Source organism: Solanum stenotomum, chromosome 8 (genome assembly GCF_019186545.1).
Source record: "Solanum stenotomum isolate F172 chromosome 8, ASM1918654v1, whole genome shotgun sequence".
In the NCBI taxonomy this organism is placed as follows: Eukaryota; Viridiplantae; Streptophyta; class Magnoliopsida; order Solanales; family Solanaceae; genus Solanum; species Solanum stenotomum.
In genome coordinates, this window is record NC_064289.1 from 34670853 (window position 1) to 34742941 (window position 72089).

At 35.6% G+C, this 72089-nt stretch overlaps 1 protein-coding gene and 2 pseudogenes across 1 annotated transcript; all 3 read right to left on the bottom strand.

Moving 5' to 3' along the window:
* Nucleotides 1-1818: 1818 nt before the first annotated feature.
* Nucleotides 1819-26532, bottom strand: LOC125873735 (EIN3-binding F-box protein 2-like; annotated as a pseudogene).
* Nucleotides 26533-30009: 3477 nt separating this feature from the next.
* LOC125873736 (EIN3-binding F-box protein 2-like) lies at nucleotides 30010-34970 on the bottom strand (annotated as a pseudogene).
* Nucleotides 34971-51179: 16209 nt separating this feature from the next.
* On the bottom strand, nucleotides 51180-53984 carry LOC125873271 (WAT1-related protein At2g39510-like). Its single transcript, XM_049554171.1, has 7 exons — nucleotides 53731-53984; nucleotides 53206-53268; nucleotides 52989-53105; nucleotides 52423-52657; nucleotides 52160-52321; nucleotides 51640-51791; nucleotides 51180-51487 (listed from the first exon to the last, which is right to left on the bottom strand). The coding sequence occupies exons 1-7, from the start codon at nucleotides 53922-53924 to the stop codon at nucleotides 51310-51312; spliced, it is 1101 nt and encodes a 366-aa protein (XP_049410128.1). The 5' UTR covers nucleotides 53925-53984; the 3' UTR covers nucleotides 51180-51309.
* Nucleotides 53985-72089: the final 18105 nt, after the last annotated feature.

Below are 72089 nucleotides of genomic sequence, written 5' to 3' on the forward strand. Positions count from 1 at the left end.
AGGTTAGAGAAAGGCGAGAGAGAGAGAGAGAGGCAAGGAAGACATGAAAGAGAGAGAGGAGAGAGGCAAGCAAGCGTGCAGAGATAGAGAGGAAAGAGGCAAACAAGCGTGCAGAGATAGAGAGACGATAGAGGCGAGCAAGAGTGCTGAGAGATGAAGAGAGGTGATCGAGAGTGTAGAGAGAGAGGAGAGAGAAAATAACAACACCCTAACTATAGCAACATATTGTAATTCTTTCAAACTGTAATTAATGATATATTGTAAATACATCATGTATGTCTAATTACATAATTTTCCATATTTTCTAGATATATAGCTCAGTTATACATAACTTTGGTTCTATTATGAAATCATGCGTGAACTTGAAAGTGTTTTTTTTGTGGTAAGCTTTGTCATATGTATTGAAGTTGTCAAGATATTTTTATTAGGGCACAAATCGGACTAGCTGAAATTAAAAAAAATTGTAAACTCGAACTCTCTGAATTTTTTCTTAACTCAATGAAATCTGAAAGTGAGAACTGAGTAAAAATAGGAGTAGAGGGGGTTCTATTTATAGACCCCAAATATCTAGGGTTCAAAATTTGAAATTGGTTGGATGGATTTAGAATACGGATTTGAAATTGAATTTCGAGTTACTAAATGGGACAAAGATTCTGGTCTTGGTTCTTGTGATATGAATGTAAAAACTAACAAAACATAGAGTCAAAGAGAATAGATATTACCTTTCAAACAAAACTTTACATAATCCATTACTTCCTTTCCTCGAAATAGGTTAGTTAGCTCTAAAGGAGAACCCGCAAGTTTCTTTATCCAGCGGGTAAAAACATGTGGGTGAACTTGATTGTCAAATAAGACAAACTCCATCAATATATTACTCCCAAAAGAGCAAGCTGCATCTGGAGACAACAAAAGAGGACTGAGAAAAAAGTGACCAATATCAAACATTGATATGATTTGGATCTTCTATTTCTTGAGGAAGCTCAAATTGTTGAGGAAAATGTACGCAAACTACTAAAGAAGGTTGAGAACTTGTGGAGGAGTTTAATGTAGTGCATAAATTAAAATAGAAGATTCTTAAATTTAAATAGCATAAATTATTTACTATGTTGGTGGATTCATAGAAAGTTGCCTTTACCTATCGATGCTTGCTCACAGGGGAGCATTAAGAAAAAATGTTGAGTTCATGTAAATCGTCTTCAAGCGTCTCAGAAGTATATAAAATATAAATGTGAAACTTAATATGATCGGTATATGCTAAAAAAGGTAAGGTACAAAAAAAATATAGATGTGCTCCTCTTTATTTACACAAAAAGATCCTTGGGCAATTTTTTCCTCAAATGTGATTAGAATTTTCAATGAAATGTTGTCACATATATGATTGAGACAAAATAAATAGAGTTCGATGAACCTAACTCTTACATAGAGAGAAGAGTAGAGGCAAAAACTTTAGTCTGTCCGAACTCTTTTGGCGTAAATCTCACAATGCAACAGGAGAGTTAAATAGGAATTCTCCTCTTTCCCCTTAAAACACACAACCTCGCATGTATGGGGCCGTCACTTGTGTTCTTAACTGGGAAAGACACAATGAATATGATGAATGTCAAAGTAGAGAAGCCAACTTAGAGTTTCATATTTATTCCACAATAATGAGAAACAATGATACCCATTAACTCTTCCACTAATTTAGCAAATGCAAATTAACACATGTATGCTTGAAAAGCAAAGTAAATGTTGAAAATTCTCTATTTCCCTCTAGAAGAAGCTAAAGAGTCTAGATAAAACCCAAATACAAGAGTCTCTCCCATCCAGAGAACCTGCTTAGGAAAGGATATCACAACTTGGATTTATCTCTACAAGTGCATCAACAATTCTAGAGCTTATTCCGAGACAGTGTTGTATGTTCAAGCCCTGAAGGTTCTGAACCAAATCGAGCAAGAAGGGTAAGCTATTGTCCGACAAAAAAAGGCAACCAGACAGTGAGAGGATCTGTAAGTGAAGTTGTGTAGCATTGGCCAAAGTTTTAATCCCTGAATCGGTGATTCCACTCATGGAAACATCAAGTACAATAAGCATCCAGCAAAACTTCAACATTCCTACTAATGTTGCATCAGTAACATGTCTGCAACCCACCTACGAGCAGAGACTTCAGAGATCCCCCGTTCAACTTAACTATGGTTGAAACTGATATGTCTGTAATATTGATACACCAACTTAAACTCACAGCCAGCAAATTAGCTGCACAATTTTGAACAAGAGGGATGAACCCCTCGTCAGTAATTCTAAGAAGCCCACTCAGATCTATATAAGTCAGTTTGCGACACAGTCCACCTACTATATCAATTGTAGTATTGCCAACTCCAGGACAATTGCGAATAGCCAAAGATACTAGTGAGTTATGATAAGAAGCCACCAAAGTTGATGGATAATCTTCCACACCAATGCAGCTCACCATGGAAAGAGTCTCTAGTTTTGTACAACAGTTAAAAAGTATACCTAGAGACAGATCCGTGATGCATAGGCCCTAGAGCCTTCCTTCTGTTAAAACTTTACTAGCTAAATAAAATAGAACTGCTAATCCATAATCCCCAATGAGTGGAGAATTCTTTAATACAACAATCTTCAGGTTCAGACAGTATTGACCCATAGCTTTGAGCGACCCATTCCCTATGTTTGAACAAGAATCTATTGTTAAAGAGGTCATATCAGGATAGTTCTTCGCAATGTCTAACAAAGACTTGTCATTAATTATTGGGCATTTGATATACCGTGAGTTTACGGTATTTCTAATACATTTCACTTACAAGTTGTGTGTGTCTAGGGCCTTTTTGTATTAGTTTTTATGTGTTTTTATCATATTTTGCAGGAAAGATGTTCAGGCGTGGAATTAAAGAGATAGCTGAAAATAATGCAGAAAAGGGAATCTACGAATGTGATCTATGGACCGTAGGTCCATTGACGCACCGTAGATGGTGTTCGTAGATCAGCAGCCAAGGCATGGAAGGAAAATCAGGGATATCTGACCAAGTGTGGAACCACGGTGACCATTGACGTTCCGTAGATTGATCTACGGATCGTACTGTTGATCCGTAGATTGATACTGCGAGGGTTCCAGTACCTGATTTTTGAAGAGTCTAAGTATGGAGCTACGGAGAGAGACTGACGGACCGTAGATCGATCTACGGTCCGTACTGTAGTTTCGTCGTTTGTTTCAGAGAAGCTGAAATATTTTCCAAGTCTTGGCTAACAGAAGGGACTCACGGACCGTAGATCCATTGACGGTTCGTGAGTCAGTCTCGTGGAATGAAGACGCGTGCCTGTAACAAACTTTCCTTATTTTGTTTCCCTTTTAATTTAGGACTTGTTTTCTATAAATAGGGCATGTAAACCTCGTTTTTGGGGGTTAGACATTATTGTTCTATTCTAGTTCTTGACTTGGGAGATTGACATGCAACTTTAGCAATTTTTAATTTCCTAAGTTCGTTTAGAAGATTTTTGTGTTGCAATTCAAGTTGAATTGCTTGGTTTATTATTCTTCTTACATAAGTTCATAATTCTTTCATCTAAAACAATGATTTGTGTTCATATGATTATGGGTAACTAAACTCCACAACTACGGTTGTGGGAACCATGAGCGATTAACAAAGTATGAATAGTAAATAAGCAATTCTTTAATAGTGTGGTGCATGCATTTATTATTCTTTCGTTTAAAAGTCTTTTTAGCGGTTGCAAACGTTAGAACTCGCCTTGTTGCTACTTGCCAGACCAAGGAGGTAATCAACAAGAAAAGAATTATCAACATAGATTTAGTGTGATACTATCTAATAGGCTAGTGTCAATTGGTGCGAAGTAATAACTAAGCCAAACATCGATTATGATGTCTAATATGAGGTAAAGGTAAGGGTTAGTAAATTATACACACATAGCCAGACCAAGGTGCGGGGTGAAATTCTCTATATGCCGGACCAAGGATTTAGAGATACCCAACTTATTACTTTGCATGTAGTGCACTAGGAAAGGATTGCTATTACTAGGATTACTGCGTTATGAGCTTGTGGGGAACATGTATACCCTAGTTATTCTCTCATCTTGATAACAACCAAAAGTGAGTTTTGATTACTGATTACTTATTAAATTCTTACTATTTGTTTCACAAAAAACCCCCTTTTAATTACCTGTTTCTGGAAGTAATTTGACTAATTGAATATAATTGTTGGTTAAAGTAAAGTCTAAACCATTTTCCTCGTGGGATCGACCCCAACCTACAAGTTGGGTTCTTTACTTGATAGCAATCGCTTATGCTTCTTTAGGGAAGTGTAATTTGAGCGTATCAAATTTTGGCATCAACCCATGAACTCAATCTACGGTCCGTAGATGGGGTATCGTGTATGCGATCTGTGTCAGGTTTCAGCCAATCATTATTTGCAAGTCTTAGACCATTTTCAACAATATCCTAGTCTAACTATGCATTTCAACATTAAATCATGCTAGTTTGTCATTCTCAGGATTCCGATTAATCATTTGAACAAGTATTTAAGACAAACTTTGGAACCCTAAGTCGAAACTTACATGTAGACTTATAATCACATACAACAAGGCAATAATCACTATCTATCGTTCCAAGGGTATTGTAACTTCCAATTTTATCATGCAATTTCATCTAACAATTACCCAAGGTCAAGACCCAACTCCCGACTTTCTATATTCAATCTATGAACCGAAATTCAAAGTGAGAGGAAAGTCTATTACCTTACAGGCAACGAGGAGTGAGGTGATTGCGTGATGACACTAAGCTTAGCAAGACCAAGGAAGCACCTCTTCATTACTAACCCAACACCGGACCCTTTTGTGGAATATGGAAAGAGTTGTATTCGTAAATAGAAAGGAATTGTGGAAATTATGGGGGAATGGAAGGGATGATTTTATGAGGAAGTTATGGAGTGATTTAGGGAGGTTATGGAATGGTGAAACGGTTGGAGAGTGAATGGAGAGAAGTGGAAATGATTTGAAATTAGGGGAGATTTAAATAAGGGGGTCCGGGTCGGGTCAGACAGAATTAGGGTTTAGACCCACGAGACCCCGTCTACGGTCCGTAGATGATCACCGTAGATCACTCTTACACTTATAAAAATTTAAGGGCTTACCTGGGAGCTACGGACATCATCCACGGTCCGTGTATTGAACGACGGACCGTCGATGGGTCCGTAGACCTCTGCACCAAACCATTTTCTGCAGATTTTTCATGGTGTACCTGCACATGTAGCAACCAATAGGCTATTCTTTTTACATTTTCTGGACACTTTTTAGACATGGACTCTATGCTAATTCTAGCCAACACTTAAAAAAAACTAAAACACCTATCTAAATTGATACAAAAACGCAATTAAACAAAGAAAACTACTAAATGGAAAACAGAAACCTATCGTTGGCTAGATTGTACATCTTGAGTAGCCTCCCAAGTAGTGCTTGATTTAACATCGTGGCACGACGCAAGTTTCTTGATTACTCGTACTTCATCAAGATTGTAGGCCTCAATCACTTCTTGCACACTTTCAGCATTTCCCAGATAGATCTTGATCCTTTGCCCGTTTACCATGAACCTTCTTCCTTCACTATTTTCAAGTTCAACCGCTCCATGGGGAAGCACTTTTTTGAGCAAAAATGGCCCAGTCCATTTGGACTTGAGTTTGCCTGGAAACAAGCGCAACCTAGAGTTGAATAGAAGCACAAGATCACTAACCACAAATTCTCGCTTTTCAATTCTTTGATCATGATACCACTTCATTTTTTCTTTGTACAAGGCTGAACTTTCGTAAGCTTTTAGGCAAAACTCATCAAACATATTTAAGTAATTCATTCTTTGATTAGATGTGGCGCCCCAATCCAAATTTAGCTTCTTCATTGCCCACATCGCCTTATGCTCCAGCTCTACCGGTAAATGACAAGACTTCTCATATATAAGTTGGTAAGGAGACATACCTATGGAGGTCTTGTATGCAGTGCGATAGGCCCATAGAGCATCATCAAGCTTCCTTGACCAATCCATTCTATTAGCATTCACAGTCTTTGCCAAAATCCGTTTGATTTCTCTGTTCGACACTTCAACTTTCCCACTAGTCTGCGGATGGTAATGAGTGACTACATTGTGACGGACACCATATTTCTCAAGTAGTGCCTTGAACAATTTATTACAAAAGTGAGAACCTCCATCGCTAATAATAGCCCTCGGTGTACCAAATCTGGAGAAGATATTCTTTTTCAAGAATGCGGTGACACTTTTACCTTCATTGTTGGGGAGCGCAACTACTTCCACCCACTTCGATACATAATCAACCGCAACAAGAATATACTTCATACCATATGAACTCACAAATGGACCCATAAAATCAATGCCCCATACACAAACAACTCTATCACCAATATAGGATTCATAGGGAGCTCTTGCCTCTTTGAAATCCCTCCTTCTCTTTGGCAACGATCACAACACTTGGCAAAATCATGAGCATCTTGGTGGATGGTAGGCCAGTAGTACCCACACTGCAAAATCTTATGTGCAGTCCCAATACCACTATGATGCCCACCAACAGGAGATGAATGGCATGCTTCAAGTACACTCAACATCTCAACCTCGGGCACACAGCGACGAATAATCCCATCAGCACAACTACGATACAAGTAAGGCTCTTCCCAAGAGAATTTCTTCACATCATGCATAAACTTTTTTCTTTGGTGAAAAGACAAATCAGGAGGCATAATATCGCTTGCCAAATAATTAGCAAAGTCTGCTAACCAAGGAATCAAATCATGAGAAGCAGCCAATACCTGTTCATCTGGAAAAGCATCAGTAATTTCAGCCCTATCTCCAAGCTTTAGCATAGCCTCTTCATCTAATTTGGACAAGTGATCGATAACTTGATTTTTGGTCCTATTTCTATCTTTTACCACAAAATCAAACTCTTGCAGCAACAATACCCATCTAATCAATCTTGGTTATGCTTCCTTTTTCGCCATCAAATACCTTAATGCAGAATGGTCAGTATGCACTATGACCTTAGTGCCAAGCAAGTAGGATCGAAATTTCTCGAATGTAAAAACCATCGCAAGAAGTTATTGTTCGGTCACAGTATAATTCTTCTGGGCCACATTTAGAGCTTTTCTAGCATAGTAAATAGGGTGAAGAATTTTCTCTCGCCTCTGTCCCAATACTACACCAAGCGCCACTCTACTCGCATCGCACATTACCTCAAACGGTTGTCCTTAATCCGGTGAAATAATGATAGGTGTAGTAACCAACTTCTCCTTCAACTCTCCAAATGCTCTAAGACAAGCATCATTAAAATAGAACTTACACTCCTTCTCGAGCAGTTTGCACAACGGATGTACAAGTTTTGAGAAATCTTTGATGAATCTCCTATAAAAATCTGCATGCCCAAGAAAACTTCTAATACCTTTTAATGGATGGGGGAAGCTTTTCTATTACCTCAACTTTAGCTCTATCAACCTCAATACCTTTCTCTGAAATTTGATGACCTAACACTATACCTTCTTTAACCATGAAATGACATTTCTCCCAATTCAGCACCAAGTTGCATTCTTCTCACCTTTTAAGCACCTCGGCCAAATGATCTAGACAATGATCAAAAGAATCACCTACAACTGAAAAATCATCCATGAACACTTCAATAGTGTCATCCACCATATCAAAAAATATCGACATCATACAGTGTTGGAAGGTTGCTGGAGCATTGCACAACCCAAATGACATCCGTTTGAAAGCAAAAGTCTCATATAGGCAAGTGAAGGTGGTCTTCTCTTGGTCTTCTGGAGCTACATAAATTTGATTGTAGCTCAAATACCCATCAAGAAAATAATGCCAACCCTTTACTGCAAGTCTATCCAATATCTGGTCCATGAATGGCATAGGAAAGTGATCATTTTCTGTCCACGCATTCAACTTCTGGTAATCCATACAAACTCTCCATCCAGTAACGGGCCTCATTGGAACAAGCTCATTTCTTTCATTTGGAACCACAGCAATACCACCCTTTTTAGGCACACACTACACAGGACACACCCAACTACTATCTGCAATGGGATAAATAACTCCCGCATCCAGCCACTTGATGATCTCCTTTTTAACTACCTCTTGCATAGGTGGATTTAATCTTCTCTAGTGCTCGATATTGGGCTTATGATCTGGCATGAGTTGGATTTTGTGAGAGCAAATACCAGAGGAATCCCAATAATATCCACAATAGTCCACCCAATAGCTCGCTTGAACCTCTTTAACACAGTCACCAAGCACTCTACTTATCTCGCATTCAAATATTCCGCAATGATGACCGACAACGTATTATTTTTGCCCAAGTATACATACCTCAAATGCGGTGGTAGAGCCTTAAGCTCTAATTTTGGTGCCTCCACAATAGATGGTTTTGCGGGTGGGGACTCGCGATTCTTCATGTCTAATTCATACTTCTTTGGTTTGGACCGATATTCACACCTATCGAGTGCGGCTACCAACTCATCATACTCTTCAAAACCATCATTATTGGAATTCATCATAACTGCTGCTAGTGCCTCAACACCTAGTCGCTCTTTAATTTGCACTTTTGTCCCACTCTTCACTGTGTAAGTTATAGCAGATACTATTTGGAGCTCACCACTCTACTTCATGGACCTACAAATATTGAAAGTTGCTTCTTCATTGTTCAGTCTGAACTTCATCTGTCCCTTTTCCATATCAACCAACACATGCCATGTGGCAAGAAATGGTCTCCCAAGGATGATGGGAACCTCAAAATCAACCTCATTGTCAAGAATCACAAAATCTGTCGGAAAAATGAAAGATTCCACTTTCACTAGCACATTATGGANACCTACAAATATTGAAAGTTGCTTCTTCATTGTTCAGTCTGAACTTCATCTGTCCCTTTTCCATATCAACCAACACATGCCATGTGGCAAGAAATGGTCTCCCAAGGATGATGGGAACCTCAAAATCAACCTCATTGTCAAGAATCACAAAATCTGTCGGAAAAATGAAAGATTCCACTTTCACTAGCACATTATGGAGTACACCAATGGGCCTCTTCACAGTTAAATCAATCATTAGTAACCGCATTGAAGTGGGCTTTGGGTCCCCTAGACCCAACTTCTTGTAAACAGACAAGGGCATGAGGTTGATGCTAGCACCAAGATCGCACAATGCCTTAGCAAAGTGTAACAACCCTATAGTACATGGGATCGTGAAAGCACCACGGTCTTTTTTCTTCTGCACAAGAGATCTTGTAGCAATAGCGCTACAATGCTGCAATCTATCATCATCTTCAAAACTCACAAACCTTTTCTTTGTCACCATATCTTTCATAAACTTCACATACCCAGGCATTTGCTCCAAAGCTTCTATCAAAGGAACATTGATAGAAAGCTGCTTCAACATAGAAATAAACCTGCGATAGTTACCATCTTCAGTCTTATTCACTAACCTCTGTGGAAAAGGTGGTGGAGGTCTAGGAATGGGGACCACTTACTGAGATATCTCCGCTTCTTGCTCTGTCGCAGTCTCAGACTCTTCTCTAACCTCCACCATATCATCTTCTTTTCTAATCTCAACATCCACCACAGACGGCATAGGTGGATCTATGGTTTTCTTGCCCCCTCAAGTAGTAATTGCCATACAATGACCATCATTCTTTGGATTCTGGATGGTGTTGCTAGGAAGAGTGCCAAGTTGACGTGGGTTCACTGTAGTAGACAACTGAGTCATCTGTTGCTCTAGATGCTTTATTGACACTGCATGGGCATCAACCTTTTGACCAATACCAGACAAGTCTTTTCTCATCTCCTACACATTCTCATCAGTTGCATCAATCCTTCTCATCATCTTATGTATCATATCTTCAATACGCGCCAGATTGCCTCTAGCTTCCCTAGTACCAGATTCCTGATTTTGAGGGGGAACATAAGGTCCGGCCCAATCATTTCTGTTGCCATAGTTGTTTCGGTTGTAGTTGTTGTTGTGATTGAAGTTTCCATCCTGGGCATATTGACCCTCTCGATTGTAATTTCCATAGTTTCGACCTTGGTTTCCTTGATCTTGGTGCCAATTTTCCGTGTTGGATCCTTAAGCGTTAGGTCAGAAACCCCCCGTCTGATCATTCACTGCATAAGCATTCTCTTCATAGTAACACTCTTCAACTGGTGGTGGCGTTCTAGTCAAGTAATTCACAGCATGTACCTTCTTTGCACCTCCGCTCACATGCTTCAATACCAAACCCAACTCGGTCCTCATCTGAGCCATCTCCTCACGAATACCTCTGCAGACTGATTGTTCGTAGCATGAACGGCAAATGTGTTTCTCCCAGTATTCGACCTCCTAGTGCTCCATGCTTTATTGTTGCGAGATATCTTCTCTAATTTTTCTGCAATCTGCGCATATGTGCACTCACCATATGATCCTCTAACAATAGTATCAAGCACTGCTTTATTGTTGTCATCTTGACCTCGATAAAAATATTCATTCAGCGACACATCATCAATACGGTGATTCGGAACACCTCTTACAAATGCAGTGAACCTGTCCCAAGAGCTACTTACAGACTCTGCGGGCAATGCTATGAAATTATTGACCCTATCTTTGTGATTTAGCTTCTTAGACACTGGGTAATATCTTGCTAAGAACACATCTGTTAGTTGGTCCCATGTATATATTGAGTTATAAGGAAGCTCAGTGAACCATACAGCAACATCGCTTGTCAATGATAGAGGGAACACTCGCAACCTGATGACATCCATATCTAAGTCTGATCGACCTACACAGCTTTTGCAAACCACCCTTAGCTTGGCTATGTGAGCATTTGGGTCCTCTAATAGTTACCCCGAGAACAAGCCCCTTGTTGTAAACATCTGCATCAAGCTACTGGTCACTACAAATGTGTGCCCCGGAGGCAAAGGGGGTAGGACAATAGGTCCATATGAGTCAGCAATATTGACATTGCCCCTATAGTTTTCATGTAGTTGTGGGCCTGGTGGATCATGCATCCTCAATGCATTTCCGAATTGATTCTCAGTTTGAACCTGGTTGTCCCCACCAATTACCCTCGAAAGTTACAACTCTACTCTCGATTTTAGATGAACAGTTGTGCCAACAGAGGGTGCCTGAGAGTGTTGCAGGGGCATCGAGTTCTACCCCAGTTATAGAGGTCCGGCTTGTAGTGAGGGACGTTGTGAGCACCACTATGGTTCTATGATGGATGATGTGGGCACTACTGAGGGTAACCCAACTATTGTTCCAGCGGGCCCTGGGAAACCGGACCCATCCGCTCGTGCATGATTCGTCGGCGCTATGCGCCATAGGTTTGCTCCACCTAATCCAATATCTTTTATTGTTCTTGTATGCATTGGGGACAATAGCATCTATTTTTGTTGGGGGTGGGGTAAATGGATTGTGAATGATAGGGTGAAGTCAGAGTAACCCAACTCATAAATCCTCTCTTGGGGTTTTCTTGCCTGTGTTCTTTTTCCCAAGAGACTATTTAATTTTTGTTGAATCGGCATGTGTTACGATTGTATGTATAGAAGCATGAACAAGAATGAAGCATGATGGCTTATGAAAACTATACGCGTCCAAATTGTAAAATATGATAAATGGGGGGTTTTTGTGAAACAAATTGTAAGAATTCAATAAATAATCAGTAATCAAAAGTCAGTTTTGGTTGTAATCAAGATGAGAGAAATAACTAGGGTATACGTGTTCCCCACAAGCTCATAACGTAGTAATCCTAGTAATAGCAATCCTTTCCTAGTGCACTACATGCAAAGTGATAAGTTGGGTATCTCTAAATCCTTGGTCCGGCATCTAGAGAATTTCACCCCGCACCTTGGTCCGGCTACGTGTGTATAATTTACTAACCCTTACCTTTACCTCATGTTAGACATCATAATCGATGTTTGGCTTAGTTATTACTTCGCACCAATCGACACTAGCCTATTAGATAGTATCACGCTAAATCTATGTTGATAATTTTTTTCTTATTGATTACCTCCTTGGTCCGGCAAGTAGCAACAAGGTGAGTTCTAACGTTTGCAACCGCTAAAAAGACTTTTAAACAAAAGAATTATCAATGCATGCACCACACTATTAAAGAATTGCTTATTTACTATTCATACTTTGTTAATCGCTCATAGTTCCCACAACCCTAGTTGTGGAGTTTAGTTACCCATAATCATATGAACACAATTCATCGTTCTAGATGAAAGAATTATGAACTTACGTAAGAAGAAGAATAAACCCAGAAATTCAACTTGAATTGCAACTCAAAAATCTTATAAACGAACTTAGGAAATTAAAAATTGCTAAAGTTGCAAGTTAATCTCCCAAGTCAAGAACTAGAATAGAATATGTCTAACCCCAAAAACGATGTTTACATGCCCTATTATAGAAAACAAGTCCTAAATTAAAAGGGAAACAAAATAAAGAAAGTTTGTTACAAGCACACGTCTTCATTCCACGAGACTGACTCACAGACCGTCAATGGATCTACGGTCCGTGAGTCCCTTCCGTCAACCAAGACTTGGAAAATATTTCAGCTTCCAAAAATCAGCTTCTCTGCAACAAATGACGGAAAAGCAAAAATATTTGACTCATTCCCTATGTTTGAACAAGAATCTATTGTTAAAGAAGTCATACCGGGATAGTTCTTCGCAATGTCTAACAAATACTTGTCAGTAATTATTGGGCATTGGAAAAGATCAAGCTTCTTTAATAGATGGTACCCATGAGCTATTTCAGATAAGCCCTTATCACCAATAAAAGGCACATTCCACAAGAAAAGATCTCTGAGAGTAGGGCAACCTCGAGCAATAGTCGCAGACCAGTATCAGTCACACTAAGACAAGGATTGTTTCCCTGAATGGATACCTTTGCTAAGCCTCCATGATTTGCAGTTCCAATGGCAGTAGAAGCAAGTCTGACATCTGTGGCTTCCCTGCCAAAAAGGGACCTGGCAAGATATCCCTCACCTTCTATACCATTAGATTATGCAATCTGATCCTTGTGAATGTTGCTTAAAAGTATAAGCCATCGCTTGGAAACACAAGCACAGACACTTCTCTCTTGGCCACTAGGAAGACGTTTGAATACCTCAAAGAGGCATTCATCAGGAAGAATTTCAATGGAAGGATAATTCCTCTGCTCAAAATTTTGAGAAGCGATAGTGGCACAAATCCTCTCCCTAAAAGGAAAATTTACATTCCAATTTTAACCACGTGATAAAAGCAGAGATGATTGGCTAGAACTTGGATATGAAGCTCAAAAAAAAAAGTACCATTTTTTGAAAACTAAAAGATTAAACACATCAAACAATGATCAGAATAGAAACTTATAAACATGATACACCCATTTGTTTTCTTATCACCATCATATATAAACTATCACTTCAAAGAGGGAGGAAAAATAAAATAAAAGATAAAGACACAAGCTTTGTGTTTAGTACGATTTCCATATTTTTCATGCTTGGTTGACTTCAATGTTTTGGAAAATATTTTCCAAATAATCTTATTTTCTCAAAATTAAGGAAAATTACTTACCTCCAAAAATAATATAGAAAACATTTTCCAAAATTCATTTTCAAACTAACACATCAACTTTGGTTAGGGTTGCAACCATCTACAAGAAGAGACTTCAGTTACCAATTTTTCAAATTAGTATCGAGAATTGGTATTAAGATGTCGGGTTGCAGTTTGGCTACTGGGTCATGTAGTAGGGTGCCTAGGTCGGATCCTAGGTCTGGTGTTGGGGTGTATCCCATTTTGTGTGTTGGGGGTCTTAGTTCGAATATCGGGTCCTTAAACGAGAGTCGGGGTCAAGTCCTAGATCACGTGTCAGGGTCGGATACCAAATTGATTATAGCATTGTGTTCTGGTTTGGAGTTGGGGTCGGGTCCTAAATCAATAATCGGAATTGTTTTTCGGGTTAGAAACTATTTTTCTAAAAGGTATAATCTACTCTGTAGCCGAGGAAAAATCTAGAAAATGTTTTTCATTCGCTCCATTAGTTTCTAAGTTACATTTTTTTATGCTCATTAAAATTAATAATTTTTTTATATAATGAATTGTGATTTATTACCAGTCATGAGGTGGATTAGAATTGCAAATTTTGAAAATAATCTTTTTTCAATTACTACTATATGTATAGAAGGATATCCAATTTTTGTAGTCTTCACATAATTTTATTGTCATTTCTATTCGAAATTTTACAGATTTGTAAGTCCTCACATATTTGTTAAATTTTAAGAACTTCAATTATTTTCTACAATTTTTTCAAAAATGATTATCTAATGATTTTCGTTTCCTGTAGGTTGCAAACCTAACCCAACACCTCAACTACCCTAAATCAAATCTCAGTTACCGATTCTCGATACTAGTTTGGAATCTGACTCATGATTCTTAATTTGGGACCCAACTCACTACCTTAATTCAAAACCCAGCTCTCGAGTCTAAAATTTGCTTGGGGTCGATCCTCGATTTGGATGTCAAATCCTAGTTAAGCACTCGAGGTTGAATTCTAGGTTGGGTGTTTGGGTGGTGATGTGAGTCGGGTGTTAGAATCTAGTTTTGGGTAGAGATTCGAGGTCAAGTCACAAGTAGGTTGTCGGGTTCACACACATGCTCAAAACGCAAACCAAGGTGGAGACTAACAAAGTTGGTTTCTTCCTAGTGGGGTCAAGCCCAATAGAAGAAAATTCCATGTGCCAATTTACTTGGCTGGGAATTAAACTTTGAGAGCAAGCTAAAATTTGTGGAAGACAATTTTTGTATTTCTTTTCTTTGTGCTTGGAGCCTAAGTTTGACCACCTATAAAGGATGGTGATTCTTCATTGTTGAAGTCATCTGAAACTCATAGTAAAATACATTAGAAGAGTACAGAATCAGCGATTCTGTTAGATGTATTTGGGATCTCATTTCTTTAATAATATACAGGTAGTTGTTCTCTGGTGGACATAGGATCATTTGGATCTAAACAACATTAAATATTGTTGTTCTTCCTAGTTTTTTATTTTCACATTTCTGCTAACCGGGGTTTTGTCCTTATTTGAGTGTCGGGGTAAGAATTGGGTCCTAGTTCGAATATAGGGTCCTGAAACGAGTGTTGTGGTTAGGTTCTATTTTGGAAGTTCAGGTCCCAATTAAGGGGTCAGGGTCAAGTTCCAATTTGGAAGTTGGTCCTTGGACGAAAGTCAGGAATCTCAGTTTTGTCCTCCTTCAGAAGTCTAGTCTCGCATCAGGTGTCGGGGTCAAGGTCGAGTCCTAATTTGGAAGTTTGTCTTAGTTCAGATGTCAGGTCTTTAGTTAGTGTATCAAGGTTAAATCAGAAATCATGTGTTGGGGTGGGGTCCCAATAAAGAAGTCAGTTCTCTATTCAAGAGTAGAGTTTTGATCTTGAATAACTTTTGGAGTCGGGTTAAGGTCTTGCTTTAAAAGTTAGGATTTGTACTGGGTTTCAGGGGAGGGATTGGGTCATTGTTCAATAGTCTGGTCCCATTTCAGATGTTGTGTCCCAAGTTAAATTTCAAGATTGGAAATAAGGTCGGGCGTTCGGGTAGGGTCATGATTAAGAAATAATGTCCTAATTCAATAGTTGGGGTTGGATATCGAATCATTCGTCAAGGTCCAGTATGGGTAATATTCTGATTCAAAATACATGTACCCATTTGGGTGTCGAGGTCGTATTCCAGTTTTAAAGTTGAGTCCTTAGTCAGGTGTCAGGGTATGGTCCCAATTTGCTAGTTGAGTTTCTAATGAGAGCCAGTGTTGAGTCCAAATTCAAAAGATTGGTCCCGGTCAGGAGTGAGGGTCAAGTCCCTATCTCAAAGATGGGTCCGAGGTCTAAAGTCACGAGTCGAGGTCGCATCTCATATAAACTATTGGGGTTTGGTCGTACTTCAAAAGTTGGGTCCCACATCGGGTGTCGAGGTCAAGTCTGGATTTTGACATCGGATTCTTGTTAAGATTCACGGTTGCAGTTTGGGTGTTGGTTCACGTGTTAAGGTGTCTAGGTCGGAACCTCGGTCAGATCCTATTTTGTGTGTTGGGGTAAAAATCAGGTCTTAGTTTGAATATCGGGTCCTTAAACGAGAGTAGGGGTCAAGCCCTAGGTCGAGTGTCATGGTCGGATACCAAATCGATCATAGCATTATGTTCTGGTTTGGAGTTGGGGTCGGGTCCTGAATCAATAATTGAAATTTTTTTTCGGGTTAGAAACTATTTTTCTAATAGGTATATTACACGATGTAGCCGAAAAAAATCTAGAAAATGTTTTTCATTCACACCATTAGATTCTAAGTTACATTATTTGATGCTCATTAAAAATAATATTTTTTTTTATATATAATGAAGTGTGATTTATTACCAGTCATGAGGTGGATTAGAATTGCAAATTTTGAAAATAATTTTTTTTTATTACGACTCTATATAAGGAATGATATCCATCTGTAGTCTTCACATAATTTTCTTGTCATTTCTATTCGAAGTTTTACAAATTTGTAAGTCCTCACATATTTGTTAAATTCAACTTTAATGATTTTCTACAATGCTTTCAAAAATGATAATCGGATGAAAAAGGTTATATAGAACCTACAAAAAACATTCATACATATAATATTTTACCTTAAAAAGTTATTGTAAACATAAACTTAATGTACATTAAGATTTGAAACAAGATGATTCATAGAGAGACGTTATAGAAACATACCTGAAGACATTATCGCGGTACCTTCTTATTCAAACCTTATCTTATCAGAATTATCAGCGGCGAGAAAGTTTCTAGAAAACTATATGATAACCCTAGTGAGTGGAATGGGATGACCAATTTATAGAAGCTGAGATTTAATCTTGACCGTCCATCAAAAACCAATCTAACATATGAAATTTATATTTTCTTTAGACATTACTTACCAAATTTACATTAATTGGGTCACAAATAAAATAAATTAATCCAAACATTTTTTATTAAAAAAAAAAAGCAAATAATTATCCTAGCATTCAATTTCTATGTCAATATAGGTTTAGTTATTGACTTAAAATATTATTTTTATAATATTATTTATTTTTATTTATAATTTAACGTTTACTATTTTAAATTTTCATTTATTGATTTAATGTAAAGTTTATTTCTCTAGTTTGCTCTTCTAATTTTATGGCGTACATGCTGAAAAATTTAAGTACTAATAAAAATTTCACTTATGATAGGATTATATTTAAAATTTAGAAAACAAATACAATTAACTTTTAGCATTGTTAAATACTATTAAAAGGTGTCAAAAATGCAAATTTTATTCTTCCATCTCAATTGAAAAAATGAGTTTCAATATCCGATAGTTTATTAATTAAACTTTATATGCATGCACTATTAACATAAAATTAAGCTAATAAATGATTAAACATATAAATAAATAAATAAATAAATATATATATATATATATATATATATATATATATATATATATNGATGTCATTGTAGCGGTCCAACCCACTAGTGATATTGTCCGCTCTAGGCCTAGACCTGCAAATATTTAACATGTGTCACTAGTTGTTAAGGTATGGTTACTTATATACCCAACATCTAACCTATGTTTTTCCAATGTGGACTTTTTATCTTAAGATGGGGTGTCATATACACCCCTCTCTTGGACTCAGCATCCTCTCTAAGGTTTACCCTAATTTGTTTAGACTCAGAACTCAGGTTTGTCGCGCCATATCAGAATTTGCCTAAACTCGGTTAAACTTGGGCGCACATCAATAAGGCTGATACAACAGTGTCTCTGATACCATTTTCTAATGGCCCAATCTGCTTTTGATATTGTCTGCTTTGGTCCATTACCCGCACGACTTTCAAAGGTGTCACTAGAGAATACCTTTAATATTTATGATCATAGTAGCATGTGAAAAACCTTTCACAATAACATTGATACTTTCCTCTCAAAAAATCCTCAAATTAGTTACATCAATTTCATAAAAGCATGAGAAATCTTCATAAATTCATATTTCATAGTTCATAAGCTTCATCATGTGTTCTTAGTTTAAAATCATGAATTATGAATGGGTTCATGTGGATTCAACTCAAAATTTTGTAATTACCTCAATTCATGCATTAGAGGATATAAATTAATTAATAAAATCACAATTGAAGAGAACCCACCATGAAGATTGGATAAAACCCTAACATTGAATTGAGAATTGAACTTGTAAAATTGGAATATCTTGGGAACCCTATGGAGGAAAGGACTCCATAGGTGAATTAGTGACCAAGGCCCAACAGCTATGGTTAATTAAATATCTTGAAGTGAAGCCCTAGCTTCTTTTTCCATAGCTTTGAGAGAACTTTGGAGATAAACTTGGAGGAAAATTTATGATTTAGGAGAATGATTTAGAATAGGTAGTTTTAGGACTTAAATCACATATATAGGGCTTAGAATAGGGGTTAAAATGACATATCTTAGGTATTAAATACATAGGGAAAGACTAAAATATTCCTGACTTAAAAATTTGACAGGAGACATAAACTGGAGACCTTCACGGATTGTTCAGCCCTTCACGGTCCATCAAGGGTGTCGTACAGATGGGCCATCATTAAAGGTTTCCTTAAACGGCCAACCAGCTTCCTCTAAATGGGACGTGAATCCTTCCACGGACCATTTATGCAATCTTGGAGGGATCATGATTGGTCTAAGGCTGCCGACCTGCCCGTTCAACCCGGCGTACCTTTCCTAAACTCAAAGGTGTTACGATCGAGGTCATAATCCAGTTTGAAAGTTGGGTCCTGAGTCAGGTGTTAGAGTCTAGTCCCGATTTACAAGTCGGGGTCGAGTCCTAATTCAAAATTTTGGTTTCGCGTTAGGAGTTGGGTTCAAGTCCGTATTTGAATGTTAGGTCCTAGATTTGGAGTCAAGAGTCGAGGTATTATCTCAGATCAACTATGGGGTTTTGGTCGTACTTCAAAAGTTGGGTCTAGCATCGGGTGTCTGGATCTAGTTTTGATTTGTATGTCAGATCCAAGTTAAGATGTGGGGTCAGAGTTTGGGTCTTGAGTCATATGTTAGGGTGTCTAGGTCGGAGCCTAGGGCGGGTGTTGGGGTTGTATCCCATTTTAGGTTTTGACGTCAAAATTTAGTTTGAATATAGGGTCCTTAAATGAGAGTTGGGGTCAGTTCATGTGTGGGCTGTCACGGTCGGATATCAAATCGATCTTAGTATCGTGTTCTGGTTTGGAGTTCGGCTTTGGTCATGAATCGATAATTGGAATTTTTTATGAGTTAGAAATTATTTTCCTAAAAGGTATATTCTACTCTCTAGTCGAAAAAGATCTAAAAAATATTTTTCATTCACCCTATTAATTGCTAAGTTACATTATTTATTATTCATTAAAAAATTGATCATTTTTTTATATAATGAAGTGTGCTTTATTACTAGTCATGAGGTGGATTAAAATTGCAAATTTTGAAACTAATTTTTTTAATTACTACTATATATAAGGAAGAATATCCAAATTTTGTAGTATTCACATAATTCTTTTCATTTCTATTTGATGTTTTACAAATTTGTAAGTCCTCACATATTTGATAAATTTTAAGAACTTTAATAATTTTCTATTGCTTTCAAAAATAATGATGTCATGAAAAAGGTAATATCGAACCTATGGAAAATTTTATATATAAAATTTTACCTTAAAAATTTATTGTAAACATAAACTTAATGCATGTATGCATGTTATGATTTGAAACAAGTTGATTATAGAGAGACATTATAGAAACATACTTTAAGATATTATAATGGTACCTCCTTGTTCAAACCTTATGTTATAACCATTGTCAGCGGCAAAAGAGTGTCTAGAGAACAATTTGATAACTCTAGTGAGTGGTGTAGGATGACCAATTTATAGAGGCTAAGATTTAATCTTGACCGTCCATCAAATAACAAATCTAGCATATGAAATTTGTTTTTCATTAGACATTAGTTAACAACTTTACATTAATTGGGACACACATAAAATAAATAAATAAAACATTTATTATACACAAGGAAGTAATTATCCTAGCATTCAATTTCTATCTCAATATAGGTTTAGTTATGGACTTAAAATATTATATTTATATTATTATTTATTATTTATTTGATGTTATTTATAATTTAACTTTTACTATTTTAAATTATCATTTATTTATCGTACATGCGTACAAATATAAGTATCAATAAAAATTTCACTTATGATAGGGTTAAATTTTAAATTTTAGAAAGAAAAAAAAAACTTATAGCTTTGTTAAATACTTTTAAAAGATGTTAAAATGCAAATTTTATTCTTCAAACTCAATTGAAAAAATGAGAATCAAAATTTAAAAGTTAATTAATTGTCACTACCCAGACAGTCGTAATTGACACTCACACTAACACACCGATGGGAGAACCACTACTACGACCCAAACCAAGCAAATAATCTAAAAACTAAGGCAATTAAGTTACGGAAGCAAGTTAATTAACTAACAAATGCGGAAATTTAATACCTAGAATCTGAAAGTCAATGTACCAAAACATCTAAACAAATGATCCAAGTCTAAACAAGAAGGGATACATCCCCAAACTAATGAACTAATCCAATAACTAGAACAAATATCTAAGTCCGAAAATGATGGACATAGACGAAAGAGAATCCCATGGCAGCCCGAAAAAATTAGCTCACCCTCGAATTCGAAGCAATGATCACTGATCTTCTCAACGAGGTTGTCAATAGTCACATGAAGATGCCCTATACTCAACAAAAATAAGAGCAAGTGCAGTATCAGTACACAACCAAAGTGTACTGGTAGGATCACGCGGCTATCGCACTAGTGCAACATAAACAAGTCAAACAACATTACAATCACAAGCATCTATATCAACATACACAACATCATCAACATGAAGAATCAACAACACATTTCACATTTATCATCACATCATTGGTCCTCTCACAGAACCCAAACCAAACAATTAGCATGCCGGAACGTGGCAATCCGATCCCATATTTGTGCCGGAACATGGCAATCCAATCCAATAATTATGCCAGAACGTGGGAATCTGATCCAATAATTATGTCGGAACGTGGCAATCGATCCAAGTTAGTTATGTCGGAACGTGGCAATCCGATCCCATTCACACACCACAATCATAAACACAAGTACATCATCAAGATCATACATTTAAGTCATGATTTCATTGCAATGATATTAATTTATCTCATTTACAACAAGTGTTATCAACATTGCAGCATTCATACATACACAAGTACCATAATAAAGCAAGAACAAACATACATCACACAAACATAGAATCACAACCATCACTTACCTCGAAACAAGCTTGAAACCCTAAGAAATTTGATCCTTCCCTTTCCGAATTTGTTCCGCTCGTTCTTGGTCTACAAGCAATCACAATAACACGGGAATCAACAAACAATCGCTAATTACCCAAAATTATAACAATTCTATGAACCTTAGATCAAACCCATGATCCCAACTAACCAATTTAGGGTTGTTTTCACCATAGAATCTATAACAAAACCCTCCCCAATCAATATTCACCCATTCTATTACGTTCTACGGATCGAGAAATGGATTTGAGGAGTGAAAAGCTTACCTTTAGCCTCAAGAATGGTGAAAACTGAGTAGAAATCGCCTGGGGGTCGTTCCTTAGCTTTAAAAGTCAAAAAGTGTCAAATAAGGTCATTTAGGGGTTTATTAACGATATTAGGTCGCGTCTAGCCCGCCACAGCGGCCCTCATCCCGTTGTAGTGGCGACGCCAGAGCGACCCGCTTTCCCGCCATAGTGGCAATTTCAAACAAGTGAGCTATTCGTCTTTCCCTACGTTTTAAGTCTCGTCGTACCTGCCACAGTGCCACATATCCTGCTGTAGCGACCCCACCAGAGTGGCCAAACTCCCGCCAAAGTGGCATAAACGCAACTAGAGAGTCAATTGAAGGAATTCCAAAATCCCTTTTCACAACACACCGCTAACCCACGACGATCAGAAAATACCATTTATGCTAAGATCGATTCTGGAGTTCTACTCTCCCGAATTTATTTCCGTAAAGTGGTACGGTTTCCTTAACAAGTTATCTAACTACTCATGCAATCAAAAACAAAAACAACTCACCCGATTGTTACCAGATTTCCCCACACCTCAAGGACTCCAATTTCGTCCAAATCTGGATAAGGTTGGGAAAATACTAAAACTATGAAAAAGCTTTTTCGGCCACAAATTTCCCCACGTTGGCATTTCTATAACGACGGAACCCGGTCGTTATAATAGATACCAATTTACCCATCACTCATCCCCGAGTGACAAAACTTAGGAAAAGTAGGCTAAGGAAAGAATGAAGTACTTGATTTGATGAACAATTGGGAATACTTGTCTCGCATCTCCCTCTCGACTTCCCAAGTAGCTTCCTCAACTGGACGATGCTTCCATTGAACTTTCACGGACTTAATCTCTTTGGTCCTCAACTTATGCACATCATGATCAAGAATAGTAATCGGTTCCTCCTCATATTAGAGGTCTTTGTCTAGCACAATTGAGTCCCACTTAATGATATAATCTTTGTCACCATGATATCTCTCCAGCATAGACACATGAAATACCAGATGAACACCGAATAGATTAGGGGGTAGAGCCAATATATACGCCACCGGCCCTACACATTCAAGAACCTAAAAGGGACCAATATATCGCGAACTTAACTTACCCTTCTTACCAAATGTCATCACCCCTTTCATGGTTGATACCTTAAGGAGAACGTTTTCACCAGTCTGAAATTTCATGTCTCTTACCTTATGATCCGCATACTTCTTTTGTCTACTCTGGGCTGCTAGAAGTTTAGCTTGAATACTCATCACCTTATCTTGAGCATCCTTCACTAAATTAACCCCCAAAGGTTTCACATCTCCAACCTCGAACCAACCTATGGGTGACCTATATCCCCTCCCATATAATTCCTCAAATGGTGCCATGTCAATGCTGGAGTGATAACTATTATTATAGGAGAACTTACACAAAGGTATGAATTTATCCCAATGCCCTCCAAAATCAATCACAAATTCCCTGAACATGTCTTCCAATACTTGAATAGTCCTCTAAGATTGTCCATCCGTCTGTGGATGAACGGTTGTACTAAAAGTGAGTTGCGTGCCCAATTCATCATGCAATTTCCTCCAAAACTTAGAAGTGAATTAGGCACCACAATCTGAGATGATAGAAAGGGGAACCCCATGCAACTTCACTATCTCTTTCACATACATTGTTTAGCGTTGTAATCTGTTCTTACTAGAATGAAATGGGCTAACTTAGTCAATCTATCAACTACTACCCAAATAGAATCGAATTTCCCCAAAGTCTTGGGAAGACCAACAACAAAATCCATAGCTATTTTTTCCCACTTCCATTCCGGAATTGGCATATTTTGAAGTAAATCTGCAGGCCTTTGATGCTCATATTTCACTTGTTGGCAATTCTGACACTTCGCCACAAACTTCGCTATATGTTTCTTCATGCCCGACCACCAATAAATTCGTTTCAGATCTCTATACATCTTGGTCACACCCGGATGAATAGATTATCGCGAACCATGAGATTCTGCCAGTAATTTTTGAATCAAGCCATCAACTCGAGGAACACAAATCCTCCCTTTAACATTGAGTACATCATCCGCATTAAGAGTAGTCTCTTGTGCCTTACCATTCGCCATCTTCTCCTTGAGTTCGTTCAAATTTTCATCCTCAAATTGTTTGGCCTTGATCTCCTCAATGAATGTGGCCTTAACTTCAATGCTAGCTAACACCCTGCCTCTTTTAGAGATGCCCAACTGCATGAACTTAGACTTTAAGGTTTGAATTTTTTTGGCCAAAGGTCGCTTGGTTACACTCAAGTAAGCTGAGCTACCCATACTTACCGCTTTTTGACTCAAAGTGTCTGCCACAACATTAGCCTTATCCGGATGGTATTGAATGGTCACATCATAATCTTTGAGTAACTCCATCTATCTTCATTGTCTCAAATTCAAATCCTTTTAAGTGAATAGATGTTGCAAACTACGATGATCAGTAAACACTTCACACTTAACACCATAAAGATAATGCCGCTAGATCTTAAGAGCAAATATTACCGCCGCCAACTCCAAATCATGGGTTGGATAATTTCTCTCATACACCTTCAATTGGCGCGACGCATAGGCTATAACATTCTTATCTTGCATTAACACAACGCCCAATCCAGAATGAGAAGCAACACAATAAATTATAAAATCCTCACCTTCCACCAGTAATGCTAGGATAGGTGCGGTGGTCAAAAGAGTCTTGAGCTTTTGAAAGCTCTCCTCACATTTATCAGTCCATTCAAATGGTATCTCCTTTTTGGTCAAATTGGTCAAGTGAGTAGCAATTGAGGCAAAATTCTTAAAAAATTGACGATAATAGCTAGTGAATACCACAAAACTCCTAACCTCCGTCACCGAGCCAGGCCTAACCCAATTCCTAACCGCTTCAATCTTTTGAGGATCTACCATTACACCTTCTTTTGACACTACATGCCCCAAAAATGCAACTAACTTCAACCAAAATTCACACTTCAAAAATTTAGCATATAACTTTTGTTCTCCAAGAACACCCAAAACAGTACGAAGATGATTGGCATGCTCTTTTTCACTTTTCAAATAATCCAAAATATCATCAATAAAGACTATCACAATGGAATCAAGAAAAGGCTTGAACACCCCATTAATCAAAATCATGAAAGTTGCAGGCGCATTGGTCAAACCAATAGACATAACCAAAAACTCATAGTGCCCATAACGAGTTCTAAATGTCGTGTTGGGCACATCCTCAGGCCTAATTTTCAATTGATGGTAACCGGATCTTACATCAAACTTTGAGAAAACCATTGCACCTTGCAATTGGTCAAAGAGATCATCTATTCTAGGCAAGGGATACATATTTCAAATAGTGACCCTATTTAATTGTCGGTAATCTATACACATTCTCATACTACCATCCTTCTTCTTAACAAACAAAGCTGGAGCACCCCATGGGGAAGCACTAGGGAGAACAAATCCCTTATCAAGGAGCTCTTGGATTTGAGCCTTAAGCTCTCTTAATTCTGTCGGAGCCATGCGATATCAAGGGATAGATATAGGGAGCGTGCGAGGCACTAAATTGATGCAAAAATCTATATCTCTATCCGGAGACATACCAGACAGGTCATTAGGAAACACTTCACTAAATTCAGACACTACAGGAATAGACCCAATGGATGGAGCCTCAATCTCGACATCACTAACATGAGCCAAATAAGTCAAACAACCCTGCTCTACTAATTTACTAGCCCGAATGGAGGATATAATCTTATCTTGCTTAGGCTTGTACACCCCTTCCCACTCTAATTTTTTCCTTCCCGAAATTTCTAGAGTCACAGACTTAGTATTACAATTAAGCACATCGTAATAGGAGGACAACCAAGTCATGCCTAAGATTATATCAAAGTCAATCATATCCAAAATCATGAAATCAACCCAAGTCTAAGAACCCATAAACACAATAGGACAAGCACGATAGACATGGGTGACTATGACCGACTCTCCAACAGAGGTAGAAACACGAATGGGAGCATCAAGTATATCACAAATCGTCACAAAATCAGAGGCAAATCTCACATATACATATGAATAAGTACAACCCGGATCAAACAACACATTAGACCAGTACATGTGATCACCGCGTCGAACGCCTCTACCTCATTCTTGCTCGAAAAAGCATAACTTTGAGCCCTATCATCTTGTCGAGCTACTTCCCTGCCTGGTTACGCATTACCCCTACCTCCATTACCATTACTATCTCATCTACCTCCACGGCCTCGCTGATTACCTCCTCACCTACCTTGTGGACATCCTCTACAATTATTACCATTCCCCGCGGGTACCACTGCTCTAGACTTTTGGTGTTGCGCGGAATCTAACATACGTGGGTGGGGACAATATCTCCTCATATGCCCAGGTTCACCACAGTTGTAGTAAGTACGATCAAAAGATGGTTTGTCGTCTGTCGAAGGCACGACACTCTGATTATCTTGAAATTATGAGATGGAGTTCCCGAGTAGTTACCTGTAGAGGCGGGCATAGCGGACTGAATTTGCTTGGCTGCAAGTGTGGGCCTTCCAGACCCCTTAGAGTAAGAGCCTTGAAAGTTACCTGAATTCTTTGCTATTTTTGCCCAAGCCTTAGCTTGACCGTCTCGCCTCACCCCCTCCACTTTCTTAACATAGTCTGTCACCTCATTAAAACTCCTCCCTATAGAAGTCATATGAACAAATAATACTTGCAACTCAAAATTCAAACCTCTAATAAACAACTGGATCCTCTCCTCCTCAGTAGTAACCAACTGTGTAGCATATCTGGATAAGGCATGGAACTTGGCCTCATAAGCAGCCACAAACATACTGCCTTGTTCTAAAGCCATAAATTCATCCTTTTTGTGATCATTTAAAGTTCTGGGCACATTCTTTCTAGAAATGTCACGCCCCGAGAGCACCCCCTAGGCGTAACACGGCGTACTTGACCCCGAAGGGGTCTTATACAAGCCCTTAGCATAATCGTCATTGCATATAGACATTGAATAATGCGAAAATTTAAAAAAATTTCAACATCAATGTCAAAGTGTCTCATAATAGAAAATAGAATGTCTAGACATCATCATATCTATGAAACCATCTAAGTACACATAAGAGTCTCAAATAGGGACCATAGCCCTTAACAATAGAAATGTCTCAAAATGACAAGTACATAAGAAGTCTAATAGTCTATTCCAATATGAGGAACATAAGTGTCATAATGTGTGTCCTCGGAACTTGAGGACATACCAAAAAGTCGTGGAGAAAGTCTAAGTCCGAGCTTGAGTCTCTTAGTAGCACAATCACTTCTCGGAACCTACACTTAGTAGAAGAAGGAAGATATATGGGTTAGCACAATCAATTGTACTAAGTATTGAAGCCATGCAATTAAAACCATTTAAATCATGCAAAGAGGGACCTTTAGTTGAAAACATGCTATTTCAAGTTAAAAGCCATAATGCATATTTAAGGAACATGTAGCCAATTCACATTACAAGGTAAAGAGACATTCCTTATCATAACAAGAATCCATAACACATACCTTACATATTTGAATTCCATTTACATCATACCATCATAAGACACCACCCATGATCCCCCTTTCAAGCTCACTTGTGCAATGTACATATGAAGTCCCATACCCCATATATACTAAGTAAAGCTATCAAGAAGACACAAGTATAGTCACATACATAATCAATATCATAATAGGTGAAATCAACCTTAACATAAGTCTTGCCTTACCACATATAAATGACTCACACAAGAACTCCTCATAGAACCCACTTATGCAATGCATAGGTAAAGTCCCATACCCTCACCTATACTAAGTAGTATTCTTCAAGTAATCCTAGTTAGAGTTCATAAGTCATTTACATGAGTCATATTCATACATTAGATCATCCTTTTGAAAACATAGGGACATTAGCAATAACCGACATAGACCATGGGAGCTTTATGGAATCTGGTGTTCTACTCCCACACCGAAAAGAGAGTGTTCCACTTGCCACAGTAGAACTAACCTATTAGCATCTAGGTGGATCCACTACCTAATACCTATGTGGGCAAACATAGTTATGGAACAAAGAGATTGCTACTAGAAACCCAGACTTGCTAAACGTAAAAGGCTTCCATTTCATGAGACAACATATATGTTGGGAACCCGGACATGCTAAACGTAAAGGAACCCATATGGGAAGCCGGACTTGATAAACGTAAAAGCTTCCATCTCATATTCATGTTCACTCAGTGCTAAGCACAATTCCCTTTTAAAGTAGTATTAAGCCTTTACTTACACATTAATTCATTAAGGAGTGCGTTAGGGATTCAACCCATCATTCATCATATAGCTCACAAGTTCTAAGATGAGAATAACCTTTCATCGTAGAACCATCAACATATAATAATGTTCATTAATAACATAGTCACGGAGTGTTCATGAGATTTACCTTCTATTCATCATACCAACACTACCATAATCATAGCTTAACATTCATGTTTGTATCATAGCATACTTGTCAACACTTGCGATTTTAGGGAAGAGGAAACATAACTCACTCACTACAATTCATATTCAAGTAGCACCTCCACCATAAGTGGATCAACAATTCAACATGTGAACATTCATCAATTTGACAACCTTCATTCATTACCTTAAAGGATTACATCAAGATTCAACCCTAATTCATTGATAGTCATTCATCATATATAGCAACATCATAATCCAATAATGAATTCCACATTTATATACTAGATTCTCATCCTTCATTCAACATTAAAGTCCTACTAGGGTTTAAAGTGAGAAAGAAGGGGAAACCATGCGTCTTGTGGGGATTTGTTCAAAAACCATAAACATAACATTGATTCATCCACAAATTATCATATACAACCATAATTAATCATTATAATTCAATGAAAACACATTTGCAAAGTGACCCACGAAATTGAGAAAAAACCTAGAATTTGGGGAACTTTGAAACCCAATTTTTGAGAGGGCCTCTTGGGGAAAAGATCCCAAGAGTGAAGAGCAACCATACCTTAGTTGATTCCTTGAGAATCAATGGAGAAACTCCAAGAAATTTGGGAAGAAACCTTCAAACCCTAGCTCCAATGTATTCTTCTTCTTCTAGAGTTTTTAGAGAGAAGTAGGAGAATTATGATTTCAATTGGGTGTTGTGAATAATGACTTAAAAACCAATATACATTTAACCCCTAAAATACCCAAAACACCCCCACTTAATTTGGACTTAAAAGGAAAAGTCCCAAAACTCCTCACTTAAATGGTCCCCGTCAGGGACCACGGCCAACACTTCTTGGGTCGTGAAAGTGCACCACAGACCTTGGTGTTGTCCGTGGTGTTGGAGGCAGTAGCCCCTCTTTCGTGCACAAGCCAACCCTTGGCCAAGGCAAGACCACGGAGCCTCCCACGAAAGAGGAGGATAAAAAAGCGACCAACATCAAACATTGACATGAATTGGATCTTCTATTTCTTGATGAAGCTCAAATTGTTGAGGAAAATGTACACAAACTACTAAAGAAGGTTGAGAACTTGTGGAGGAGTTTAATGTAGTGCATAAATTAAAATAGAGTATTCTTAAATTGAAATAGCATAAATTATTTTATTATGTTGGAGGATTCATAGAAAGCTGACTTTATCTATCAGATGCTTGCTCACATGGGAGCATTAAGAAAAAATGTTGACTTCAAGTAAAGCGTCTTCAAGAGTCTCAGGAGTATATAAAATATAAATGTGAAACTTCAAATGATCAGTATATGCTAAAAAAGGTAAGGTACAAAAACAAAATATAGATGTTCTCCTCTTTATTTACTCAGAAAGATCCTTGGGCAATTTTTTCCTCAAATGTGATTAGAATTTTCAATGAAATGTTGTCACATATAGGATTGAGTTAAAATAAATAGAGTTCGATGAACCTAACTCTCACATAGAGAGAATGATAGAGGAAAAAACTTTAGTCTGTCCGAACTCTTTTGGCAACAGGAGAGTTAAATAGGAATTCTTCTCTTTCCCCTTAAAACACACAACCTCGCATGGTATGGGGTTGTCACTTATGTTCTTATCTGGGAAAGACAAAATGAATATGATGAATGTCAAAGTAGAGAAGCCAACTTAGTGTATTATCTTCATTCCACAATAATGAGAAAAAATGATACCCACTAACTCTTCCACTAATTTAGTAAATGCAAATTAACACATGTATGCTTGAAAAGCAAAGTAAATGTTGAAAACTATCTATTTCCCTGTAGTAGAAGTTGAAGAGTCTAGATAAAACCCAAATACAAGAGTCTCTCCCATCGAGAAAACCTGCTTAGGAAAGGATATCACAACTTGGATTTATCTCTACAAGTGCATCAACAGTTCTAGAGCTTATTCCGAGACAATGTTATATGTTCAAGCCCTGAAGATTCTGAACCAAATAGAGCAAGAAGGGTAAGCTATTATCCGACACAAAAGGGCAACCAGACAGTGAGAAGATATGCAGGTGAAGTTTTGTAGCATTGGCCAAAGTTTTATTCCTTGAATCGGTGATTCCACTCTTGGAAACATCGAGTACATTAAGCATCCAGCAAGACTTCAAAATTTCTACTAATGTTGCATCAGTAACATGTCTGCAACCATCTACGAGCAGAGACTTCAGAGATCCCCCGTTCAGCTTAACTATGGTTGAAACTGATATGTCTGTAATATTGACATACCCGCTTAAATTCACCGCCACCAAATTAGCTGCACAATTTTGAACAAGAGGGATGAGCCCCTCGTCAGTAATTCTAAGAAGCCCACTGAGATCTATATGAGTCAGTTTGCGACATAGTCCACCTACTACATCAATTGTAGTATTGCGTACTCTAAGACAATTGTGAATAGCCAAAGATACTAGTGAGTTACGACAAGAATCCGCCAAAGTTAATGGATAGTCTTCCACACCAATGCAGCTCACCATGGAAAGAGTCTATAGTTTTGTACAACAGTTAAAAAGTATACCTAGAGACAGATCCCTAATGCATAGGCCCTGGAGCCTTACTTCTGTTAAAACTTTACCAGCTAAATAAAATAGAACTGCTAATCCATGATCCCCAATGAGTAGAGAATTCTTTAATAAGACAATCTTCAGGTTCGGAAAGTATTGACCCGCAGCTTTGAGCAACTCATTCCCTATGTTTGAACAAGAATCTATTGTTAAAGAGGTCATATCGGGACAGTTCTTCGCAATGTCTAACAAAGACTTGTCAGTAATTATTAGGCATTGGAAAAAATCAAGCTTCTCTAATAGATGGCACCCATGAGCTATTTCAGATAAGCCTTTATCACCAACAAAAGACACATTCCACAAGGAAAGATCTCTGAGAGTAGGGTAACCTCGAGCAATAGCCACAAGACCAGCATCAGTCACACTAAGTCAAGGATTGTTTCCCTGAATGGATAACTTTGCTAAGCCTCCATGATTTGCAGTTCCAATGGCAATAGCTGCAAGTCTGACATCTGTGGCTTCCCTGCCAAAAAAGGACCTGACAAGATATCCCTCACCTTCTATACCATTAGATTCTGCAATATCATCTTTGTGAATGCTGCTTAAAAGCATAAACCATCGCTTAGAAACACAAGCGCAGACACTTGTCTCTTGGCCACTGGGAAGACGTTTGAATACCTCAAAGAGGCATTCAGCAGGAAGAATTTCAATGGAAGGATGATTCCTCTGCTCAAAATTTTGAGAAGCGGTAGTGGCACAAATCCTCTCCCTAGAAGGAAAATTTACATTCCAATTTTGACCACGTGATAAAAGAAAAGATGATTGTCTTGAACTTGGATATGAAGCTCGAAAAAAAGCACCATTTTCTGAAAACCAAAAGATTAAACACATCAGACAAAGATAGGAATAGAAACTTATATACATGATATACCCATATGTTTTCTTATCACCATCATATATAAACTATCACTTGAAAGAGGGAGAAAAAATAAAAAATAAGATAAAGACACAAGCTTTGTGTTTAGTACGATTTCCATATTTTTCATGTTTGGTTGACTTCAATGTTTTGGAAAATATTTTCCAAATAATCTTATTTTCTCAAAATTAAGGAAAATTACTTACCTCCAAAAATAATATGGAAAACATTTTCCAAAACTCATTTTCAACTAACACGTCAACTTTGGATAGGGTTGCAACCATCTACAAGTAGAGACTTCAGGTACCAATTTTCCAAATTAGTATCGAGAATCGGTAATTAAGATGTCAGGTTGTAGTTTGGGTGTTGGGTCATGTGTAAGGGTGCCTAGGACATATCCTAGGTCGGGTGTTATGGTTGTATCCCATTTTGTGTGTTGGGGTCCAAATCAGGTCTTAGTTCGAATATCGGGTCCTTAAATGAAAGTCGGGGTCAAGTCCTAGGTCACGTGTCATGTCGGACACCAAATTGATCATAGCATTTTGTTATGGTTTGGAGTTGGGGTCGGGTCCTGAACCAATAATCGGAATTGTTTTTCGAGTTAGAAACTATTTTTCTAAAAGGTATATTCTACTCTGTAGCCGAAAAAAATGTAGAAAATATGTTTTATTCACTCTATTAGTTTCTAAGTTACATTATTTTATGCTCATTAAAAAATAATATTTTTTTAATATAATGAACTGTGATTTATTACCAACCATGAGGTGGATTAGAATTGCAAATTTTGAAAATAATCTTTTTTTAATTACTACTATATATAAGGAAGGATATCCAATTTTTGTAGTCTTCACATAATTTTCTTGTCATTTCTATTCGAAGTTTTACAAATTTGTAAGTCCTCACATATTTGTTAAATTTTAAGAACTTCAATGATATTCTACAATTATTTCAAAAATGATGATCTAATGATTTTCTATGCTTGTAGATGGTTGCAACCCTAACCCAACACCTCAACTACCCTAAATCAAATCTCGGTTACCGATTCTCGATACTAGTTTGGAATCCGACTCATGATTCTCAATTTGGGACCCAACTCACGACCTTGATTCAAGACCCAGCTCTCGAGTCTAAAATTTGCTCGGGGTCAATCCTCGATTTGGGTGTCAAATCCTAGGTAAGCACTCAAGGTCGAATTCTAGGTTGGGTGTTTGGGTGGTGATGTGAGTCGGGTGTTAGAATCTAGTTTTGGGTAGAGAGTCGAGGTCAGGTCACAAGTTGGTTGTTGGGTTCATACACATGCTCAAACAGCAAACCAAGGTGGAGACTGAAAAAGTTGGTTTGGTCCTAGTGGGGTCAAGCCCAATAGAAGAAAATTCCATGTGCCAATTTACTTGGCTAGGAATTAAACTTTGAGAGCAAGAAAAAATTTGTGGAAGACAATTTTTGTATTTCTTTTCTTTGTGCTTGGAGCCTAAGTTTGACCACCTATAAAAGGATGGTCATTCTTCATTGTTGAATTCATCCTAAACTCATAGAAAAATACATTAGAAAAATACATAATCAGTAGAGCAATTCTCTTAGATGTATTTGGGATCTCTCCCATTTCTTTAATAATATACAGGTAGTTGTTCTCTGGTGGACATAGGATCATTCGAATCTAAACAACATTAAATATTGTTGTTCTTCCCAGTTTTTATTTTCACATTTCTGCTAACATGGGTTTTGTTCTTGTTTGAGTGTCGGGGTAAGAATTAGGTCCTAGTTCGAATATTGAGTCTTGAAACGAGTGTTGTGGTTAGGTTCTAGTTTGGAAGTTCAGGTCCCAATTAAGGGGTGAGGGTCAAGTTCCAATTTGGAAGTCGGTCCTTGGACAAAAGTCAGGAATCTCCGTTTGGTCCTCATACGGAAGTCTAGTCTCGCATCAGGTGTTGGGGTCAAGGTCGGGTCCTAATTTGAAAGTTGGTCTTAGTTCAGATGTCAGATCTCTAGTTAGAGTATCAAGGTTAAATCAGAAATCATGTGTTGGGGTGAGGTCCCAATTCAGAAGTCAGGTCTCTATTCAAGAGTAGAGTTTGGATCTTGAATAAATTTTGGGGTCGGATGTCGGATTAAGGTCTTGCATTAAAAGTTAGGATTTGTATTGGGTTTCAGGGTAGGGTTCGAGTCACTGTTCAAAAGTCTGGTCCCATTTCAGATGTTGTGTCCAAAGTTAAATTTCGAGGTTGGAAATAAGGTCGGGCGTTCGGGTAGGGTCATGATTAAGAAATAATGTCCTAATTCAGAGTTCGGGTTGGATATCAAATCAGTTGTCAAGGTCAAATATGGGTAATATTCTGATTTGAAATACAGGTACCCATTTGGGTGTCGAGGTCGTATTCCAGTTTTAAAGTCGGGTCCTAAGTCGGGTGTCAGCGTCGGGTCCTAATTTGCTAGTTGGGTTTCTAATGAGAGCCAGTGTTGAGTCCAAATTCAAAAGATTGGTCCCGGTCAGCAGTCAGGATCAAGTCCCTATCTGTAAGTTGGGTCCTAGGTCTAGAGTCATGAGTCGAGGTCGCGTCTCATATCAACTATTGGGGTTTGGTCGTACTTCAAAAGTTGGGTCCCATATCGAGTGTCAAGGTCAAGTCCCATGGTTGCAGTTTGGGTGTTGATTCACGTGTTAAGGTGCCTAGGTTGGGTGTTGGTGTTTTATCCCATTTTGTGTGTTGGGGTCAAAATCAGGTCTTAGTTCCAATATCGGGTCCTTAAACGAGAGTAGGGGTCAGGTCCTAGGTCGAGTGTTAGGGTCTGATACCAAATCAATCATAGCATTGTGTTATGGTTTGGAGTTGGGGTCGGATCCTGAATCAATAATTGAAATTGTTTTTCGTGTTAGAAACTATATTTCTAAAAGGTATATTCTACTTTGTAGCCGAAAAAAATCTAGAAAATGTTTTTCATTCACTCCATTAGTTTCTAAGTTACATTATTTGATACTCATTAAAAAATAATATACTTTTTTATATAATGAAGTGTGATTTATTACCAGTCATGAGGTGAATTAGAATTGCAAATTTTGAAAATAATTTTTTTTAATTACTACTCTATATAAGGAAGGATATCCAGTTTCTGTAGTCTTCACATAATTTTCTTGTCATTTCTATTCGAAGTTTTACAAATTTGTAAGTCCTCACATATTTGTTAAATTTTAGAAACTTTAATGATTTTCTACAATGCTTTAAAATATGATGATCCCGATGAAAAAGGTTATATAGAACCTACAATAAACATTCATATATATAATATTTTACCTTAAAAAGTTATTGTAAACATAAACTTAATGTACGTTGGGATTTGAAACAAGATGATTCATAGAGAGACGTTATAGAAACATACCTGAAGACATTATCGCGGTACCTTCTTGTTCAAACCTTATGTTATCACAATTAACAGCGGCGAGAAAGTGTTTACAAAACTATATGATTACCCTAGTGAGTGGAATGGGATGACCAATTTATAGAAGCTGAGATTTAATCTTGACCGTCCATCAAAAACCAACCTAACATATGAAAAAAAAAATTCTTTAGACATTACTTACCAAATTTACATTAATTGGGTCACAAATAAAATAAATTAATCCAAACATTTATTATAAAAAAAAAAGCAAATAATTATCCTAGCATTCAATTTCAATCTCAATATAGGTGTAGTTATTGACTTAAAATATTATTTTTATAATATTATTTATTTTTTATTTATAATTTAACGTTTACTATTTTAAATTTTCATTTATTGATTGAATGTAAAGTTTGTTTCTCTAGTTTGCTCTTCTAATTTTATGGCGTACATGCTGAAAAATTTAAGTACTAATAAAAATTTCACTTATGATAGGATTATATTTAAAATTTAGAAAACAAATACAATTAACTTTTAGCATTGTTAAATATTATTAAAAGGTGTCAAAAATACAAATTTTATTCTTCCATCTCAATTGAAAAAATGTGTTTCAATATCCGATAGTTAATTAATTAAATTTTATATGCATGCACTATTAACATAAAATTAAACTAATAAATGATTAAATATATATACATATACATATAAATACATAGACATATACATATAAATACATATACATATATATACATATATATATATATATATATACACATATATATACATATAAATACATATACATATATATATATATATATGTATATGTATTTATATGTATATATATGTATATATTAATAGAAATATTTTCTTTTAAATTTTAGATGTCATTGTAGCGGTCCAACCCACTAGTGATATTGTCCGCTCTAGGCCTAGACCTGCAAGAATTTAACATGTGTCACTAGTTGTTAAGGTATGGTTACTTATATACCCAACATCTAACCTATGTTTTGCCAATGTGGACTTTTTATCTTAAGATGGGGTGTCACATACACCCCTCTATGGACTCACCGTCCTCGTTAAGGTTTGTCCTAATTTGTTTAGACTCAGAACTAAGGTTTGTTCCGCCATGTCAGAATTTGCCTAAACTCGGTTAAACTTGGGCGCACATCGACAAGGCTGATATAACATTGTCTCTGATACCATTTTCTAATGGCCCAATCCGCTTTTGATATCGTCTGCTTTGGTCCATTACCCGCACGACTTTCAAAGGTGTCACTAATGGTAAGATCCTTACTTATATAGCCAACATATGTCAACAACTTAGATTTTTATTGTGCAACACAATATGAAGTTAGTATTGATATAAATTCAATTAAGTATTCAAGTATTCGTCTATACGCGTTATATCGACAAATACAAATATCTTCAGAGACCTTATAAATGACCAAAATAGATACACTAAAATAAAATTTAATTTTCAATACAATTAGCAATTACATGATGAAGATAAATCACGATTAAAAGGCTAAAATCGTGAAAAAATTGTGATAAGTGAGGAGATTTGAAAGAAAAAAAACTCACTGACTGTGGATAAAGAGAGAGAAAGACCAAAATAATAATTTGAAATAAAGAGAGAGAAAAATCAAAAAATTGGCATGAATATAGGCCTTATTTGTTTCCATTAAGATTAAGACATCTGAATCTATATAAACATCTGAATATTAAGATGTGCATTAAGATCTAAATTCCTAGATCTGAATGCACATCTGAATATTAATATGTGGTCTCTAGATCTGAACACTAAATCATTAAGATTGTTTATTTTCAATATCTGGATGTCCATATGAAATTAAATATTATAAAATATTTTAAAATTTTCATTTCAACAAAAAAGTATTACTTTTTAATAAAAAAAAATTAATGTTTATATTTGATTAAAAAATTATATGATACGCAAATAAAAAATTATATATCGATATAAAATTATTGTAACGTGATTTCTTTTAAGAATTCAACATAAACATCTTTTTATAAGAAAATATATCACGAAAAAATATATATTTCATAACTATAATATAATATCGAAAAGTTCAATAAGTATGATACATAATAGTCGAAAAATAATAAATAAGTTTTCAAATCATCAAAGCTTAACATATATTATAGTTAATCAGAAAAATTAAAGAATTCCTATTTTTTCTTGAATGACCTTAATCCAATTCTCTAACTTGTGAACCTCTAGCGTCATCATGTTTTTTTGTAGATGTCACCTTCACAAAATATACTGACAAATGTACTATATAATTGTTCTTCCCATTCAAGTCCATCTAATTTTTTCTTTGCATTTTTCAAAGCTAGATGTGCTATTTTTTTAATCAATAACTCCAAAGTAGTACTCATCTTTTCATAAATTTCTTCCTCAAAACTTTTCTTTCAATCAAAATTGAAGTGTGACATCTTGCAATTTGAAATAACTATGAAGGAGCTTGAAATTGGAAATAGTCATATTTTTGGAAAGAATTCAAAATCTGGAAATTTAGCAAGTATGGAAAAAAAATGAGTTTTTGGTCAACTTCAAATGGTCATACTCCTAGCTCAGGATGAGTTAGGTGTATTTCCAGTTATGTTTGGAAAGCCCTTGGACAGATCTTTCCAACGCCGCCGAGTTTGCTCGATTTCGAGTTCGTATGAGTGAGTTATGCCCTTTGGAAGTTGGGTTGTTGGCATAGGGCAGTTTAGTCCGATTTTGTAAGGGTATTTTGGTCTTTTCCCTAACCATTTCTTTTGGTTATTAAGGGTCTAGACTGATTTTAAATCAGTTTTCCCTTTTAAAAGTGAGAGTTAGGGCTTTTGAGAGAAGAGGAGAAAGAGAAGGAAAAGCAAGATTCGTCAAGATCGTCGTGGTTTTCGTCGGGGGTGATCCCTAAAAAGGTATGTGAGATCATAGTGTTGAGTTGGTTCATTCCCCCACACGCCATACTCATTTTAATTTCGAGAAAAAGATTGGTCGTGGTTGTTGAAATCTTGTGGTTGTGTTGAAGTTTCTTGTTGATTTGGTACATGTTTCCGGTTGTGATTTCGAGTTGAATCTATTGTATGTTGAGGGTTTTAATGATATTAAGTGTTTGGGGAAATAACTTTGGAGGTTAAGAGGGTTTAGAGTTGGAGAAACTAAGGAGAAAAGTCGGATTTTCTGGGCAAAAGGTTGGGGCGTCGCGCCAGCCAGCGCGCCCCAAAAGGGACTCTGAAGTCCCTCCTTTGGGGCGGCGCGCCATGCAGTGCGCCCAGCAGGCACTCTGGAATTTGAGGGCTGGCACCCCGTGCCTCTCAGAGCGTCAAGGACGCAAGTTCTCCTCATTCCTTCCCCACTTTTTCATACATGTTCCTTGGTAAAGTACCTATGTTGTATAGTTGTTTTCAACACTCTAAGGTACATCTAAACCTCACGAACTCATCCATAAACATGAGATCATCACCCTTGAATTCGTAATCCAATTCGAGGAAAGTTAGGATCAAAGTCAAGTGAAGTTAGAGTCAAGTCTACAAGTTAGGAAGCAAGTCTTTAAAGTTTTTCAAGAGTCTTTCTTGAACGTTTTAACTTCGTTTTAAGGCTCAAGTTTCAAGGTAAGCCAAGAGTATAGAGTTGAGTTCATTTCTCAAAAGTTATTAGGTAACTAAGTATTCCCAAAGAAGTTTATAAATGTTTTTACATTTGAGTAAGAAAGGAACTATGTTTTCCAAGAGAGCCTTTGGGCTAAGCTTTGAGCAATTATCTCATACTAAAGAAAGATGTGTTTAAAACACTTATGAGATAAAGTATATTTTTGGGAGTAGTATTGAGCACCGAATTGGGGACATGAGTTCATATTAACTCAACTCTCCATAAGAACCATGTAGCCAAACATGGGATTTAACGGGTCATACTCTTTAGATAATCACGTAAGTTAAGCTAGTGGATCCACTAAGTTAAGTAAGGTCCTATATCACGGCAAGGTATAGGATGGTCCTTGGGAAACTTGAGGTAAAACGTTGTATCATCACTAGGGCTCGTAGGGTGGTTGTCGGTTAAAGAATCTCCCACTAAAGTTATATTACTTTTATATAAGTAAAGTTGAGTTTGTTATTGTTTTATCCTTAACGAACTAAGTTGTTTACACTGTTTTACAAGCTTTATATATATTGCATGTGTCTTATTGCTTTATACTGAGTTCGGTTATTCATGAGTCGAACAGAGCCAAGGTAAGAGTTCCTTTGTACTCCTTTCAAGCTTAAGTCGTTGTTTAGCTTTCCAGCTCGCATACTCGTACATTCAATGTACTGATGCCAGTTGGCCTGCATCTTATGATGATGCGGACGCAAGTACCCAGGATCAGCATTCAACACGCCGTTGATCCAGCTGAGCACTCCAGAGTCAGTGGTGAGCCTCTTTGCCTTCCGAAGGACTCTGTTATGTTGTGTTCCTAGTTTTGTTTTATTAGAATATTGTGGGGTCTGTCCCAACATCCATCTCAGTGTTATAGAGGCTTCATAGACCGTCAGTTAGTTAGTATTGAGTCTCTCATCTGTGTGTATATATAAATATTCTATTTTGAGACACGAGTTGCCTTTTTGGCCAGATTTTATCAGTTAGGTTGTTTTATGACCTTTCATTACATTGAGTTATTATGTTGAGTTAAGTTTCCGTTGAGTTAAAAAAGCCAGGCCAAGGGTTCACTTGGGGGCCAGCAATGGTCTTCGAGTGCCAGCCACGTCCAGGGTGTAGGCTCGGGGCGTGACATGAAGATTGGAATAAAGAATTATTAGGAGCTCCATCATTTTGGTCACCAACTAGATATAGTTATAACTTGAACTCCACTCATGAACTCTTGTTGCAGCACAACCTTCAAAAAAATTGTACACAAATTTGGAAAGGGTAGAGATGAAGTCCTCAATGTCTTTGGCCTAAACAAATTATATTTCCCTAAGAGACCTCCGGCATGTATATATAGTTGTTGTTTTTAATCAAGACTGCTAATTTTTTACTCAAAAATCTTGAGTTCTTGATAAACATCAATACACCCACAAGAAATATTACAACAAAAGTTCTTGACAAAAATCAATACATCCCAAAAGATTGTTAACATAAGAAAATACTTGTAAAGATTATGAAAATTTACCAGTTCAAGAGGAAAAAATTAGTGTTTGATTGAGCAAAGAGAGGAATAATTTTTTTAGAGAAAGAGAGAGCAAGTTGTGCAATGAGAGAGAGGTGACGTGATTTTTTTTATTCTAGCATGTTAATTAAATCTGAATGTTGTTAAGACTCTCCTACATATCTGATTCATTCAAATCTTTTCAAATCCATTCAAAGGATTCTTTTTAAAAGAAACACATGGACTTAATGGACTGAATCTGAATGATTAAGATTCAGACCTAAAAACCAGACACATTTAATGGGCAGAATTTGAATGTTTAAGATTCAGACATTCAGTAAGTACAAACAAATAATGCCTAAATGTGCTAATGATGTGTAAAGTTTTTTTTCTATTTAATATTAAAATATATCCATGTATAATAAATATTTTAAACTATAATTAAGTAGACTAAATATATATATCGTTATTTGCTATGACATATTGTTTTTCGTTCTTAATAAGTGTGCATTGTCTCACAAATTCACTTAAAATGAAATAGAGAGTATAAATTAAGACATTGAACAAATATCAGATAAATCATAACAAAAGGCAGTGTTTAATTGTTGATTTCAAAGTCTCTTATTTTATTCGGAAAATGGTAAAAAAATACCCCTAAATTATAGGAAAAGTATAACCTTCATCCATCTTTTGGTCTACAGAAATCCTTCTACTCCTATTTTTGGTTTAAAATACTCTTTCATTCACCTTTTTGGCTCATTTATACTCTGGAAACTAACAACCCTCTTTTTTATTTTTTTATTTATTCATTTTAAAATTTTATTATGTGTCATTCATTCTCTTATTGGATGAAATAAAACCCCACCTCAACTAGATTATTTCCTATAATTTATATAGGTGAAAACAATATACCTCTTAAGACCACAAATATATATATATATATATATATATATACTAAGTAAATTACCCGTGTTTCACACGGGATTGAACTATTTTATTAAGCTTACATATGATCATTCGGTAATATTCGTATTTTTGATAAATACACTACATTGTCAAGAACGTTTTATCCTAAGGCAAAGCGTTCCTCCGAAATCTTAAATTGCCATTATTTAAAAAAAAATTGTTATACAAAAATTATGAGTGATAGATAAATTTTAAGTATAAGAAAAAAGTCTTTGGTCAGAAGTAACGAAATTTTCTAAATTTTAAGAAGTTATAAAGAACAACATCAGATGTTAAAGAAGAGATCAAAAATCCTAGAACAACAACACTCCCAAGTAAAGTGGAACATCACGTTCATACAAGAACATAATTAACTAAATTCAAATGGAGGACCTTCGGCTCCTTTCTTACGAACCTCCATCAATCTCTTTTTTACTATAGTATGATGTATCATGTATGTGTTAATGACCCTAAAATTGTTAGTATCATAATGTTTTTTCCTATTGTCTCGGAATATTTATTACTATTGCTTAGGTTTCATATCACCGGCCCCAACTTATTTGGAATTGAACCATAGTTATTGTTATTGTTACAGTATGCAATTACAAAGAATTAATTCAAATATCCACAAATAATAATAAAGACGACCTTACTTTCCTAACAATCAAGAAAAAAAGGCATGTTGCTTAACATATTTTTCAAAAAGATAGTCTTTCGGGTTGTTTCCAAATTTATAGTTCATAAATTTAATTGAAATAAGCCAAAAGAAAGAGTTATCACTTCTTTATAAAAAAAACAAAAAAACTTTATCAAAAGAAAGAGTTATCACTACAGCAAAAATGATCTTTAACAGTAATTAATAGCTTAATTGTCGCTAAATATGTATTTTCAAAGGCAATTAGTACTCTATATAATGTCCCTAAAGTCTATAGCAACATTGAATCTAATGACAATTAATTAATATCGGTAGAGGCTCTAGCACTCTTCGTTAATGTGCATATTTATTGCCAATAAAAATTATTTTTGTTATAGTGTATTTTGGGCATCTGTTAGTTTCAAGAAAACTTGATCTCTTATTATGCCCAAAAACAAGAGAGAAAGAAATATGGCAAATTAGTAAACTTGCGATAAAAGAAATGGACTAATTGTCTCTATACTACTTCCTCCGTCCCATTTTATGTGAGGTAGTTTGACTAGATACAGAGTTTAAGAAAAAAAGGAAGACTTTAAAAACTTATGGTCCAAAATGAATGATAGAAATTTATGTGGCTGTAAATCATTTCGTTAAGGTAAAATAGACATTTAATAGTTAAATTATTGCTTAAGACAGAAATGTGTCATTCTTTTTAGGACTGACTAAAAAGGAAAGTAAGTCACATAAATTGGAACAGAGGGAGTAATATTATAGGAAGAGTGCAATGACATACAAAATTTTTGTACCTAAGATAAAACAATCAAAATAATATACTAACTATAACAAGCAAGAGAGCAATTTGTTTGGTACTTTTAACAAACTTCATCAATTGTTATGTATTAGTTATCACATATTTGTTGTTGTGTGCAATCAAATATAGCACAGCCCACAAGAAATTTTCCAAAGAAGTATATGAAGAAACATGTACAAAGGGACAAAAGAGAAGATCAATTTTCAATCATCCTTACTAGAATTTTTAACAGAGTTAAAAAAAAAAGTCACCAAAATAGCAAAAACAAATTGCAATAGATACATGAATCACTATGACATACAGTAAAAGATTAAGCTTCATGAAATAGGAGGAAGAAAACTTTGAGGAATGAAACACACTTTATAAGAAAGTTAATTAATGTATTTGAATTTGGCTCCCCCTATAGTGGAAAAACCCTACAAATAATAGTGGCATACATAAAAGTTTTGTTTATGTAATGACCCTCCAGGTCACTTATGTCCTAATGTCTTCTTTTTGTTGTTTAGTGCATTCAATTTCCATTAGCAACCCCTAATATTTTATGACTTACTGGGACTGATAGTTTTGTCACATGGTCATTCATAAAGATTATGTGTAAGTTTTCATGTTTTGGAGCTTCAAATTTTAACAATCGACTTTGGTCAAAATTTTAGGAAGATCGCCTCAGATACAATTCTGACAATTTCGTTAGTTCCGGAACATCGAGTTCAATCTAGAGGGACTTTTAATATGGATCCCGAGGCTTCCAAGTTAATTTCAATCCCCCTTGTGTAATTTTACTTAAAATGGAGCTTGAGCATGGGACCCACTTATTATTGAGATGACCACAGTTTGAAGTTTTGACTACTCAGTTAAGTCTATAATGCTGAATTTTGAAGGGGTAGCATATTTTATTTGTATGAAAAGGCTTCTAATTGAATCCCGAGCACCTAGTAGGGGTTTCTGAATGTATACCAAATGGGTTGGAAGTAGCTTAAGTCTATACCATATGCCTCGTGGGATCGATCCTAACCTCAGTTAGGTTTTTTTTTTGGCAACGATCGCTTATACTTTTTTAGGGAGGTGTAATTTGGGTGTATCAGAGGTCAGTGGTTGTACAAAATGAAGCTTTCCCTTGAAGTATTTGGGTTTCCCTATTGTCCATCCTAAGAAAAAGAAGGTGCATTTCTCAGAACTGATAAAAAATATTCAAAGCAAGTTGTAGCTATGGAAAGGAAACCTATTGTCTTTTGGGGGTAAAGTTATTCTAATCAACAATGTCTTACATATATAGTATTCCTATATATACATACACCTATTATCTGTCACTAATCCTCCTAAATGTGTAATATATGATATTCATAGAATTTTTGATAAATTCTTATGGAACTTCAAGGAAGTGGGTAGAGCTACCCAATGGATTGCATGGAATGATGTTTGTGTACCAAAAGAAGAAAGAGGATTGGGATTTAGATCACTGTTTGATATTTCTAAGGCTTTATTTACCAAACTATGGTGGAAATTCAGGACTACTAATACAATGTAGTCTAATTATATGTGGAACAAGTATTGCAAGAGACAAAGACCAGAAATAGTAGAATGAAAAAGGGGGATCACAAGTATGGAAAAATATGTTATTGGCAAGAGATTTCTTTGATCAAGAGATATGATGGGAACCAGAGAAGGGACATGATAGTGTATGGTTTAATAATTGGACACAGTTGGGGCTCTGTATTTTCATATGGATGTTCAGCAGGATCATAGTAAAGTGAAATTTGTCATGCAATTGGTCAATGAAGATGGATGGGAAGGCCGTGTTACATGATAATTTTGATGAGGAAGTATGAAATCACATTGACAGTGTCATGGGAAATCTGGTACTTACTCAGGGTAGAGATAAACCTTGGTGGATGCCTAGTGGGTCATGGGAAATCTGGTACTTACTCAGGGTAGAGATAAACCTTGGTGGATGCCTAGTGGATCTGGACAATTCAAGGTAGGAACAACATGGAATTTATGAAGATACATGAGGGATCCTATAGAGAATATATATAACATATGGATGAAAGGATTACCTTATAAGGTGTCCTTCCTATTATGAAGGATGTGGTTTAGAAGAATTCCTATAGGCAAAATTTTGATCAGAAGAGGCATTGCTGATTTTGTAGAATGTTGTTGTTGTTGTAACAAAAGTATACAAGAATACTTTGTACATCTATTTATTAATTGACATGATTCTAATCATATTTGGAAGTGGTTTAATAAAGTTGCATGAGTACAATGCCAGTTAGTGTAGATTAAGCAAGTATTGGAGGAGAGGTGGAAGGTTGATTGTGCTAATAAATTGAAGCCTATTTTTAAAGTAGTCCTTGCCTTTATAATATGGCAAATTTGGAAAAGGATGAATGTGATTAAACATGAGGGAGTTATGTCTAAACAATTATTCAATTGGAAAAGAACAATATGCCAAACATAACAATAAAGAGAGTCCAAAATACTGGATGTAGGGATGTAGGCTACAAGATTAAACATCAGGCGAGCAGAATCAAGGAAGTTAAATATACAAACAATAGTTGTGGAAGCATAAGGATACAATATCAAAATCTCTCAATACCTTATTTGGCAGCAAAAAATTTATCCTCTTTAATAGTGGTATCAACTCCATTGGGGTTCAATCTATTAAGAGGAAAAATTGAGAGTTGTAATAATGGGGAAATGAGAAATGTATTGAAAATGATTCTAACCGACTACACCTTTGTTCTAAGTACAACTATGTCACATTCATGTTGAAGAAGTCTTCATTGGTGATGAATCATGATGCCAATGATAATTTTTGGCGTCCAAATGATTACAAGCTGAACATGGAAGGTGTTTGTAGTGATACTGGTGGTCGGAGGTGCATTTTTGGGTGTAGAGATGGTTACGACGCCGGCGCATACCTGGAAGAAAAATGAAGGTGGAGCTGAGGATTTTATCTTGCCGCTTTGCCTTTTCTTTCCTTTACTGATTTAGACTAGTGTAGTTTTGGCTTTTCAGGTTTGGGCCACTTTTGAGCCTAGAACTTTGTAATTTTCTTACTGTTTATCTTTAATAAAAGGCCCATTTTGGGCATCTTTCATAAAAAATGAATCTTCATTTCCCAACCAACAATTCAAATTAATAGTATTTATAAATACTGAAGGAATTTTATACAGTATATTTCATGTAATTATTATTATTTTGTCACTTGACAATAAATTTGAAGAAACATAAGGGCCCACATATTCATAAAAGGTATTACATTAGGGATAAATTACCAATATACACCGCCCTCACCTTCTCTGGTGTCAGTGAGAGCAATTTGAGTATCCCCCGTTGACCTTCTTTTGTAGATAGAATCTTCCATTATTCTCTACCAGTTTTAAAATTTTCCAAAATCTCTTATTTTACTCCCAAACCCCAAATGTTTGATACATAAATCCTAACTCCCAAAACTAATGCTTATCCCTTCCTTATTTCACTCCACAAATCACTCCCTATAGCACACCAAAAATGAAATCAAAATTTCAGAAAAATAATTTTATTTCTCAAAAATAAAGTTTCAGATCATAATAAAAAAAGTAAAAACAAAATTAAATTTTCAAAAAATCAGAATCTTTATTTCTACAAAAATCAAATTTCAGATTAAGAAAAATAAAAAACAAGATCAAAGCAAAAAACTTATAAAAAACAGAAAAAAAATAATAAACTGATTGAATCAGAAAAAAATTACATGTTGAATCAAGATTTGGAAATACTCTTTTACTTTTTGGTGATGAAATTTTAAAAATCTTTACCAACTGAGTGAGAATAACGTGGAAGAAAGAAATAGGAAGAAGGATAACAACAAAAATAAAAATCAACTAATAGAAAGAAAATCAATTGATTGATATACCTTATCAATCACAAATTACTATATTTGTGGAAAATATTTTGTTATTTAATTATATTAGGAATTTTTTATTTTATTTTTTTCCGTATTTGATTATTTTATTTTTAAATAATATTTTAATTATTTCTCACATATTGTTAGAAATCTAATGTTATAAATCAAAAACTAGAAAGTCGTATTTGATTTGCAATGTTTATACATGTCCGAGTTCTAAATCTACCATTGAAAAAAACGTTCAAAAAAGAGAAGGAAAGAGTTGGATTTGTCATTACACGACCATCACTGTCAAAGACACAATGTATCTTTATTTTGATTCTTAAATTAGTCTTTGTTAGTGTTATTATTGATTCAATACATCACTGCTACAATCATTTTTTGTTCTACGCATCTGATACTTAATTTTCAATGTATCTTGTTATTTTGATAAACATTGTGTATCAAATTAAGTATCTTGATACATATATACATAAAAACTGATAATCTTATTGTATCAAACATTATCAACTACAAAATGATACATTTATAGATACACTTTATTTCAGCTTACGTACACCCTGCTTTCACAACCTTATTGTATCAGATACATTATTATCAACTACAAAATAATACATTATATAAAAAAATGTTGCAACTTGTAGCTATTCATTCTTTTTCTTTTCAATTGACAATAAATTGTTCTATGTGGGATTCAACACGACTCTTAGTTGGGTATTATTATTGACAACAACCGCTTACTCTTCAAACTTGTTTTTAGGGTAAATTGAGTGTTATCACGGCATGCATTGAAGTAGGCTACAACTTATCGGTCTTTAGATTGAGCTTGTGAATGTAAATTCCTATTGATTAGCTTGAATTGGGCTGGATTTGTAGTTGATTCATGTTTAGTTTCTTAAATTCATGTCTTGGCCTCATATTTAGGGTAGTTTTGCATAAATTGAGCATCCCTACCTTGTTATCGTGATTGCATCATTCCCTGTACTATGCTAGTGGTTGACTAGGTTGTTACTAGTTGTAGTTATTGGGCTTAGCCTAGGTGTAGGCTAGTGATTTTCTTAGACTTGTGATTTGGATCTGATAAGCCTTAAAAATTCTCCAATGTCGCTTCATATGACTCAACTTCCTAAAGACTAATATAACAGACTCGGGTCTGATAATATGATTCTTAGCTAGGTGAAAACTAGATTCATATGACCTCTTATCCATAATTTCCCTTGTTTTTTGGATCGGACGCGTAAGTTAGTGATTTTGTGCATCACTTAGTTGTTTGGGGTCGAGTCTTGGATTTGGAGCTGGAGTGGGTACTTGGTGACTTTGAAGATTGTTTCTCTCTACGGCATGGACCGGTTTGAGGAAGATCGAGTGATTTTGGAGCATTTAGAGACTTTAGCCACGGTTCAAGGCCATGGCATACCTTTTACTAGTTGAGGTCGAGGCACTGGCATACTTCCTTAGTCACAGTTTTAGGCCTTGACTCATCTCTTTTAGCCTCGTCTTGAATTTGGACACACTTCTATCATTCAGGTTCGAGTCCTGACTTGGTGACTCTATTGGGTTCTTTCGGTGCCTTACCATGGTTTGAGATTATGGATGGTTGTGGCATTTATGGAAAACTCTTAAACTTAGCTAGTAGTTTCCTTAGTTATTATGTGTATCGATCAGGCTTCTGGGGGTCCAATTGGAACGAGTGTACCTTTCGTGCATATGGGGTCCAGTTAGGTTATAATTAAATGTTTACTTTACTATTCATTCTTTCCTTGAATCGAGTGCATTCATGTTAGTTTGTCATTATAGGTCCACTCGTTTGACCTCTAGTTGGTATCATTTCTCGCTTTTCATTATTGTTTTTACTTTTCAAGCTCAGTCGGCCTATGATTCCTACTAGGCACTTGATGTTTTAGTGCTTATACTATACTCTGTATTTATTTTCGTGATTCAAGTCCGAGCACCTGTCACCAGCATTAATTTCGAGCTTGTTGTTGAGACTGAGGGTGAGCTTATGAAATCCTAGATTAGCCTGTCTTCTTCTATTTATAGGTTGTTGACTAGTCTTTTGTATTTGAAACAAGTCTGTATTTTTTGTTCACTTTTGGGACTTTTACTATTTTAATAGCTATGTACTTGTGACTATCAGATTTTGGGACTATATTTCTCTTTTTGAGTGTATTTATCTTATGTTGTTCTTATTTTCTACTATTTTCATTAAATTGTTTAAGTTATTTCTCGTTGATTGTTGTTTCTACCCAATATGTTTGTTACTTGTCGTTCCACAATATGGATTGTCTTACCTACTGGTGAGTTATGGTAGGTGTCATTATGAATCGGGGTTTCGGGTCATGACACTAAAATAGTCCACAACCAAGCAAAACGGAAGAATCTCCAAAGTTGATAACTGTCTTTTGATGGTAATGTATAACTCAAAATTAACGATGGAGAGAGGTGTAATAATTTTTACCTTGTGAAAGTAACTTATAGCTTCTGCCACTTACCACTAATTCACTGGAAAACCAACTGTGCAAACCACGAAAGAGAAGAACCACATGAAACACAAAGAAATTTATGTCAAGTGATAAGTTCAATGTATAGAATAATTTTTGTGAAGCACTTAAGTTCTAATAATCAAACCCTAAGGAGTATTTGCTCAAAGGAGAACTTAGAATCTCTTTTTCAGTCTTAGGACGAAGATGGTTTTGAGAGAAAATGATTTTTGAATATGAAATATATCGATATCAATTTATTCCACCGACCTGGGCCCACCTTAACCTGCATGCTTGCGCAGTGTGTACAAAAATGTGAATATCTCTCTATTTTGAAGTCGTATTAGTAAACGCTTTAAAGCGTTGATAACTAGATTCATAGACCTTTAATTTTATAGGTTATCAACCCTCTAAATCTTTATATATTGAGAGATATGGTCATCCAAAGTCAAACCACGTACGAGACCACTTGAAATACTTCCTTGAAATAAAATCTTCAAATAGATTTTTTGTTACGAAGCTCCCTTTGGCCTAAACTGTTAATTTAATTATTTAATCACCTACATATATATATTTCATTGTATGATCACTCATTTGGAAGTTTATTTTCACTACAACTCATCAATGAACAACGCAAGGCGAAAAACTATAGGATAATTTTTGGTGCATACGTCTTCAGCTTAGGGAGTTAGTTACCTTAAAATATATTGGGTGTTACATATTCACTAATTATTATTTCACTAATGTGATTTGTAGGGGTGTGCCAAAATCGAACCGATCGATAAATCGAACCGAATAAAGTGTTGTTGGTTTATTGCTATTGGGTTATTAGGTTAACAATTTATTAATGGATTTATTAAGAAAATTATCGGGTTATTTGTTCAGTTTTGATTTTTTAATATTGGGTTATTGGGTAAACCGATAATTCATTAAGACTATAGTAATTTACTATTGTACCTGTACAAAAATATTAAATATTAATATCAATACTTTACAAGTTACTACATTTGCCCTTTAGCCTTCAATTTGCACTTCACAATAACTTTGAATTCACACCTTCACATTATACAAAATGTCAAAACCTAAAGTAAGAACCATAGTCATACAAATATTTCATAAGAAATTTCTCATTGGTTAAATCGAAAATCAAATCATTAAGGATCAAAACCGATAAACTGATAAAAAATATATAATTGGATTGGCTATTGGTTTATCATACTTGAAAACCAAAAATCGATAAACCGAATCGATAATAGATAAAACGTAACTGAATCGACCGATGAACATCCCTAGTGATTTGTCATCATCAAATCTGTTAAGAATATATTGAATCATAATATAGTTTCACATTTTAATAGATTAAAATAATAAATCAAACTACATAGATTATAATAATTATATTAAAATTAAAAGTATAAATACATGTAATTCACTAGAGATATTATTTATTAATATTCATAATATAAACGAACATCTCTACTTGATCCGTTCAGTACATACGAAACGTACTAGCGCAAGAAGTTGAAATATTACCGCTGTCATAATTAATATCAAATTATATTTAATCTTATGCTATAATTATTTATTGTGAACATTTATTTGTAACTTTGCATGAGTTAATTAACACTCCATATACAAAATTGTCTACGATATATGTAAAAGTCAAACATATTAACAGAAAGATCTATCCATATAAAAACTTTATACAAAGTAAAATAAAATAAAAAGTGTTTACTAGGGATTAAAATGTAATACTATAACTTACCCTCATGGCTAATAGTATACCCCAATAAGTTTAATTTCTTCGGGTGTGTTGTAGGAAGGAAAATATTTTCTCAGAGATTGTTTTTCAAAAACCTCAATGGATTAATCACTTAATTATTTTCTTGTGTGCTGTAAATATATAAATAATATTATTTTAAAAGAATTTGTATATAATGTATAGAAACATTATGGAATTGGTGGGTGTGGGCGTAGGGCTGTGAGGTGTGGGTTATGTACCGTGGGGGTGAGGTGAAGATAAGATGTGTTTGGATGTTGCTAAGGATAGCAATCGATATGATATATCATTTATGGAACCTTTTTTTCCCTCATAAACGTTGTTTTTATCATTTTAAAGAAATTTATTTCAAGAGAAAATGTTTTTCTACAAGATTTGACTAGCCGATCATGAGAAAATTAGAAAACGATGTTTCAAAAATATTTTCTCTCTCTTTTTCTATTTGTGACACCCTTTATCTTTTTCTATCTTCTTTTTTTTTAGTGGTTAATTAGTTTAGCACCTTATATGTATTTATTCAAATATTGGAGGTCCATTTCATGAGCAGAATAAATAGACAGATGCTACACACACTTACTTTTTCAATTTCTCTAATAAAGAACTGCAAAAGTAACATCCAGAGGCCTATAATTAGGAGTTATTATTTCTATATATCCTTCTAACTTTAATCCTAGCCATTTCTTCTTAAACTGCTTCATCTCCAACTTTTGCCTGATTTGAAGACTTTGATATTTCTTTTTGATCAACAAATTCAGATTGAACAACCTCTTCACTACTGAATGATTTTGATGATTGTTGGTCCTTGCTCTTGCCCCATATTACTAAATATAGTCCAATTACAATGATTGCCCCTCCCAAAACTCTACATTAAACAGGCACAAGATTAGACATCCTATTTTGCACTCAACCACGTATTATAAGAGTTAGCTTGACTCGACACGAAATTTAATAAGGATATGTGCATTCTGGGAAAGTAAGTCGTATAAACTAGGACAAAGAGAGTATGTAATATACCTTCCCAAGTTTAGCTCCTCGGATAAAATGAATGAACCCAAAATTGCGACTATAACCATATTTAGAGGATTAAATGCAGTAACAAAAACGGGTCCTTTTTCCTTCATTATCAATCCAGAGACATAATAGCCAACTCCAGAAGTGACCATTCCCTGCATCCATAAAAAATAAATTATCCTCTCCGACTAAATATCAATATGGACACATACTAGACAGGGGTGGAGCTAACTGGGAGTTCGGGGTTCGAACAAACTCACTAGCCTTTTTTTAGATCGTGTAGTTGTATTAGAAAATTAAATTAATATATATGCATATTAATTGATGAACCCCTAATAAAATCAGTGGTAAGAAAAGGGCCATGAAAATGATTTTCATGCTAGAGTTGTGGGTTCAAAATCCCCTTTTTGAAGAAAGCATGTTTTGTACTAATTTTTTTTTTTCTGTCCTAAAATTTCAAAATTTTCAAACTCTTAATCCTAACCCTGTCTCTGATACTAATTAAGAGAATGTTTAAGCTTACACTATAAACGTAAGATAAGAATGTAGTGTCCCATTGGATGGCCCAGATTGAAGTATTGCCCCTTTCAACCACAAGGGTCAGAAGAGTGCCTTGCAGAGCTCCGGAGGAGCATATTAGACAAGTGAGTGATAATGTTGCAGGGTATGTCTTCAATGTAATTGCCTGTTTGTTTGACATATAAAAATAAGAAAAAGAACTAATCATCTTTTGTATATATATACTAAGTAAAAGAAACGAATTAATATTATAATATTGGATAGTACCTGAAGGTTGTAAAAGCAGGCCCAACAGATACAACCTGCTGCTATGAAAAGAGCACCCTTAATGGGTTGTAAATCACTAGGAGAAGTTGGAATAATATTGAGGTGATGTCTGGTCCAGGGCAATCCAATTGTAGGTCCACCAATCAGTGTCATAATCATCGCACCACCAAATGTCACTGTTGTTCCTATTATTTTTGCCTGACTTGATAATCTCTTAATATTCACCCTCTCAAGCCTACACGTTTCAATTCAAAGTCTCAGTTTATATGATTTAGTTTTTTTTTGTCAGTCATATATTATATTTAGTAATAATTTAATTTTAAAATATCAATTGTACTCTGAATGAAATGATTTATAATCACAAATATCTATGATTTATATATTTTAGATTACAAATTTCAAAAGTCTTTATTTTTTTCTTTTAACTTCGTGTTAGATCAAAATATAACTCAGATAAATTGAAACAACGAACAAACTAGAAAAGAATTGAATTAAGACAAACATGTTAGAAACAAATTAATTGCATGCCTATGAATAAGTTGGAAAAAAGATGGTTAATTAAATACCTTAATATCCAAGCCAACAAAAAGGTGAGGGCTGGAAGCAAATTACACATTGCTGCTGCAGAAGTTGCAGTAGTGTATCTCAATCCTGTGTAATACAAGTTCTGGTCGATGACAGGCCTGCATCCAAAAAAGTCAGTTTTTGTTTTCAGTGAGATATTGGACAATTTGCTAAGTTGAAAGGAAAATAAAAAAGTAAAGTATTGTCAGAGATGTTTACTCCACTAAACCCAGCAACATAATCTTCAAGAAAATGGATATAGTCATTTTTGTCCTTATTTTCCTGTGCAATAAAATAACCACAGAAAAACATTAATTAGCCTTTAACACAATCAATAATAGTAACTTCATTTAAGTAAAAAGAAGTTATAATTCATGAATATGCTTCAATTTGTTTGTATGATTTTGTTTTGAAACTAAATTATAAAAAGTAAAGAATACTTTTAAAATTTATAGTCTTAAATAAATTAAAGGTTATAGCAAAATGTTACTCCGTTCATTTAACAAAGAATAACATATTTTCCTTTTTGTTGTGTTTTAAAAAGAATGACTCTTTCCTTTTTTAGCAATACTTTAAATCCAACTTTTCAGATGATATGTTTAAAACCATAAATTCAAAGAGTATTTTCGTACATTTGATATAACTTTAATTTAAAATCACAAGATTCAAAAAAATTCTTTGTTTTCTTAAATGTCATGCCAAATCATCAAAACGTACACATTAAAAAGTGAGTTGAGAATTGACCTTTCAAAGAGCAAGGCAAAAGGAGCAAAGACAATAGTGGCAAAGACATTTCTGTAGACGGCAAAGGTGAAATGGCTCATGCCATGATTTAGAGCAGACTTAGCAATAATGGCTGATCCTGCATATCCAAATTGCAACAATGTTACTGCCAAATATGGTTTACCTTCCTTCACAAACTTCAGTAACCATGACATGATGCTTCTAATTTTCTTTTTGTATATAAGTATATATACTCCACTCAATAGCTTTCTATCTTTTGTTTCTTTAATTCCCTATTTTGTGGTGCTTGCTATATATAGGCGCCAAACAATGCTATCTAAGCACGTCTCCACATCTAAACTCTATATCATCTCCACTATTGAGTGTCTTATAATGGAATCATACAATCAAACACTTCTCTTCTACCACATAATCACTAACTCTTTTTAAAAATGTTTCTCAACATGATATATTAAACTCATAATTCTTTTTTCTCCAATTATTTAATTATCTTAATTTACAGGTACAGAAAAGGTGTCCAAACATTTCTAACAACTATATATGCCTACACTAAATATATTTAAGAACAAAGTACAGAAATTCCATACATTTGGGACTAATTACATCATATGCTGGACGTTTCTTCAATTACAAAAATTTTGGATTTTTTATTGTTCTCGAATACATTATTTGGTTGTCCGATACATTGCAAATTATATATTATTTAATGGTAGGGATGTATCAGAGAGGGGATATGAATGTATTCAAGAGGGGATGTATCCGAGAGGGGAGGAATGTATTCGAGAGGGAATAGGGATGTATCCGGAAATTTTTTTTGTAATTTTTTTAAATGATATGAAATTTTAGAGATTATGATATATATTAAGTTGTGTATTTATGTAATTTTTTCAATATTTATTTTAAAGGCACCTTACAGTTAGGGTGTCTTCTTCAATTAGTCCCTAAATTATCACTAGTCTAATAAATTACCCATGAATTTGTCTATTTTGTAACCTTTACCCCCTAGACACTTATATATATGAGAAAAAGAGTGACTACACTCTTTTAAGCATGTCAAGATGAATAAAATTGAAAAATAAGTTCCCAATGATGGTGTATTTCCATTTTTTCTTGTTTAGATACGATAACTATTTACTTAAACGTTTTCTTTTTCTTTTTAAGGTCAATTCTATAAAAGAAAAAAAATTGTTAGAGCTCTTTCATTTTCTGTGAAATAAAAAGTTTTAACAGAATAATGAAGTTCAAATTGTATAATTTTTATTATACATTATGTAGATGTAATGACTTTATTTTTCAACGGTGCATTTTTTTTTCTTTTCGTGCAAAATCTGTAAAAAGAAATGTCTATAATTTCATTATTTATGGAAAAATTGTTTTATTTTAACTAACAGATTAATTTCTGGTAAAGTTCTTATGTATTTTATTTTTTTTCTAATTTGACCGGACAATAAAATCTAAGAAAGAGAAGTTTTTTCCTTCTTTTAATCCAAATAAATTTTTGTAACTAAAAATAAATAAATACTTTTTAAAAATATATTGTGGAAAAAAATTTTACTTGACAAACAAGTGTATTTCACTCTCTTAGAATAAGAAGGTACGCTCGAATGTGGGTGGAAAAACATGTTAAATTTAAGGGGATTTAGGTAAATCGAATTATGTCTATTTTTAGGTTCACTATTTCCTAAATGAAACAATAATAACCAATTTAAATTATTAAAAGAATTAAGTGGGCACCTTTTTTTCTTAGATAAGTAAGATCAATACCTGGAACCAGTTAAACATAAAATATGATATAATACATCGATGCTGACAAGGGAGATAGAATGCACTAACACAAACATTTTTTCTTAGTGGACATTCAGCTTGGACATGGAATTCATTCAATAAGAATATTCTCAGGATCATTTGATTAACTTATAAAATTAGTTATAATGGAGTAAATTATGTTTGAATTAGTTATAATGAGATAAGTTATACATAGACTATTTCTTATTAATTAAAACTTGGCTTAAGTCATTGCCGTCCCTTAAAGTTGTCCGGATAATTCACTTAGACACCTCAACTAAGACTAGTACCTATTGAACACTTTTACCTATTCAAAAATTGTTTCTATTAGGCATTTTTTGATAATCAGCAAAAAATATGAAGAGTGTGTGATATACTTGCGGTGACATGGCAAAACGGTTAACTAAAAAATAACATGTGGCACTGGGCCTCGAAAATTATAAAAAAAATAATTTTGTTTAAAATTATTTCAAACACATTTATATCTAATTTTTTAAAAATAAAAAGAAAAAAATGAAAATGTCAACCTATTCTACCCAACCCCACCCCTACCCAACCCCCTTTCATCTTCATCTTCTTCCCAAAACACATTCTTTCTCAAATCACAAAACCTATCTTCTTCCCAAAACACATTCATTTTCAAATCATAAAACCTAATTTCTTTTCAAATAACTTGAAGATTAACTTTTTTTAAAAAAATATTTTTTTTCATACTAAGAGTGAAGAAGAAAGAAAAAAATTTCGGCGGTTACTCAAATTTTTGAATATCATTTTTGATAAATTTAATGGGTTTATATATGACTTTGAGTAAAAATATTTGTTCGAAAATTGTGATAAACAAATATCGGCTAACTTTTTTTATACGTAAAGTTATTTATCTTGTTTCTTCTTCTTCATATTTGTTCCATTATTTTTATGAGATTTGAAATAAATCATACAAAAGAAAGTTTTTTTTTCAAATGTGAATCGTATGATTACTTCATAGTTGATTTTCATTTATCTTCATATTTGGAAGAAATAATATTCTTTTTTTATATATAAATAAAGAAATTAAAACAATGTTGGAGCTAAAGTGGAGAAAGTTTTGCAAATTAAATTATGAAGAAGATGACTGGTAGGGGGTGGGGTGTTTTTCTTTTTTGAAAAAAGTGTAAATGAAAGAACAAAAATGCTTTTAAGTTAATTATAATGCCAAGTGTCAATAAAAGAAGAAAAATGTAAAAAAATAATCAAAAAAGACACTATTTGAATCTTTTCACGCGCTTCAGGGAGGTGCAAAACACATTTTTTGTCATATCAGCGTTTTGTGCTTAATAGGTACATGTTTTGAACAATTTAGGTGTTCAATAGGTACAAGTCTTAGTTGAGGTGTCTAAGTGAATTATGCGGACAACTTTAAGGGGCGGTCGATGACTTAAGCCTTAAAACTTTGTTGAGCTAACTCTAGAACAATGACTTCATTCCTTAATGATCACCGTGATCAATTAAAATTGATGTTGTGATCGTTTGAAACTAGCTTAAATATTTAAACTATTAAAGTTTTGTATAAAATTTACTTAAACAAAATCAATTTTTAGGGTTACTTTAGAGTTTCAAAATTTACAGTTTGAGGTATAATTTCATGTTAATGATGTATTTTCAATGATTACAGATAGTTATTCAAAGAAGATATTTGACGTCAGATTGCAATCAATTTTCATTCATCTATTCTAGCATCTACCATATGCTATACTGTCGATGGTATCAACATTAAATGTCTGTAAAAAATAAAGTGTAAGTTAAAATAGATATATTAAAGCTAGATCGATTGTACAAATCCATATTTGTATGATTCTAGTTTTTCACATGATGAATTAGGATAGACTAACCTCCTAGACTAAACATATGTATTGTTCCCTCCATCTTGATTAACATTACATCGTCCATGCACTTCACAATATTTTGATACTTTTAAATTTTAGATAGAACTTATATTCATATGTTACATATACCGATAAAACAATCTAATGATATTGTCTCAATGTCTGTCTCAATTTCATTAACTACACTATTATGAGCAGTCATGCTTTTCAAATTTATGTACTTAAAGAGAAACTAATTGTCTTATAACACACTGTGAGTCACATTTATTTACTGCATTCTTACTATTATATTTACTTATCATTAAGAGGATTTCTCTTATATGTACAATGGATATAAATAACATACATCTGAATCCGTAGAATAAATGTGCAGGTACATATTTATACAATCTTTAATAATTTAACGACTTTGTGATTTATTTGTGTAATCTTTAACGATTTAACAACTTTATGATTTATCACTTTTAATTTTGCTTCCCTGTTGAAAACGTCCTTTTGAATTTCTTAGCAAACAATTTACAGTTCGAGTTGCTTTGCAATAACGTAAAATAAAATGCATGAAAAATAATTTTGAATGTTGGACTATATATTATATATTTTCATATGGCCAACTATAGGTAGCACTTATAAGAGAGATTTTCATGTCAGCAACCAAAGTATTGATTATGACATAACAATTCAAATGAGTGAAAGGAATATAACCCGCAATATCGTCTATAAAGAAGTATTAGGTGAGAAAAGTTTCATTACATATATACTTTAACAAAAAAATGGAAAAAGGTCATATTTGTGTCTGTACTCTTAAAAAAGAGTTATATTTACCTTTCATTATATTCTTTGATAATATTTTACCTTCTATCCATCTTTAGATACATATTTTCCTTTAAACCATTAAATTTCAAATTCCCACTTTTACTATCATATGTGGCGCCTACAAAATATGCCTACATGGATATATATTAATTTTCCCATTAAAATATTTCTCCTAATTTAACTATCATGCTCATTCAATTTAACTCATAAACTCAATTCCTAATACTTATTTTATTGTGCATGTTGCGACTTCGATATCCATAATTAAGCAATGTGTCCTTCTGCTTAAATTTATGTCCTTCCCCATCACCATCATCATGAACTTGAGGAAGAGTAAAACAGAGGAGTAACAAATCAAGTAAAAACCTAATGCATTTTTGTCACTCTAATGCCTTAGAACTCTTAAAGTACAGGACACAAATGAAATAATATGTTCAGATAGTGAGGATAAAATTTGTGACATTACTTATAAATACTCAAAATCCAAATATGTTCACTTCACAAATCATGTTTAGAATTACCAAGAAAAATACAACATAAGTTTCATCCTAATCACCTCTCACTTTTTACCCTACTTTAGCCGAACGAGACTCGATCAACAGATGAAGAAGCAAACTTAACTCTCGATGATGATTTTTCATGGATGAAGAAGCCCGAGCTCTCTCTCTCGTCTTTCTCAGTTAAAAATGTGAAAGTGATAATGAAATAAGTAATAGGAGTTGGGTTTTTTGGGTTAAATGGGTGAGTATAATATTGGATTGGGTATACTAATTAAATTAGGACAAAATTTTAAATGAAAAAAATAATAATCCATGTACGCATGCCACATAAGCGCCACATATGATACTAAAAGTGAGACCATGAGACTTAACGGTTCAACGATGAATATGTACCTAAAGTTGGATGGGAGGGACAAATATATTAAAAAAAGTTTGACGAAAGACAAATATAACCCTTTTCTATTAGTACAGAGGCAAATATGACCCTTTTCCGCTAAAAAAATATACACAATTTACGATACGAACTAAATTAAGAAGGTTCATTTGTACAACTATAGACTTATGGAATTACCACAACAACGATAGACATGTCAAGATACAAAGTGGTGGAGCTAGAAATTTCACGAAGGGTGTCCAAGAATCACCTAGGTAAAAAAATAATGTGACGATTGGTGCACTAAAAATTTGTAAATCAAACTGTGAAACATTAATACTAAAAATATTAAAATCAAACTACATAAAATTGAACTTGAATGTTCATGTTTATTTAATAGGAAGTGAACCAACAAAAAAAAAAGGAGAAAGAGAAGATTCAGATTATAATGAAATCACTTTTATACTTCAACATTTCATCAAACTTTGGTGAATTAACAACGAGATATGAAAAATAAAGAGTAAAATTAAACGAGTTTTTTTTTAAAAGAAATTCTATATAGAGCCTTTTTCACTTTTAGTAACTTCATAGAAAAAAATAGGACTTCCTTATTAACTTTAAATTAGATAATTACTTTTAAATTTTATTTAAAATTTCAGTGAAAAGAAAAAAAATGATCAAAATTTAATGGCTACTATACTTTAATTTTTTCCTTAAATTTTTAAGTTGTAGGTCTCTAATTTAAGATTATTTTAACAGATAATAGAAGTTTTGAATTATTGAAAAAATAACTGATTTATTAACTATAATTTAGAAATTAATTAGGAGCCTTTTGAAATGTAAAAAGAAATGCAGCAACTGGGATTTGAGCTTGTGCGCGCATGCCAGTCCTTAACACGTTAGCTTTAGTTTTGCTAAAGAAATCGTCGGGCTGAGAAATTTCCGACGTAATTTTACTTATTTAACCATTCAAAGTATGATTTTACTTATATATATGATGTAATTTTTATACTGTAACACCTCGCTATTTGAAAGAACTAGAAAAAAAAAGCTAGAATTAGAAAGAGTCATATTTGGAAAGAATGAAAAATCTAGAAAATTGGTTAAGTTATGTTAAGTTTGAGTTTTTGGTCAACTTCAAATGACTATAACTCCTAGCTCAAGATGAGTTAGGTGTGCTACTAGATACCGTAGGAAAGTTCTTTGAATTATCTTTCCAACACCGCCAAGTTTGCTCAATTCCGAATTTGTATAAGTGAGATATGTCCATTTGAAGTTGGGTTGTTCATATAAGGAAAGTCAAAATCAAATTTTGGAAGGATATTTTGGTCTTTTCCATACCCAATTAATTAATTTCATTTTTAGAAGTTTAATTGGGGTCTAATCAGAATTAGATCAGTTTACGCTTTTACCAAAACACGCTAGGGCTTGGAGAAAAGAGAAAAGAGGAGAAAGAAGAAGAAAAGTTCAAGATTCGTCAAGTTCTTGCAATTTTGGTTGTGGATTTCTCCAAGGATTAAATCCTACGAGGTATGTGAGATCACATAGCATTGGGTTAGTTCACCCACACGCCAATCATGATTCAATTCAACATAATTGTGTTCTTGAAAGAAAAGATTATGAGTTCTTGATGAAATTTGTTTAAGTTCTTGTGGGTTCTTGTTATTGAAATTGTTGAGACGTTTCTTGAGTTTGATTCATGAAATTAGGTGTGTTTTTTAGTAGATTCCTACATATATTGGTGTTATAGTCGAATCCAAGTGTTTGGGGAAAGAACCAATCAAATCTAGAGGGTTTACAGTTGAAAAACGAGCAAGAAATTTCGTCAAAAATCTAGGGAGGGGGCGAGGGCGCCGCGCATCTCAGAGCACCCCAAAGAGGTTCCTGAAATTTGGCCTCTTGGGTGCTGTGCCAGCTAGAGCGCCCCAAGCCAGTGTCTGAAGTTTCAAGGCTAGCGCCTCGCACCTCTCAAAACTCCAGGGTCCCCAAGCCTTATACCTTTTCCCACTTCTTTTTGTTTGAGTTCCCTAGCAACATACCTAAGTTTCCTACTTGATTTCTACACTCTAAGGTATGTCTAAACATCATGAAATTATCCATAAACATGAGATCATGAGCCTTGAATCCATTATTTAATTCAAGGAAAGTTAAGAGTCAAGTCAGGAGAAGTTCATAGAGTTTTCTAAAAGTCTTTTACAAATATTTTAACTTTGTTTTAAGGCTTGAGTTTTGAGTTGAGTAAAGAGTAAGAGTAAAGTTTCATTTCTTCAAATGATTATACGGGAACTAAGTATTCCCAAGAGTTGAAATGTTTTCACATTTAAACAAGAAAGGAAACACTGATTTCCAAGAGAGCCTTTTGGCTAGTTTTTGAGTAATTATCTCAAACCACAGAAAGAGTTTTTATTATTAAAACATATGAGCTGAGTATATTTTGGGAGTAGTATGAGCACCATTATGGGGACGAGTTCATAATAACTCAAGTCTCCATAAACCATGTAGTCATCGTGGGTAAGAAAGGATCATACTTTTTAGATGATTCCTTAGTGTTTTTTAGCATAGACTAGTGAATCCACTTAGTAGAGGTGTTCTATATCACGGCAAGGTATAAGACAGTTCTGGCAGCGTGGGCGAGATGTTGTATCATCACTTTAGCTCATAGTGATGGTTGTCGGTTAGAGAAACTCCCACAGTATAATATTACTTTGTATGTAAACTGAGTTGTTGTGTTTCTTTAAACATTGAGTTGTCACCTACTGTTTTAAATGCTTTGGATAAATTGCACCTTTATTGTTGTTTTACTTTGCATTTGAGTTGAGTATCCATGAGTTGAGTAAAGCTAAGGTAAGTGTTCTTTTCAGATTCATTTCAAGCTTATGTCATGTTTAGTTTTCCCCTTGCATGCTCGTACATTCAATGTACTGATGACTTTTCGCCTGCATCTTTTAATGATGTAGATACAGGTAACCAGGATCAGCATCCAGCGCCTCATTGATTCAGTTGAGCATTCAGAGTTAGTTGGTGAGCCTCCTTGCTTCCGGAGGATTCCCTTTTCATTTCTTTGTTAGTTAGTTGCAGGATGATCGGGGGTCTTGTCACGATTTTCCCCTTAGTATTTAAAGGCTTCATAGACAGTTAAATATGAGTCCTTTAGTCTTGTATTTCAGATGTTTTGCTATAAGACTTATGTTACCATCTTGGCTAGTTTGCATGTTTCTTTTAAGACATTATAAGTTATTTCATAAGTTCCTTATTTGAGACTATTTCTTGTGTTTAAGTCTTCCGCTGAGTAAGTAAGTCAGGCCAAGGGTTCGCTTAAGGCTAGCAATGGTTCTCGAGTGCCAGTCCTGCCCAGGGTGTAGGCTCGGGGTGTGACAAACTTGGTATCAGAGCACAGAGTTCAAGAGTCCTAGGGAGTCTATGAAGTCGTGTCTGTAGAGTCCTAGTTATCGGTGTGAAGCGCACCACATCTATAACTAGGAGGTTGCAACATTTAGGAAATTCCTTCACTTCTTTCATACTCATTTCGTGCGATAGAGTTCATCTCTATAAAGTTTCTTTCTAACTCGTTCTTGTGCATGTCTTTCAGTTGATCATGCCTCTACGAAGAGCTGTCCGTGCTAGAAGGAATGTTGAGGAGCAAGGGGTACCTGATGCACCTGAAGTGCAACCCCAATGAGAGGTCACGAATGCTGAATTTTGGGAAGCAATTCGAATGCTAAGTCAAGTTGTGACTAACCAAGTTAGGCAACAAAGAAGGGCTCGACAGTAAGAGGCAGATACTTCGAGGATCCGCGAGTTCTTGAGAATGAATCCTCCAAGATTCACTAGTTCAAGCAATATTGAGGATCCAGAAAATTTTGTTGAGGAACTGCAAAAGGTGTTTGAGGTTATGCACGTTGTTGATGCTGAGCGAGTGGAACTAGCTACATATCAATTGAAGAGTGTTTCTAGGACTTGGTTTGACTAGTGCAAGAAGATTAGGGTAGATGATGCACCGGTTTTGAGTTGGGTTGTGTTCGAGAGTTCTTTCTTGGGGCGTTTATTTCCCCGGGAACTGAGAGAAGCCAAGTTATGGGAATTCCTTACCCTTAAGCAGGATTCGCTAAGTGTTCATGAGTATAGTTTAAAGTTCACCCAACTTTCCCGATATGCTCCGGAGATGGTTGCGGATATGAGGAGCAGGATAAGTTTATTTTTTGTTGGGTTGTCTCATCTATCAAGCAAAGAGGGCAAGGCAGCTATGCTAATTGGGGACATGGATATAGCAAGGTTGATGATTTATGTGCAGTAGGTTGAGGAGAAGAAGCTGAGGGGTAGGGAGGAATTCAGAAACAAGAAATCTAAGACAGGGAATGAGTTCGGGCAATAAAGGAATAATGTGAACCGTTTTTCTTTCCATTAGAAGCAAAAGGGACCTGCTCCATCATCTGCTAGTGCACCTGCACTCAGAAACAAAGGTGAGTATAATGGTGAGAATTCGCAGAACTTCAGAGCTAGACCAGCACAGCCTCAGGGTAGTGTGGCACAAGGAGGTAACTAGGATCCTGCATGTTCTAAGTGTGGTAGGAACCACCCAAGTAAGTGTCGCGATGGCTCCACAAGTTGTTTCAAGTGTGGAAAAGAGAGTCACTTCATGAAAGAGTTCCCTAAGAACCAGCAAGGCAATGGGAATCAGGACAATAGAGCTTAGTCTTCTTCAGTTGCTCCACCAGACAGAGTTGCACCTAGAGGAGCTACTTCAGGTACAGGCAGAGGAGGAAATCGTCTTTATGCCACCAGTCGCCAAGAGAAAGAGAATTCTCCAGATTTTGTCACTAGTATGCTCAAAATCTTTACTCTTAATGTGTATGCTTTGCTATACCCAGGAGAAAGTTTATCTTTTGTGAGCCCTTATGTTGCAATGAAATTTGATGTTCTTCCTGAGAAACGTTGTGATCCCTTTTGTGTTTCTACACCTGTTGGGGAGTCTATTCTTGCTGAGCGAGTCTATCGTGATTGTACCATTTCCATCAATCACAAGAGCACCATGGCTGATTTAGTTGAGTTAGACATGGTAGATTTTGACGTCATTCTTGGTATGGACTGACTTCATGCCTGTTATGCCTCCATTGATTGTAGAACTCGAGTTGTTAAGTTCTAATTTCCTAATGAACCAGTCTTTGAGTGGAGGAGTAGTTCAACAGTGCGTAAGGGTCGTTTTATTTCGTACCTTAAGGCGAGAAAGTTAGTTTCCAAGGGTTGTGTCTATCACTTAGTCCGAGTTAATGACTCTAGTGTTGAGACACCTCCTATCGAGTCAGTTCCAGTTGTGAGTGAGTTTCCAGAAGTCTTTCCTGATGATCTACCCAAAGTCCTTCCTGAGAGAGAGATAGACTTTGGTATAAATATTTTTCTTACTCATCTAATATCTATTCCGCCATATAGAATGGCTCCAACAAAGTTGAAAGAACTAAAAGAAAAGTTGAAAGATCTCCTTGATAAGGGATTTATTCGACCAATTGTCTCACCTTGGGGAGCTCTGGTCTTATTTGTGAGGAAGAAAGATGGTTCCCTTAGGATGTGTATAGATTACCATCAGTTGAACAAGGTTACCATCAAGAATAAGTATCCTCTTTTGAGAATTGATGATCTTTTCGATCAGCTTTAGGATGCCACCTGTTTCTCTAAGATAGACCTCAGATTAAGCTACCATCAGTTAACAGTAAGGGAATGTGACATTCCAAAGAAAGCTTTCAAGACCCGTATGGTCATTATGAGTTTCTGGTCATGTCGTTTGGTTTAACTAATGTGCCTGCAGCGTTCATAGACCTTATGAATAAAGTGTTCAAGCCTTATTTAGATATGTTTGTTATCGTATTCATTGATGACATACTAATTTATTCGAGAGATGAGGAAGATCATGCTACTCATCTCATAATAGTTCTCCAAACTCTAAAGGATAGGGAGTTATATGCTAAGTTCTCTAAAGTTTTGGCTTGAGTATGTGGCATTTTTGGGTCACAGTGTTTTTTCAGTGATGGGATTAGAGTTGACACTCAGAAAATAGAGGCAGTGCAGAATTGGCCTAGACCCATATCTCCAACTGATATTAGGAGTTTCTTGGGGTAGACTTGATATTATAGAAAGTTCGTAGAGGGGTTCTCAACTATTTCATTCCCTTTGACCAAGTTGACTAAAAAAATAGTGAAGTTTCAATGGTCCAAGGCTTGTGAGAAAAGCTTTCAGGAATTGAAAAAGAGGTTAACTATTGCCCTAGTATTGACCTTACCAGAAGGTACTCAAGGTTTTATTGTGTATTGTGATGCTTCCAGAGTTGGTTTGGGTTGTGTGTTAATGCAGAATGGTAAAGTTATAGCTTATGCCTCCAGACAGCTGAAATTTCATGAGAAGAATTACCTAACCCATGATCTAGAGTTGGCTGCCGTAGTATTTGCTTTGAAAATATGACATCATTATTTGTATGGTGTTCATGTAGATGTATTCACTAATCACAAAATCCTTCAGTATGTGTTTAGTCAAAAAGAGATTAATCTCATACAAATGAGGAGGTTAGAGTTACTCTCAAGGACTACGACATGAGTATTCCTTATCACCCAGGTAAGGCTAATATTGTTGTTGATGCCTTGAGCAGGTTTTCCATGGGTAGTACCGCCCATTTTAAGGAAGATAAGAAGGAGTTAGCAAAAGATGTACATAGACTTGCACGCTTAGGAGTTCGACTAATGGATTCCACAGAAAGAGGAGTAGTGGTGATGAATGGGGATGAATCATCCTTAGTGTCTGAAGTTAAACAGAAGCAAGACCAAGATCCTATTTTGTTTGAATTGAAGGCAAATTTTCATAAGCAAAAAGTAATGGCTTTTGAACAAGGGGGATATGGTGTATTGAGGTATCAAGGTAGGTTATGTGTACCAAGGGTGGATGAACTCCAAGAAATGATCACGGAGAAGCTCATAACTCCAGATATTCTAACCATCCAGGTTCCACAAAGATGTATCGCGATTTGAGAGAAGTTTATTGGTGGAGTAGTATGAAGAAGGGCATTGCAGAGTTTGTTGCTAAGTGTCCGAATTGCCAACAAGTTAAAGTAGAGCACCAAAGGCCGGGTGGTATGGCTCAGAATATATAACTTCTGGAATGGAAGTGGAAGATGATCAATATGAATTTCATCACAGGTTTACCAAGATCTCGCAGGCAGCATGATTCTATTTGGGTGATCGTTGATAGAATGACAAAATCAGCCTACTTTTTGCCGATAAAGACTACCCACTCAGCGAGGATTATGTCAAGTTGTATCTTCAAGAGGTAGTTAGACTTCATGGAGTTCTAGTTTCAATTATTTCGGATAGAGGTGACCAATTCACTGCACAGTTCTGGAAATCTTTTCAAAAAGGCTTGGGTTCAAAGGTGAACTTAAGTACTGCTGTTGCACCCAAACCACACATGCAAGTGCACATGGTCGTTCAAGTATTAAAGTGGCTCTTATAAAGAGCCGAGTATCGTACCCACATGGACTTACGCTTAGAATCACTTAATTTCTCCAACTTTCAGCTAAGCACAAGTGTTATCAATATTCCAAAAGTGATTTATTTTATAATTTTAAGAGTTTAAACAAAATATAACAAACGCGATTCAATTTCAAGGGCTAAAAACAATTATTGGGTAAAGTCCAGAGAAGCAACTTTTATCAGGATTCATACAATTAATATCATTTAAATGGGTATTTATCAACTATCGAATCAATGAATCATAGGGTTAAATGTATGATCATGGTCTCCCGACCTATAATCGCCTACAATAAATAATAACCTAACTACATCGTTGAGCAGAGATAGGCTGGATTAAGTAACCAGCATTATGATTTCTTCCTGTATAGTGACCAAGCATGGTTTCTAGGTATTTGCCTATCCTAGATACAAATTAACCATAATTATTAAGAATTAATCATGCTCCTTATGCCCCACATCCTATCCTCTTATTCCTCTCCCGAGTTCAATTCGGACAATGTATTTATTTCAATGGTGATCAGTCACGAAATACAAAAACTAAGAACATAAGAAAGATTCATATGATAATTGATATTAACCCAATGAAAATCTTGTAGCCACAACCCTAGAACTAGGGTATTTAGCTACTCATAATCAAAGATTCGATCAAGCAATGCTTAATAAGCATACAGAGATCGAAAGTAAAAGAGTTTAGGAAAGAACCATAAAAATAATGAAAACGTTCTCCCAAGTTGTCGTTTTTCAAAACTCAGAAAAAGAATGTCTAATAAAATAAAATATTTAACTATTTATATAAAAAGTCAAAATTGGGAACAAAGGGCACGACGTGGAGGCATCTTTTAAATTCCCATTCGCACACAGTTGCTCATCTCCGCAATGCGGGCACTCCACCGACTGTTTTGCCTCAAACTCGCTCTGTTGAATTAATTTAGGACTTCCTCTCCGCGACACGAAAGCATATCTGAGATTTGATTCACAAGAAAACCCACTTCTACGTGAAGCGGCTGCTACACGAAGGGTTCTGCCTCAAAAGTCATTTTACGACCCAAACAAAAATTCATCTCTGCGACGCGGAGAAGATATGGAGATTCCTTGATTTGCATTTCTTCACTCTTTTTCCTTGCTTCCTTTCAGCTCAGATCTTTTGTATTCTCCATTGTTCATTTTCGTGCTCGTTTCTCCAATTAAGCTCACCTACACAACTAATCATGTTGGTTAGCTCATAAACAACCAAAAGACTCGATAAGATTATAAACAAACACACATTAAATTCAAACTTAGCTTAAATGCGGGCATTATTAGATTTCTAGACATATAACTATGCCTAAAATCACTACCCCACACTTAGAGCTTTGTTCGTCCTCGAACAACTTACTAACTACTCCTAGACCTAGACTCTCTATTATGGTATTTGTGCATCCGCCACTTTCTTCCAAGGATCTATAACCAGTTAACACAGGCATGATTTCATTCAAAGTATGCATGACTCCTGTAATTGACTTGACAACTTTTAGCAACCAACGCATTTAACAAAATGTGCACCATTACATATCACCTATCTTTTATACAACAAGTGCCCCCCACTCCAAAGAATAGTCCACACACTCAACTCAGCAAATTAAATATTCTTTATGGACTTTGCAAACAAGGTACACTCTCACTCAACAACAACATCAAACATGTATGCATTGAGAACCATAAGTTTGCTCATTATGTACATCTCTACTAATAAAGTGTGTTATGCTCAAAATCAAATAGGACTTGTTGCGGTTGTAATGTAGATTTAAGGTAAGGGAGGATTCGTTTAAATAAAATTAGTGAATCCCCTCCCTAATGCACTATATTCAACTTTCTTCTTACATTCACAACTTTCTCTTTTCGTCAGCCCCCTCTTTCTTCATAGGTTTCCACTAGTGTTACCCTTGCCTTTATTTCTCACTCTCCCCTTTATTTTATTTTTTGACACTCAACAATAGCCACCCTTTACTTGGAGATTTCTCTTGAGTTATGGTGCACAATGCCCTTGGAAGGGCCAGGGCCATCATTAAGGTATTTACCAAGTTAGCCACCTTCAACTTAGGCTTTTAACCTTAGTCGAAGTGCACAATGTCCTAAGGACCAGGGCAAATCTCATATTCAAACTCATGGGGTATCATTTTACCTCCTCTTTTAACTCTTCCCCAATAAACTAAACATTTCCACCCTATTTACTTTTTTCGTTGTTTTCACTTTTCCTCCGAACATAGTGCATTAGGATTTTGGGATCAAAGCCAACGGTATTAATAAAAAGGATTCGGCTTCATTATGTGGGTTAGAACAAAATTAAGGCTCAATTGGGCTATACTAGGGATATTATTTCTAAAAAGGCTAAAATTCCAAACAATTCAAAGAAAGTCTATTATCATCTTCTAAACACAATAACACTTGTATTTCGCTTCAATAACATGCAGGGAAAGTTCTAGACTAAGATGCAAAACATGGACATTACAAAAACTCACCACTCAAGGCACAAGTTATTCTCAAGAATGGATCAATCACAGCAACACAATCAGATCATGCACAAGGTCCAAATTAACCTTAAGTTGCATCATTCAAATCATATACAAAAAAAGTTCAACTGCATTCATATATCAATTTCAAACATGCTTTTCATACACATTCCTTTCAGAATTTCAGCTTCAGCACAAACCAACCTAAGACTTAATGACGAAATTGCCCTTAAGACGGTCGTCATACATCTATCATTGGGCAACATGACTCAACTATGACTACTGACTCAATCCTACAAAGACAATCTTTTTGTATTTTGTACGGTTCAAAGGGACTACCCTTGGCCAAAGAACCGAAAACAACTTCCAAGGAACTCAAAATAAAATAAGACAAAGACAAAAAAACAGACTCTAAATAAAACAAAACAAAGACAAAAACAGACTCTAGCAATGTTCAACAATAAAAATATATATACAGACCAGGTATGCTTTTCATCCCTCACCCCACACTTAAATATTAGCTCTGTCCCCAGTTCTTTACAAAAATATCAGAACAATACACGAGGTAAGGTGAAAACACTCCCTGATCAATCCTCCATCGCATCACCGCTTTCGGCCTCATCACCGGCCTAAGCGGGGCCTGCCTCCTCATCATAATTGGACTCCACGTCTGAGCTAGTACGCAAGTGCTCCTCATCAGTCGGAATATCATTATCGATCGGCTCACGAAACGTAGGACCAATGACAACTATGGCCTTGGCGTGGTCATTCAGGGTAACACCTTTCAACATCTCCCAATTGCATATTAGTGGAAGCCATGCAGCTATTCTGATAGCGCAGCATCTCTAAGACATACATCCTGGCCATAATCAACTCATCGCATCGATGGCGCTCAACAGTGGTAAGAGTTAGCCCAAACTCAGTGTCGGGTCCCTTTGTCCTGGTAATGTCCACCGGTGCTAGAAATAGGGGTGCCATGTAGTCCAAATTTTCTTTAGGAACACCTGCAGCACGACACATCTTTGTAATCAGACCACCAAAAGCATACTTGTGGCCTTTGTGAACCCGAGCCTTTTGTATAGCAGATTTCAAAATGGCTCCGATATTCAGCTTCATTCCAGTCATCAAGGCATATACCAAGCACACCCTGTCACGAGTAATATCTGTGTAGTGGAGCCTCGGTATCAAACAATTCATGACAACATTTAACCAGATGTGCGTCTCCCTAAACATGTGACTGTAGAAAGAGATTGGTGATATCTCTTCCCACTATGCTTAGTCCATTGTGCCATGGACTGTGGACCGCACAGAGTATGTCTGATGGACTGGTATGGAGGGCGTATATTTAACCATGTCTGCACTAGTGGGTCTGTATCCTATGGTGTACCCAATATGTCATTTATACTTGAGGGAGTGATAGGCACATTCCTTCCTCGCACCATCACAAAATGGGATCTCACCTCCGGCACCCAGTTGGCGTAGAACTCTCAGACCATGTGCAAGTTGCACTCTTCTTGTTCGGAAAAGATAAACTCCATCCCTAGCTCCCTAATCTGCTTTATGATCTCTGGGAATTCACGCGTCAGGCTGTCCCTGTCAATACAAACATCAGAGAAATAGATGGCCTCGGTGTGCTTTTTGTACCAAGCCTTGCCTTCCTTGGTGACAACTTTTACCCCAAACCGCCTAGTTTGGCCCTTGGGAACTACAGGTGCAAGTGGGACATTCCCACTCCTGACATGTTTCCTATGGCTAGATGTGGCCACTTTCTTGTCGGTTCTTTGTGAGCTCGACATGATCACTTGCAAACATAACATAATTCAGCCTAAATGACTACATAACAATGATAAAAATATGGGTGGTGTGCACACACCACCCCACACTTAGTTCAATGCAGCCTCTTGCCTAAGTACTCAAACTTCCCCACAAATAACCGACAACACACTCGTAGTGCTACTCAAGACTTCACACCACTAATATAGACCAATGAATACACATTATCATCCAGCCAACACCGCCAAGCAACACTTACCATTCATGCATTTATCGCCAAAATAATGTATACTCAAGAATTAAACACTATAGGCACCCAATTTGCAATAAGAACATATTTAAACACCTATTAGACCTCACTAGTGTAAGCATTCAAAACCCCATAATTTCTCTAAATCCACAGGTACATAACAAGAAGATAATGCTACTCAAGATTTCGAATTCACCAATGTTTATACACTACCTAATTCAACTCAATACCCTATAATGCAATCAAATGGAAACTTCTACTCAGACTTCGAAATCCCAATAAATTGATAGTTTAGACATTCATTCCCAATCATGCATAACCCATTCCTCTAACTAGGTATATTCATGTAACCCCCAAAACACCAATAATCAACATGAAGTGATATTTACTTAGGAATTCAAAATCACCCAGATAAACATAACAAAATGCCCTCTCACCACAACCCATAAACTACAAATAACTACCTCCATAATTTCCCATACCCAACTTCTCAAAACAACAGTTATCCCAGGCAAAATCATATATATCGCGCAAGAAAAACTCAAAGTACATACCTGGAGTTGTGAAATCGAGGGAAAATTTACAAGAAGAAAAGTTACCTTAACTCCGCGTTATAGATGAACCTCAGAGATATCGCAAGGGAGAGGGGAGGGGAGAAAATCGCAGTGAAAACAAGATGAATAATGGGGGTTTTCGGTGAAATTGGGGTTAAAAGGGGGAATGAGTCGGGTTATTTCTTTTTTAAAATGGGCAAAACCCGTTTCATTTATGGAACATCATAATCTGCTTACCTAGGGCGCGACGCGGTGCCTTCACAAACCGTTCTGCCTTGGCGAAAATAATTAATTTCACGAGGGCAAAATTTGAACCAGCCTCCGTGACGCGGCTCCATCACGGAGCTGCCTTTTTTTGACATAGAATGAACTTACCGTCGAATCAAAATTTGGGCCTCCCTCCGCTACACGGTTCCTTCACGGACCCCTCTACCTCGTTTTGGAAAATT

Bases quoted from the DNA above. Each gene is read 5' to 3' on its own strand.
- LOC125873271 (XM_049554171.1), bottom strand. From the start codon at position 53,924: ATGTCATGGTTACTGAAGTTTGTGAAGGAAGGTAAACCATATTTGGCA. The intron at 53,106-53,205 runs GTAAACATCTCT...TTTTGGATGCAG, and splicing joins ATGTTGCTGGGTTTAGTGGA to GCCTGTCATCGACCAGAACT. The intron at 52,322-52,422 runs GTACTATCCAAT...TCAAACAAACAG, and splicing joins CCTGCTTTTACAACCTTCAG to GCAATTACATTGAAGACATA.